This window comes from Rousettus aegyptiacus, unplaced genomic scaffold, assembly GCF_014176215.1.
Source record: "Rousettus aegyptiacus isolate mRouAeg1 unplaced genomic scaffold, mRouAeg1.p scaffold_m13_p_10, whole genome shotgun sequence".
Lineage (NCBI taxonomy): Eukaryota > Metazoa > Chordata > Mammalia > Chiroptera > Pteropodidae > Rousettus > Rousettus aegyptiacus.
In genome coordinates, this window is record NW_023416285.1 from 50,447,401 (window position 1) to 50,519,489 (window position 72,089).

A 72,089-nucleotide genomic window follows, 5' to 3' on the forward strand; every position below is an offset into this window, starting at 1 on the left:
ACATTTCACCAAGTGATTGCCTAACTTTTATACTAAAATGAGCTCATGTATGCTAAGAAGGTAAAGGGTACTAATATTTAATGCATTAGCTCTCTCAGATAATAATATTGAGTTTTATATAAGCTTTTATAGGAACTTTATTCAAGAAAGAAAAAAAAATTAGTGAATGAGAATTTTAGGAAACCATAAAAAGGCATTTGAGTATTTATTTTAGGAGGCCCTAAAATCACACAGCTGAGGCACCAGCCCACTCTGCTGAAGCGCTGCTGGCTGCAGATTGGAGAATATTAAAGAATTTATAATTTTGAGTCCAAAATGCCATATTTTATCTAATGTAGAATGCCATTAATAAGATGAACCATTATTTTATGGCATTTAAGAATTTTTTTAATTAAAAGAAGAAATTGTGACCAATGTTTTCTTATTGCTTAGAATTTTAATTTTACCCTGGTTGAAAGAAATATTTTAGAGTATTTAGACATAGATTCTTATTATAAATGTGTTATACAAAAACTTTCAGACCAAAAGTTGTTCTAAAAGAAAAGATTAATTGAGCCATATGCTGGCCAGTAAAAGGACCAGATCTTGGAGTATGCACTCTAAACCAACAGCAGCAAAGCTAGATGGAGAAGAAAAATATGTCTGCCGTCCTAGAGTTGGTGGGACTCCTTGCACAATGAGTTTGGAGAAGAAAAATGTAGGTTGCTGTGAAAGAATTTAGTTGGCTATAGATAAGAAGGGTGGGAGAAGGTGATGTGGGGAGAGTTCTGAGATAGGCAACTTGTCCATTAGAAAGAAGTATTTGTTGCTTCTGGACTGGTGTGGGCAACAGTCCAGAAAGCTCATGCATGAGCAGGTTGCAGTGGCACCTGGTCGTTGGCTATTCTCTCCACATAATTGCTGAAATAGCTGCCTGGAAGCTGAATCAAAGTTTCCATGTGTACTCAGAAAAGTGAGCAGTTTTTCTGGTTTTGGCTCACAGCTGCTAACTGATGAACTTCTCTTTTCTTTTTCTTCCACTTTCCAGCCTTCTGTAATTTTATTTAAGATTTTCTCTTATTGTTTGCCCCCTTTCATCAAGATCTTTTATGGAAAGCATTGCTGATAAATGTCTGTATGATTTTAAATGATGCTTAAATGGACTTTTTATGTTTAGGGTTAAAGTCTTGTGTTGCTAGGAAGGTTTATTCCTAGAAGGTCATGTCCCACAGAGAGGAAGTCCAAAGATGAACAAGCATAATGTTAGCTGGAGTTTGATTTGTGGATTTATATAACTGAGAGAAGCAAAAGGTATAACATTTAAAGATTATAACAATACAAAAAGCAAAGTAAAATAATAAAACCAACTTGTAATATTTTAAAAAATAATCTGCCTATCCCTGCTGTCAACCAATTAAAAAGGTTACTAAATAGATTAAGACCTGATTCCTTGTTAGAGACTTGTTGGAGCCAGTGGCTTCTTTTCTGATGCTGTCTAAATAGGTTACTAGTCATGAGAGGTATTTATGTATACACACACAAAAGATGCATTAACTGTCATGCATATGCCTCATTGTCCTGCTAATATACAATCTAGAGCAATTCTATTTTCTAATATAATTTGCACAAGGGAATTTAAAGATTTTTTATTGGTTGGTTATTTCTTTGATAATTTCCCCTAAGTTTTTTGATGTTTCTAATTAAGTATGCATTCATTGCAATGCCTGCCCTCCAAAAAGGTATTCTTCTACATTGGCCACCTTTGCTGAGATTGGTACTGCCAGGCATTGAACAACTTTGCCTATGTTTACACCCAGCTGCATGTTTTGACATGTGAAATGAATTTAGAGATGATATCCAATACTAAGTTATTTTTTCAGGCAGAAGTTAAATGGAAAATGAAACAATAACTATTACAGTGAGTGCTTGGCCTCTTATATTACCTGTGAGATAGGAAGGGACTAAAATAAAAAATATATAAATAAATAAAAAGGAAAAATGAGGGTGTAGTTTATACAGGTCCGGAATCTTCGGTTAGCTGTCCATAACCGATGTTGTCTGTCTCACTTCCTGAGAATATATATATATATATATATATATATATATATATATATATAATTTCAAGTACTCTATTGCTGCACAAAAATTAGTTAAGAATTAGATAAGAGTACTTGATGTGGTCCTTTCCATCTTGGTGGTAAAGAGTTTTTCTGAAGGTGAATTTTTTAGTATAGGTAATCTCATGGTTGTAAATTGTGGCGTTTTAATTTCTTCTCTCCTTTAATTGATAGTATAGGTCAACCTGGTAAGGCTGCTGGGAACCCTGTAAGCAAAGTTCCAGGCTGCTTTTCTCAAGGAGACTTTTGTAAGTTGATCTTTGTTCATTGAAGCTACCTGGTCATGACAGTGACTATATCTGTCTTTCTCAAACGTGACACTCCAGGCAAAGCCTTGGTAGTATAATCAATGTTTTCAATTTCCAGTTCCAGGAAGAACAGGTTCTTATTGAACTTATGTAAATAATTACATGGCCAAGAAAATAGGAATAGTCATTGAAAGTTACTTAATTCTTACATAGGTAAGCTCAATTTTAAGGGGTGGAGAAACTGATTTCCACCTCTTGAGGAGAGGAACTTATAAATATTGTGGCTATTTGTTTCAGTCTTTGGGTACAATTATTTCTATTCTTCCCAATGAAAAATACCCTGACCTCCCCCATGGCTGTTCCAAAATCTGATTCCATATAATATCAGTCTCAAGATCTAATATTTTGTAATTTGTATCTTGTTCAGACGTCGATGAAATCCTAGAGTGTAGTGTGGCATCTTGGGTACATCTCTTCATCCAGAGGCCTCTAAAGGTATGAAAAGTATCTGCTCTTCGCATAGCTAACATGTAGTGGAGAAACAGGGACAGAATAATGGTAACAGAGACTCTCATTCAAAAAGGTAAGAAATAGGACAACACAAGCAGTCACCTTCCATAACAATTTTGAAATCCGGTCAAGTATATATTGTCAAACATCTTTCCTATGGAGAAAAGGAATGATCCCTGATTACAATGCAAGTCTGTTCCAGAGGGTGGAGCACTGTCCGGTGCTCATCACACGTGGAGTGGCACTCCCTACGCCCTTGCTTCCACCATCTAAGATGGCCGTCATTTTGCATATGAAATAACACCTATTGGCAACTAAGCATTCTAAAAATGCTTCCTACCTATTCATAAAAATGTGGGTGCCAGACCATTTATTTTGAACTGTAACTCCATTCTGCCTAGTTCTTACAGTGTATCAGGGAAGACAACTAGAAGAAATAACAATTAGAATGAGACTTAAAGAATGATGAGAATTGAGCCATGTAAAATAGAAGGGGAGCAGCAGTGTATAAACTGTGTATAAACTGTAGGACCTTGGGCACAGTACTTGAGCCCAGATTTGGAACCTATGTCTTTCTCTGCACAACAGGTACTGTACTAGTCTGTATACCATAGACTATTATGAGGAACAAGTTAGACTTTTTTTTTTTTTTTGGTAAAGTGTTTAATACAGAATCTAGGACATTACTAAGTACTTAAGTACTTCATAACTATTTTATAGTGATGGTAACACCCTGGAGCCAGATTTGGATCCTGCATTTGCCATTTAACTAGCTGCATGATCTTGAGCAAGATATTCATCTCATGTTCTTAGCTTCCTTTTTGGGATGACAGAAAGCACCTGTGCAGAGGGCGATTGGGGAGATTCCATGAGCACATAATATGTGCTACATGAATGTTAACTTGTATTAGAAATAAAAGAACCTCATAACAGTCCAATTAGGCATTTATAAATTATTCTGTGGTTTTAAAAAAACTTGACATTTGAAAGTATAAGTAGCTGCTCAAGTTCACTTAGCTAACAAATTCCATAATCTGAACTCAAGGATAATTTCTGGTTCTAACCTCACTCCGTGAGGTCTCTCTGAAATCCAGTAAATACTGTCTTCTTGGGAACTCAAGAAATGACTCTCGGATACTTGGCATAGTGTTATTACCATTACTAATAAAGTCCCTTGATCCTTCTCAAATCAGCGAGGATGAGTTTTTTGAGAAGTATCTGAGTTATGTGGAAATAGGTAAGAATTCTTGTCATTCTGAATTAGTTGTGTCAGAATATTTTAATTATAGCATTAAGCAAATTATGTTTAACAGGAAAAAAAGTCTCAGATTTGAATATGAGCAATACAAAGTACAGGGAAAAATGCAGTGGCCCTTGAAGCATTCTGCATCCTTTCGTCTTTTAAAAGCAAATTGAGAGCTTTTCAACTTATAAAATAAATTGTCATGTTACCCTTATGTAACAAGACTCTCCAGTGTCAAAACACTGATGATAAAAAACCACCACAGAGCCGAGCTGCACATCCAGGTCTGTCTGAGTCCAAATCCCCTGACCCGTACACCACAACACTCCCGCCAATGCTACTGTCACCAGATTGTCATTTGCAATCACTCTTGTATGAGTTTCTGGAAGAGAGAGAGGGAGATAGAGGAGGTACTAGTAAAAAGCACTAAAATTCACAGAGACTTGTGGTTAGAGATGCCTTCAGGAGGAGCCTGGTATACTTCTGAAAGGGAACTGTGGTTCACATTTTCATGGACCAAAGAATATCAGAATGAAAAAAAAAAAAATCACTAAGGCCAAACAGACTCTTAATATTCAGCCTTTTTATTCTTTTTTGGTTTGGTTTCCATGGCAACCTACATTTATTGGGCAATTTTGTGTGTATTTGCTGAAGGCAGGTGATTGCCTTTGCTCAGCCCGGGGAGAAAACAGTCTGGAGAGCTCACTTAGAAGAAGGAATCTTGTTTTATTGTGTGGGAACTCTTAGGCTAAGGTTTTTAAAGCAAACTGAGTTAATTTCTTAAACTTTGTGGTAAGCATCAGCTGAAAGATAAATTAATACTGATTATAAGAAGATGGAGGAGGAGTAAAGGGAAGAAGACAAGATGAGGGGGGATTAGGAGGGAAGGAGGATGGAATAAATAAATAAAATTGTGGATAGTCTCAGTTGGCTGTAGCCAACTTCTAGTCATTTTCTCTGCTTGCCTTCATACTCCTAGGACATTTGACTATTTCCACTCCTTCGTCCACCCCTCTCATCTGTCCACACTCTGACTTCTGCTCCTGTCACTGCAATGAAGCAGAAGAGACAGGCTGGCCGACGTGCAGAGAACCCGCATCCCAGCATCACCACCACTGCCGGACGTCAGTTCCCCAGATCGAGAAGGTCCACCTCCCCACCTCAGTGTCTCTAGTTCTCTGCTTCTCGGCCTGATGGCTTTTTCCAATTAGAGGGGGATTGCTCTATCTGTGAGCAGGAGAGCCCAAAAGTACAGAGGATTTAATGCCACCTTCAGAAGTAACCCTCGGTTAGTGAGGGACCAGAGTCTGTGTATAAAATTTTCATCTCAACACAGGCCTTGCTGAAACATTCCTGAGGGGCACTCTCCGTGGTTCCTCAGATGGACCCCAGTAGGACGAGGCTCAGTTGTCCATGGCAGTAATTCTCTCCCTTTCTGGAGCTTCTTCCCTGCTCCGTGTCATTTTTCTTACTTCCTCACTTGTGGATCGTGGAACTACGTCCCAACTGTCCAGTTGCTGCCAAGTACTCATCTCTAAGTCCGCTTTTAGGTGTGTAGAACCTCAGACACTAGGGTTCCCCTTCTTGGCATCAATGTGCCTAGGAAGTAATAATAATTATTAACAACTAGAGCAGGAGTGATATTTTGAGAGCTGACGTTCCCCAGTGTCTCATGCGCGGTTCCATCAGGGAACGAGAACCTCTGTGGCTGTCCACTGCAGGGAATTCGAGGCTTGTACAACCATTGAAAGTCCTGGGAACCGCAGGTCAGGAAAGCTACAGAGAGAGCGTGTGGATCTCAGGAAGGCACTTGGGAAGCACTGCAAACCTCACGTCTGCCGTCGGCCAGACATCAGCTTAAAACTGCCTCTGGAGAATAACAGATGCTCTTTTCTTTCACCTTCACAATTTTGCATAGATTCTCATCTAGAAGGGTAAGAGGAAAAGGATTTTGGGAACTATGGTTTCAGGTCTCTGCCCTTCGGTGCAGATGGGTGTGTAGAAAAGAAGGTGGTCACGCTAAGGTTATAGCAGGTAATTCAGCACACACGTGCATGTGCTCTCCGGATGCCCTGCAGGGGCCAGAAGCCCGACCTCGGGCAGTGCTGGACAAACACTGACACGCTCTCACTACTCGATTGCTTCTATTCTAGACTCCATGAGGACCACCACACATCATGTCGTTTGACATAATACAATTATTCAGAGGTTTCAGTTGAACCAGTTAAATCAGAGATTTTACGACCAGCCTGTGCTAAACTCACATACTGAGTCCCCTTGGCTGCCCCTCAGCCAAGTACTTATAAAACATCTTAGCATTTACAAAACGTCTTCCAAATCTTAAATCATATTCACTACCCTGTCCCACTATGGCCACCACCACCACTAGTGCATCCTGCCCCTCCCCAGGTTCTCTACTGGAAGTAAACCAGGTTAATATTAAACACTTGTGCATATGCTTTAAGTCAGCAGTGAAGAGCTGACTTTACTAGTTTTACCTGAAGGGGCCCATCTGCAAATTGGTGAAAAAACTGCAATTTCTAATTATCTAGATCATTTCTTCTGGTTCATTGAAACCTTATTTTGAGTTTCGTCCTTGTGGCACATGCTGAGTCCTTTCCTCTTTTCCTGTGGTTTTCCTTACAGTGCACTGTCTTTGTTCTCTTCTGATCTCTGGCCTTCCTTTTTGTTCATGGCCGGCTCCTCTTTCATCTCAATTGGTTGTTCCCTTTAAGTCATTTTACCAGACTTGTACTTCTACCTTTATCTCTGTGGAAGTTCTTAACACTTGAGGGCATAACAGGTCACTGTGAGAGTCCGATAAACCTAAAAGACCTTCAACCCAGCTACGTGAACATGATATATATGGGAGGGTGGGGGTAGTGTTAATTTAAATTTTTAAATTTCTCAGTTGGCCTCTCTGAGCACACCACCTTGCCTGGTATTCCTTGGTCATGATAGTCAGCTACCTCCCACCAAGAAGCTTAGTTTCCCTGCCTACCTCTGATTCTTTGTAGTATGGACACTCAACTGAGAATTTAATACCCTGCCAGGAGCCTGCCACAGCAGAGTGAGATAACACTGTGGTGGCCCTGATGGAAAACTGGGTCAGAAACCAGATGGAAGATGAGAGTACAGAAGCCAATATGATCCCAAGAAAAGCCAAGTCAGGAAGGGCAGAGTGGTCACTGCTACCTGGGGTCATGTTTAGGTCATAAGTTAGAACCATGAGGTCCCCTGTCTCAGAATTCAGCAACCAAGGCCTCAGAGCCTTAGGAAGGCAGGCCAGCAGGTGGGCCAAGAGGCATCCTCCTTGATAGCAGTGGATGCCTGCCAGAACAAAGTAAGGGCTCAAGTAAGGCCTAAGCCCCTTCCTCATCCACTTCATACCACCTTTGTGAGAGAAACAGAAGATGGAGACCCTTGGAGAGCCTAAGCTTGTATTCCAGGGAAGTCAGAAAATTTCTGGAAAGGACTCTGAACAGTATTCATTTGGGCTAAGGTTAAACCAGATTAGAAGTCTGTTTTACTGCTTACTAGCATATGAACATTCAGGAGAGAAAAACCAATTAGTAGTGGACTACATTATTTATCAGATTTTTCCCTGCACAACCAATTGCATTGTACCAATTTTTTTCCCCCCAAAACAAAAACATACATTTGCATTTCTTTTGAAGGAGGTCATAACATCTCCGAGGGTGAAGATCCCCTGCTCTCTACTTATTGTTCAGAAATATCATTCATTGGTAGGGTTTCACAGCTTTGCAAAATCTGTCATTTCAACCCTTGTGTATGATTTATGTATTGCAAGTACTAGCAAGACACCTTAACTTAGATGTCCTATAGGCAGTCTGAAACTTAGTGGATGTGCAGTGTGACCCATCTTCTCTCCGTAAAGTGAGCTCCATCTCACCTTGCTCTGGTTACTGTGATCACGGCATTTCCATGTCCCAGTCTCCCTGGCTCACATATCGAAAGGTACTTCTGTTTCCTCTCATTCTCGTTGACTCCCAGGTGTATGTAATGCCAAATCTTGCCATTCTTTTCCTCTTGAAGTAGACCTAGTTTTACCCCTTATCTCTCCATTCCCACTTTTACATTATTATTGTGTATCAAGATAATGCAAATCAAGATACAAGCTTCACCCCATGACCCCCACCTTTGTGCCCTCTAGTCCATCTCCTGTACTCTGGACTGTTCTTCTTGAAGTTGTTACTTTATTATGTCTTTCCCTTGCTTAAGGCCCTTTTTTTCTTGACCTGTTTTTTTCTGAGCTCCAAGTCTAGCTTCCCAGTTCCTGGCTGAGTCCTCTCCCAAGACATTTCCAGAGCCCTCAAAGCTCAATTTGTTTCTTTAACCAAAGTCATTCTCTACTTCCTCACCCAACCTTCCACCACCAGTCGCTTCCCATCCTCCGATCCATATCTCAGTTCATCACACCGAGAACATCCTGTCCTCAGGTCGGAGTTTTCAGTCTTTTCTAACTCTTCCCTCTCTCACATCCGAAAATTCAACACATCACACAATTTTGTTGATTCTTTTACCAAAATGTCCTGAATAATTCAGCCTTTATATTTATGTTTTCATTTTTAGCTTTTGTCATTTCTTTTGCCTTTCTTCTCTCAACTTTCTAATTTACTCTTCAAAATGTCTGTGAAATTATATTCCTAAATAATATATCTTCTCATTTCACATGCCCACTTAATACATTTTGTCTCTCCCTTCCAGTAAAGTCCAGGAATTCTTAGCATGACATATTGTAATGGGTGAACAATTTTCCAGTAAGCCAGTATTAAATATTTACTTCTGATTCTGTTAACCAGGGTGTGGTAATCTGATCAAGGAGATGCTGTTAACCAGGGTAATCTGATCAAGGATATGCTAATGGCCAACTGTTAACCAGGGCATGGTGATCTGCTCAGGGATGTGCTGATAGCTATATAAACTGCCTCTTCTGGGAGCTCAGGGCTGATCTCTTTTAACCCTGCGTGGTAGAGAGTCAGTGGCCGGCCAGCTAATAAAGGCTCATAATTCATCTCATTTGGCTCCGTGGGTCTTGGATTTGATCGCACCACAACATCAGCCACACTGTTAACTTGTCCTGCCCTTACCTGATAGCCTTATCTTCAAGTATATTTTCCTTGACACCCCATGCTCTACTCTTCCAACTAGGATTGTAGAATTAGCAAATAAAGATACAGAATGCCCACTTAAACAGCAATGTTTGAGACTTATTCACATGAAGACATTAGTTTTTGTTTATCTGAAATTAACACTTGACTAGATGTCTTTTTTTAATCTTTCATCTTTTTTCTGCACAGCCTTTTCCAGATGTTTACAAGTTTACAAGCAAATGTGCTCTTATTTGTAATGTTTGTTCTCTTCAAGTGGAATTCTTCCCCCCTATTCTCTCACATATTGATCTCCCATCTGTCCTATGGATTTCTTGCCAAAGGAAACGATCCAGCTCCTTTTCCCTTCTGGGACATGGACCTTATCTAAAGCTGTGTATTGGGGTGAGCTCAAGACTTTCTCCTCCTCTTTCAAAAGATGCTCTTTATTAGGAGAGAAAGCTTTGGTGACATAACAGGATTATGGAGATGAAAGGCAGAAACAGCTGCCTAGTATAATAATGCCCAGGTATCAGTTTTCATAAAATAGAGTAAAAAATTTATTAATAAAAAAAACACAGGTTACTTTTGGAGAGGTATGGGGAAGAATGAAATTTTTTAGTGGCAAGATTTGCTGAATTAGATACTTAGTAAAGGAAGAGTGGAAGCCATCTATTTTTCTCTACCTTGCCTAAGGAGGGGGTTGAGAAGAAGCCAGTAGACCCTGAGACAAAGCCTATTCTTTTTTGTAAAAAGACACAAGCACTCCATGGCTAAGGCTGCTAAAATATGAGACACCAGAAGGACATGAGGAAACTAAGACTTGATTGGGAAAGATGATTTTGATCCCAGGGAACATGGAGAGGAGAGGATACTTGATGGGAGTGTTAAGGGCAGGAAATTTTCCAGTAAACTGGCATAAGGATTTACTCTGATTCTGTTAACCAGGGTGTGGTGATCTGCTCAAAGATATGCTAATAGACAACTTCTTATTCTGTTAACCAGGGTGTGGTAATCTGCTTACTTGTTAACCAGGCTGTGGTTCTAGGCTTTATAAACTGCCTCTTTTGGGAGCTTAGGGCTGATATCTTCTAACCCTGCATGGTAGAGAGTCAGTTGCAGGCCGGCTAATAAAGGCTCACAATTCATCTCAATTGGCTCTGTGGGTCTTGGATTTGAGCGAACCACAACAGGAGGATGCAATAAGGGGGGAAGTAGAGAGTAAGAAGGTTAGGGCCTGGAAGTCCCTCTGAAGGACTGAAGTGACTGTGATTGGAACCAAATTCCTCCCTATTTGTTCTTAACTTGACCTGTTTGAGAACAATTCCAAAATCATTTCAGAGATGATATGCATACACTAATCTAGTAGAGATTTATAGAGAATTACTTTAAGGAAAAGTAGGTCAGGCAGATTCTTGACCAGGAAGAGAATGACTAGCCCCTAACTCATGGTGATAGGCTGACCGGCCACATCTTCAAGGTGGGCTGCTGAGGTTATTGGGTCATTCCCACACAGATAGTGTTGTAGCAGGAAAAGGGTTAGTTTAATCTTAGTTTGAACTCCGCTAAAGGAATGACTTTCTACCTATATTTGTCTATTTCATCCCACACTTTCTTCCAGGCCTAAATAAATGCCACCTCTGCTGAAAAGTTTTTCCTAATCCTTTCAATCCCTGGTTCATACTAGCAAGGTATGATTTGTACATGTAAAATGCTCAATTTCTCTACTAAAGAAAAAAATTCTTAGGACCACAAACTAAGTCTAGTTTACTCTTTTTCTGAGTTCTTAGCACTGTCCTATGCATATAGTAAATAGTAAATAATCATTGGATAAATGAATGAAATTACTTGACTTTTTATTATAGTTATTTGTGTATGTCTTTTCTCTTACTTGAAAAAAAAATCACTGTCTCTTGTTTCTCTCTCTTCTGTGCACTTTCAACACATGTGTGTGTATGCCTATTGTCAGCTTTTGGAAATATTTATTTAGTTGAATTAGAACTTAATGTTAGTTTACAATAACGATGACTTGGATTTCAAACATATAACCGATGAGATGATATTACCATAAAAAAAGATATGGCTTCTGTAGTGTAATATTCAATGTATTGAAAAGGTTTATGATGTTGATACCTCACTTACAATTTAAAAAAAATAATACTATTTCTTAGTTATTACGAAAGTAAACATCTGAAGAGTCCACGCCTGAATGGTGACAAATTCTAGATTGGTAGGATTTAAGTTAATGAAATTCTATTGAATTCAAGAAACTCAAGCAATGTGTGGTCAGTTTTGATTATCAGAAAAATATTTTAAAAATTATATCAATTTGGATAAAACTTTGCTATTTGTAAAAGCTTCCGAAACAGCCAAATAGTTTCCAAGCTGTTTAGCTCTTCATATCCTCTGTGGTTTGAAAGATTATTTTAGTCCCACCAAATTAAGTACTCTCCAATAACAGTGTGATATGCTTACTTTAAGTTAGTGTTTATGCATTGTTGCTCACTTTATGTGTGTTTTATTCAATTTCCTTTTCTCTTATTTTCAGGTATTTTAACTTAAGAATAAAAAATAGCTAAGCCTGTTAAATCTGGCTCAGTATGATTTTTAAACACAAAAAGCAAACAAAAAACTTACCAACTAGTTGCTAGCGAATCATCTTATTTTTTTTCCTGTTCAGTTTTTCACTTTTTAAAATGTCTCAAGAATTTTTCGACCACATAGACTTAGTAATCATTTATTTAGCCAATTCGCAGAGTCCAGAACAACACATTTACATTTCTTTTTCATTTGGAAAGTGGATAATTTCAGTGTACTTTTATTTCAAAGTCTGAGATACCAAAATTAATAAGCAGATTACAATAATTTAAATCTGCTGATCTTAGTAATATGATTTGGCTGGGTACTTAAGCTTCCTGAGGCTTAGATTTATTGAGTAAATGGGTATAATAATGCTTACTGTGCAAGCACATGTGAATAACAAATATGAGAGGTTATTTCCTGTTTCTGGTCTGTTCTATTTTTAATACAACTAATGGCGTTAGGTGCACAAGTAGTAAAGTCCAACTCCACCTCAAAAAATAGCTAACTTATCTTAATATAATTTAAAAATGATTAGGCCTTTGATTATTTTCAATAATATTGTAATAATTCTTCCTTAATTTTGTTTCATTAGGTACCTTCAGGGAAGGTGTAGGAAAGGGAGAGAGGAAGAATATATAGAGAGAAGTAAAGCCACTTTATAGGGCCCTTCATCAAGTCGGAGTTCTTCGCCTAACCATAGCTTGTTCAAACAAGAGGAGAAAGACATTCTTTTCACAAGGGTCATGAATTCTTAAAAATACAGAGAACTTAACTGTATGAGCGCAGTGACTTATCTTAGAAATGAATGTCTTGTTTTCCATAAGACCAGTTAGAGAACATCATGCTGTCATCACTGTCATCGCTCTTGTTATTGATCTAACAATAATTAACATTACTTGATCCCTTATCTAGAGAGTGCTTAAAATACTTCAGGGGCAGGCTAAGCATTATGGTAGTATTATCTCATCTGATCCACTCAGTCCACCTCTTCACCCATTTATTGTTTATTTTCACCTTGATGATGAGAACAGTAGAAGGGTTAAGAAACTGCCCAAGGCTTTAAAGTAAGTGACAGACCCGGGATTGAAGCTCGGATCTGTTTGAATAAAGATCCTGTGTTTATAGCCTTTGCATTACAGTCATTCAGAAGCAAGTTTCTCCCAATCTCTATGCCATTTATAGAATGACCAAGAACACCAGTGTGGTTGAGTCCAGACACTTTGACATGCAGTTGAAACTAAGAGGCACAGGGGTGGCAGTACAGTCCCAAAGACTAGATTTACTTTAAGAATAAAACCAACCACCAAACAAAACACACTGTGTAAGTGTTTTTGTTTGTTTGTTTGTTTGTTTAGAATTGCTAGTTCTGGTTCATTGAGTAAACAAATGTTCCTACGTTGTTAAAAAAAGAATGTCTTAGGGTATTAAAAAAAGAATATGCTAGAAATAGTTTTATTAAAATTAGTTTACACATTGCAATATTTCAAAATTGTTTTACAAACCAAGTCAGATAAAGGCTCTCTCTCATTTCTTACTAAACTCCAGCATATGACAAAGTGTTATCTAGCCTGGATCACAAAGTTTCAAAATATTATTTTTTATTCTGCACACATATTACAAGAATAACTACACTTGAAAACCAACGTTAAGGAGGTCTGTATTTGTTCGACTTCTTTTAAACAAAATAAAGAAGAAAACCATAAAACACCTTTTAAAGCACCTCTGTTGCACATTTACTTATTTATTTGTAACTTAAATTTGAGTAATAATAATAAAACGCAGAAGAAAAAGTTTTTAATAACACATTTGGTTAATATTTTTTTTTATAATACACTACTGATTGTAATTATAGTTAAGCATACCTAGATATTCATTTTGAAATTTCAATAACAGAAATATTCCTAATAATTTATCTCTTGAATATAATTGCTGATATAGTTTGGAATTATATAGTTTATGTAGTTTCCTAATATAGAATTTCAGACTATTTAAAGCACAAATAGCTGGCAGGTCCCGGGGAAGAATGAGTTTACAGAAGTGCCAACTAGATATTATTATAAGAAACACATTCTCAGGAACAGTAACATTCACGAACAGACAAGAATTTGCACGTTATGTTCCAGCATTAATGCACAGCTGCCAAAGATGATCACATGGGAACAGGTTCCTTTGCAGAAAAATGCTTTGAAGCATGGAGGATTCTCTGAAGAAGAACAAATGCCCAAATGTAACACCCATAATCATCAACCAAAGAAAAAAAAATTGTATAAACCAAGATCTTTACACCAAAGAAACATAGTTAAACTTCTTTTGTTCTTGAATTATTTGAGGTCAAAGGAAATCTGCCGATCCTACCATATACTCAGTTCTTCTGTGAGTGCCCATCTTGAGTTCTGTTTTTCAAGACACTGGGGTAGATTAAAGGTTTGATGATAAAGCCCTCTGGACAACATAAATTCATGGATGATCTTTGTTTTAAATTGCATTCATCAAAGATTATATCCACTAGAATATAAGCATTCTATCCATCCATGTCAATCAATGAGGTGACAGATTTTTTTGAAGTATTTTGTCCATTGACATAGCCCAAGCATCTAAAATACTTGGTACTTAGTAAGTACTTAGTAAATATCTTCTAATGAATTCATAACAAAGTAGAAGCAGATTACACAAAAATGGAGGTCTCATTAAGGCAATAGCTTGGTCTTATAGTCATGGGCACTGAAATATGTCCTGAACTTCCTTCATAGAATTTCACAGAAACCATGGCCTTATCCGAATAGCAAGTTACATGACCCAGAACATTTCACTTTACTCTATATGTAACTTGCCTAATCAAGAGCAACGATATGAAGTGAAAAGTGTGAATAGCTGGAATAATTCACTTTAGGAAAGAAATAAAAAGCTCTCCCTTATCTCATCCCATCACTAAATACTGTAACATTGTTGGGACCAGGAACATCTCACCTCACAGCTAACATGCCCATATACTTTATCCTGTCATGCCAAGCATTCTGAAATAGGTATGAAGCCTTGATTTCTTTTTTTATTTTCTTGTGACAATGTCTGCTGCTCCCCACACTGCTAGAATTTAAGAGAAATTCTGTAGAATTGAACAAGAATCCAAGAAATATCTGCCCATACCCACAATTTTAGGCAGAGACCTTTATTTCTGAGAGCCAGTCCAGTTCAGATATAATTTCCTTCAGGAGCCTTACCTGATCTTTTCCAAGCTGGCATAGTCATCCTCCTCATTGATCCCATAATACCTTCAGCCTCTCTCAGAGCTCCAAATTGAATTGAAATAATTAGTGAGTAGCTGGTTCTTCCACTAAACTGTCTGCTTCTTAAGTGACCATGTCTTAATTCTCCTTAGCATTTGTCATAGTGGGTACCACAGTGCCTAGAATACAGTAGGTACCCAATCAATGCTTGCTGAACTCCCTGCTTCCTCCCATGCTTTCTTTGCAATCATCATCTTGAGTAGCTGAATGTGCAAATAGAATATTCTTGTTAGAAATGTTCCTCTAATACAATCAAAGTTGTTATGTGAAAACTGTAATTTGATATTCCATTTCATAGAGGATGTCGCTCCTGCTTTAAGAAACGATTGCCCACAATTTCATGATGTCCTGGAATTAGGATCTTGGTTCTAGGTTACAGAAATCCAAATAGAATTAGCTTAAGCCAAATAAGGAATTTATTATAAAGATAATATCATGTCTCATAGAGTCTGTAGACAGAAACGGAATGAAGTTAAACTTTGAGACTATATGTTCCAGGGACTCAGACTATCAGGAAATGAGCCTCATGTCTGTGTCCTCTGACCAGCTTCCTTTGCTTTTCTGATCTACGTGGGTAAAAAAATGACTGCCAAAAGCTTCAAAATGCACTTTTTTATACTCCAAGAACCCAAAGAAAAATAACTTTAGTTCAAGTTCCCAATTCCCCTGGACTCTAGTTGGCCAAACTTCATTAAGCGCTCTCCTTAAACCAATCAAATGCAGCTGGAGATGGGGCTCAACAATATGGCCAGGCTGCTGGGCAGACAATACCATAAGCGTCCATCACACTTTCAAATTCTTTAATTTCTAAGGAAAATATCTGGTCAAAATGGACTGTTTCAAATGTATTAATGGTAGTTTCTATAAACTATAAAATTTTTCAAAGCAGTAATGTTAAATTTTATTTCTATTAATAATTTGTGGTGCCAATAGAAAACCCTCAAATATATATATATATGTATATATATATAATTTGCTTTCCTTTAAAAATAAATTTATTTATTATAATAAAATTGACAGTTTACATAAACAAGGTCATTTATAATATGCAAAACAATTATAAAATATATTTTGAAAAGATACGAAAATCCTTGAAGTTCTTTCTTGACATTAGACCTCCCAAATTTCAAGAGACATCATTAACATTTTAGGATCAAAACACAATTCCATAGCCTGAACTGTCTTGAGAGTCCATTGGTCAACCAAAATCATGATGTTCAGGAAAGAAGAAACATGTTTTTGTTTATGTTTTTATATAAGTATTTTAAAATGCTCAAACAAGCATTTGTTTCAAGCACTCCTCGTATCAATGAAGACTGAGAAAGAGAAAGGGCATGAAATGAGTCTAGAAGGAGACTTTAGGAAATAAAACATATGCGATATGAATCAATTGTATATAATTGTATATAGATTTAGAAAATTATCAAATTATCTCGTTGATATGGGAGCTGTATCCGTGTTATAGAAGTACGGCCTCAGTCTCCCTCAAAATATGTGTGACAGAAAATGATAACACAACTTTTTCACCTTTTGTCTGAATTTTTCCCTTCATTTTGTGTATGAAGTTCATGCCATAAAGTAAAATTTACAAAGATTCTGAAAAAGAAGCTGCTTGGCTGACAGGCAAAACGACCAAAGTGCAGCAATGCGGGGACATCCTTTTATCTGTTTGTAAAAGATCCACCTGGTCAATATTGAAAGTTCCACATTCTACGGAATAAAATGTAGATTTTATTTTTCCATTTTTAAAAAGTCCTTATTAAATATACTATGGAATTAAAAAGACATTTGGTAAGATAGTTTTAAGTAATAGATGTATGTTCATAATTTCATTGCAATGATATTCACCTAAAAGCAATCACAGGTACTGTTTATTAGAACAGAAATGAGGATATTGTCACAACCAGTCTCCACCTGACTCCTCTTCGCTGTCCCTGACCTTTACCTTGGGATCCACAGCCTCTTCCAGTGCTATTATTGATTCGTTAGTGTGCATAAACACTTACCTGGGGCTTCAAAACTATCAGGCATTTACTTTCCACATCTCTATTCATTACCCTAGCTAGGGGGCAAATCTGTTTGCTTTACTAATAATGTAAGAATTTATTCATGTCACTGATCATTTGTAAAGGAACAAAGAAACACAATAAAAGTCAATTCCTCATAAAGCATGGTGGTAACAGTAGCATATACTTAGGACTCTGCATTCTGAGTTTCTGCAGAAAAATGGCCCCAGCATCTCAGATTCACGGCAAAACACATACTGTTCAGTAGAAAGTCTTGGGTTATATTAGTGAGTTAGCTTATACCAACTCAGATGAACAATAGCATAAACTTTGAATTTGGGTAAATCTCGGTTCCAGTTTCAGCTCCCTGGGTTTGATTATTTAACTTCTTTGGGTCTGTCTCCATATATGGAAAATGAGGACCACAGTAGATATAGGTTCTTGAAAAGATGAAAGGAAATAATATATTTCAAACTCTTAGCACATAGTAAGTATTGGCTAAATGGTAGCTTTATTGTTAATTCAATTTCTTACATCTAAACTCCTTCCCTACTTTTCTTTTTTATTTGACTAGTAATACTGGTGACAAAACTTAAGTAGAAGTTTATTAAAATTTTCCTTCTTAAATAGGTGCTTCCTTCCCAATTACCAATCAATTGTAAAATTCATTGTTATTATTATTATAAAAATAATAGTAAATAACACAAACTGTTACAAACAAAAGGTAAATACATTATTTAAAATCCATTGTGTTAGCTGTTTTCCTGAGACACATTCTGTCCTTTTTCAAATGAGGAAGACATTTTGTAGCTTGCCAGCAGCCTGGGGGTATCTTTATAGACTGTAGAAAGAGAGAGAGAGAGAGAGAGAGAGAGAGAGAGAGAGAGAGAGAGAGAGAAAAGCAAGCCATTTAAAAGAAGTGTACTATGCAATCATAAAAAAAAAATCCAGAGCCAGCATTTTTGTTTTCAATTACTAAACCCCATTAATCTGCTGTGAGTTTCTGGGAAAGGAGGTTCTTTCTGCTGCTGAGAGAGCTATGGAAAGTCACTGCCTCTCTCTTGCTGGACGTGAACAAGGAAGCAAGAAGCCCTGATTGCTAATGGCCTCTGCTATGACTTAAAAGGAACTAGCTGAGAATGGAGCCACCTCTTCAGACAGTGAGTAGAAAGAGAGGAGTGGGAGTCTCTGGCTCATCCAAGGGTGCAGAGCACCTTCCTTCTGGACTACCAGTCCATGTGAACCAAACACTTCCTTCATCTTAAACCAGTTTGTTTGTGTTTGATGCTATTACGGCTAAAATGACCAGGGTGACGGTGCTGGCTCTGCTCCCTTTGCTTCCTTGGAGATCTTCTTTGCCCTGCTGTACCCTCCAGGGGGCTGATGCTATAGACTGCATCATAAGGGCTCCCATGCTCTTTGAGTTCTGGTCGGGTTTGGCTAGTGGGAGGCACCTGCTGAATATCTGAAGGCAGAGGAGAAAAAATCAAGGGTATTTTTCTCCATAGCTTCCCCGCTCCTTGTTTAGATTCCAGCAGTGGTTATATTCGTCCACAGCTATAGCTTCTGCCTGGTGGGCTCTCCTGCAGTCCACTTCTCAGTGCTAAAGGAAACACTCTCCTAGCCCTCTCAGGCATGCGGGGAGGACACCTCCCACCATTGTCAGCCTTTGGGAGCCTCCACATGCCTGTGAGTTCCCGCGATGCTGCCCTACCACCAGTTCTGTCATAAAATCTCTTTGTTAGATTATCCCAGAGGACTTGTGGTTCCTGCTGGGTTGCTAACTAATGCAACATTTAAAGAGCTTAGAGTAGTGTTTTGTGTATGGAAAATGCTCAGTAAATGAAGTTATTATTAAAACATGGCTATCATTACTTCCATGCAATGTGAGATGCCTAAACTAAACTAAGCCTACTCTTCATACTCGAAAAATGAGGAAGAAAAAATATAAAATAACCATCCCAACCACAAAATTAGAAAACTAATTGATGTTGATGTCTTAGAAAAAGTATATAAAAGCACTTTCTCCCACATGACTACTTCTGTGATAACATGTAAAAAGGATACGAGAAAATTGTTTATTGGCTTCAAAGTTTATGAAAAGAAGTCAATTTATTTTTAGATGTTTTTAAGTATAATTGAACTCCGATCAGTGATTTATGAGACACAGTTAAACTCCCTTTCACCAAGTAAATGTCACCTGAACAGTTTCTCATCTAACAAATTTATCACACTCACCATTAAGCAATACTGGTCTCTTGAATATCTTCATTTACAGGAGTTATATCTTTACCAAGATTTGCCATTTCTTCTTTCTTTTTCCTTCGAAGGGGACTTGGAAAATAGTATTAGAAATTAGCATGGGCCTGTTAGTTTGTGCAAACACAAAATTCATCATCAATAGAGCCTATGATCTTATTTCTAGACTGTTAGCAACACATAGGTTCCTTTTATTCTTAAATATTGATAAGCATTATTTAGTGTGTAAACAAGATAGAGTTCAATATGAGAACAGACAAAAAAACCAAGAGAGTCTCTGGATATGTTAATTAAACTGACAGATACAGTAAGAAATGTGTTAGATATCTGAACTGCAATCTAATTTTTCAAAGTATAACTGAAAAATAATGTAATTAAATAGGCCATTTCCCAGCTCTGACAAATGGATACTTTGCCCCAAAAATGGCATTATAAAACTCTTTTTTGCTACAAAAGAGGTAAAATCAAAGACTTTTAAAATATTGTATAGCTAAAAGGAATCCTATAAATTATTTAGTTTAATCCTCACATTTTACAGAAAATAAAATAAAAGATTAAAGATACTAAGAAAATTTTGGAAGGTCTTAGAGATATTTAATGGCAGAGCCAGGACAATAATCAGAGTCCCAGGAGCTCTGCTGGTGTTTTGTTCCCTTGAAGGTTGTGAAGAAAGGAATCATGAGACGCCCTCTTCTGGTCTGTACTGCAGCCCAGAAGTAACTGGAACAGTTTTGGAGCCTGCACTACCTTTTCATGGCAAGCAGACAGCACTGAAAAAAAATGCCTTTTTAGCACGCTACCTGGGAGTCCTGCTCTGATAAAGAATTTGGTGGGTTTCCCCCAAAAAACGAACTTAAGAATTGTACCAAGCCACTCTGTCATATAGAAAAACAAAGTGTTTCTTGAGACCCAGAGTCATGGTATATAATGAAAAGTAAAAAAAAAAAAAAAAAAAAAAAAAAAAGTGTGAACATCTTTCACAGATAAAATTTATTATTTTAAATGGCCAAAAAAAGAAAAGTTTTGTGCCTTTATTTTTGTCTGTCAAAGTTATAGTGTCATGGTATAGCCTGAGAAAATAAAAGTCTTATTTAGCCTACAAACAAACTCACCTAAAATATGACTGACTTTAGAATTAAATAAGTGTTCTTTTTAAATAAATTAGGAGATTTATACAAATTTGATTTTAAATTATAATAATTGTGTTCACTAAAATGACAAATAATATGTATTGAGTGTTTTATTATAAATAAATACTTCAACCTAAATGATGGCAAACCAGATAAAGCGATTGATTTAAATCAAAGAAAAAAGGAAAGAGTAAAGGTAGAAAGGAGGGAAAGATGCAAAACAAAAGAGTCAACAAGGTACAATTTCTCAGATTTATGTACAATTAAACTTAAAAATACTTACTGACAACATGTGCACACACTAATCACCAAAATGATCAACGTCACCATAACGGCTGTCAAACAAATCACCAGAATCTGTCCTGTATCTCCTCGCAGGTAAAAAAAGTCAACTCTCTCACACCTTGCTCCAGCGTAGCCCTCGTCACAGCTAGAAACATAAAACAAGAAGAGGGTAATGAGGTAAAAAACACAACTTTTAGGAATCTCTACTATTTCCATTTTGAAAAAACTATCACTGTTTCCATTACCCGGAATTCATAAAGAACACAATTGCTTTTAAAGCTGTACGCCACTGTATTCATGAGTAATTTCCCTTTCTTTGCTGAAAACCTGTCATCGCTTGAAAATTACTAAACAACATGTCTAAAATATATAAACAGAGATTTTAACAAATTTTAAAACTTACTTTGAAATTTAGGATTTTGAGTTTGAAAGAAAGGGGATGATAAAATTCCGAGCACTTCAATACCTCCATGACAAGAAATTCAAAGTCCTCAGGATTTCCCATTCATCATAGGGCAATATGCCCAAAGCTCTCCTATTAAAAATTATGTAAAAATTATACTGTTTCATATAATCAAATATATAATGAGTATGAAAGTTCATAGACATGTGCCAACACATAGAAAAATCCATAAATGTTATTCAACAGGATTCATCTCTCTCTCTCTCTCGCTTTCTGTAACTTCCACCCATCAGTTCTACTTCGACTGCTTGCAGGAGTCACGGGTTAACTAATGCTCTTCTATTTCTCTTCTAGTCACCACCTCCAAACACACTCACCCAAAACACAATAGGTCCTATCCTCTCTGTGTAACAAAGGGTTTAGTTTATTTGTTTGTTTGTGCTTGACATTTAATTATTATTTAAGAAAGGGTCAATTGCCAGACTGTTTTATAGTTCATGTTTGACAAGCGCCAAGGCAGGTAGTTGCCACAAAGCTTACATTTCTCAAGTTAGGAGATCACCTAATGCCCATATTGTAGCCAATACAATGCCTCAAAACACACAAAAAATCAAATGAACAAACAGACAAAATGAGCTCAGTCACAACCATTGTTAAAAGCTGAAGTTCAGTGCAGGCCCAGGAGAAATGATACCTAATGCCATCTACTGCAAAAGGACCCCAAGATGTGGGAGGGAGAATTGCTTCTTGCAAGTGAAGTAGGAATCACCAATGCAAAGTTAAAATAACAGGAAGAGAGCTTAGAAGTATCTTGAAATATCAAAAATCTCTTGCACATAGGACTGTACCTGGGGGTAAAATCACTTTTAATTGCATATGTGGGATGAAGATTTTTTTTAAAGAATCTTTTTTTAAGGTCATAATTAAAATCCTTTCCAATTAGCTTAAATGTTTCTCTAACGAATTTACTATGGCATTTTTAAACAATAACTTTGCTCATAAAATACACAGCAATTACTTTTGCTGTTTTAGAATGTTTTTCTAATTATAAGCTCTGAGTTCAGTGGCTTAACTATCCTTTAGTTGAATTTCTCAATAAGCATTTCTTCCTGCAAGTTATAACCCAATGAGCCATGCTAGAACGTGAAATCTTAACATCACCAGTTATAGTGGCTCTCATGTTATTTCAACTGATGGTCATTTCAAGGCAAAGGGTTCAAGATCCCGGTAAATGTTTATTAAATGCTAAATAACTAAATAAATGAGTGTTCCTTTAATAAACATAATGAAATGAAATTTAAAATAACTTTTAGAGATGCCTATGACCCTTGAGGACTCTGCAACTACAGAATTGGGATCTCTGTTCTGAAATAAACACCAGACAGAGTTCCAAAAGAGTCATAAGTGTTAACTCAGTTGATTCTTAGAACGACCTTTTGAGGTGGGTGCATTTTACAGATGGAAAAATTGAACTGTGGAGAAATAAAATGAGTGGGGCTGGGGTTCAAATGAAAAACGTCTGGCTCCCAAGTTCATGTCCCAACCACATGTAACACTGCTTACAGGAACTGTGTTGCATACATAAATAAAAATTACGTATCTAGAAACAAATCATCCCCATTTCAAGAAAATGCTGAGAAGACTAATGGAGGTTTGAACTTGTTTGGAACTCCTTGGTTTTTTTTTGTTTTTGTTTTTAGTTTTTGTTTGCTTGTTTGTTTGTTTTGAATGTAACAGGAACCCACAAACCCCTATGATCTTAAACAGAAGAAAATATTTCTGATTACAAGATAGCGCAAATCACCTCTGGCAGAATGGTTTCGCCAGAATCTGAGCTACAAGTCACCTAAAATGTCAGGCCTAGGTTCAGTATCTCCACTCATCTCATGGTACAGTTTACGGAACATTTACTTTGTGCTCCATACCATGATAAGTATTTTTGTGTATTGTTTTGCTTACTTTTTAACACTAAAGATGAAGATATTATTATCCTGTTTTATAAATGATAAAATAAGCTCTGGAAGGGTTACTGACCCACTGTTAAGACTGCTTTACAATTGGTGGAAATAAAATCTATCTGACCTTAAACGCTGTATCCTGACCCCTCTGCTTTTCCACCTCCCACTGAGTCTGTATCACTCCACCATTAAGAACGTGTTCCTGGTTCAGATTAAGGCCTTGGTTTTGACACAACATAGCATTTAAGGGACCATGATAGAGGGACTTAGTCGCTTATTCACCAGTCATTTCTTGAGCATCTAGAAAATTCTAGGCACTATGTTTGGGACTGGAATAACCCATGAGCCCTGCCTGTAGGCATGACAGTCACAGAAGGGACATTAAAAGAAACCAAAATCTATGCTGCATAAGAAATGCGTTTTCATAGAAGTGGGACTAGATCTCAGGAAAAGGATATCTACCTCACACTTGTATGTATATGAGAGGAGGAAAGTTAATGCAGGGTTCCAGGAAGAGCTAATGTTTGAGTTGCATCATAAAATACCACTAAGAATAAGTTTCGCAAAATGTGAGAAGAACTTGCATAATAAACCATGAAAAGGAATGTAGGATTTTAGAAACATTTAGGTCTATAATAAGAGATATGGTTAGAAAATCAAGCCATGAGCAATGGAGGCCAAGGAAGTCAGTTTTCACCTCAGAGTGATGGGGACAGGTTGAGAGTTGATTGATCTTAGGCAGGTAGATTACTCACTGTGGTTTTCATTTTATTAGGCAGCAATATTAAAGAACAATAAATCTACAGAGATTGGGACCAGTTAGAAAAATGTACTAGGTTAAAGGACATTAATATTTTAAGAACTCAATATATTCTCCCAAGCTAGTGAGCAATTAAATGAAATTTTTTAAAAAATCAGCTTTATCTTTCCCAACAGGCACAAAGGCATGTTTTCTTTCTTTCCTTATACTGACAATTGTCATTCTACTCTATGTACTATCCAGATATATTTATTTTTTAAATTAAATTCAAATATAATTAATATTTGAAGGCATCCATAACTCTGAAACATTCAACTAAATTGAGTTTGGAGTTACCATTCTGAGATACTTATTTAAAAATGTATACTAGGAGAATTATGCAGAATATAATCATTCTACGAACTTAAGGTCAAATTACACTTTAAAAATTGCTTTGCTGCTCCATGAGGTAGGGTCTCAGTACACTTTAGAGAGACATCACTGTATGAGAAAAAGAATATCTAAAATATGCTAAAAGGTTGTAAGTGCCTGAGTAAAATCGAACTTGAACTCTTAAATGTACTATGAGTTGGAAAGAGAAATTTTCTACCAATTCCCTGGTCTGCTAAACAAGCTTTACAAATCTCTATTTATAAACACAACTGGTTTCCCTACACTTCATTGACACTTGCAAAGGAAGCTATTAATTTGGCAGAAATTCCTTCATATTTAAAATAATTACTAACCACATAACAAACGCCAGAAAAATTCCTTTCCATTCAAACCACATAAGAGATGAATTGAGCTTTTAAAAGCATCCTTGACACTGGACAGAAACAGCTTTGCTTTATGTAAGGCAGCAGAGGACACAGTCGCGCCTGCAAGCAAATCCGAACTCTTGGATGTGTGTCAGCTTCTCCATGAGTAGATGCCAAAGGGCCCCCTAAACAAGTGGCTGGGCCAGGACCAGTGGGAACTATGTCCTGACAGATGGCTTCATTAGCTCAGACTTTCCAGTCCTGTTGAGGACCAGGCCAGCACCGTTCTGCACCCATTTGCTTGCTGGCTCAGGGCACCTCACTTACAGGCAGGAGGGTGTCTGCAAGGCGACCACGAAGCGACATCTCCCATTGAGGCAGTAATGCTCGTATTTTGGGGGGCACTGAGAGAAGTAGTCATTCCACTTTGATTGTGTAGTGGTAGCTGAAAAATGAGAACAAGTTCAATAAATCAACTCACTTTAAATACACATTTGTAAGTAGAATCATATTCCTATTTTTGTTCACAGTTTTCCTGTAGAATATACTTCAATCTCCCATTTTCCTTCTCTCTACACTGGCTAAAAGTCAGACTTTTGTGGCCCAAAAATAGCTCTAGAGAGTGGGTATTGAGATCGTGGTGGGAACATTTCATATTTTAATTTGGACTTGTGTCCAACCTACCTCTCAGAAACACTGGTGATGCTTAAAGGGTAAAGAATGCCTGTGATAAGAGAAGCTATTCTTTCCATGAAGATTATCAGCTCATGGGGCTGAAGGCATTGAGAAGATAGGAGACTTTATTTCTTTTCTTTCTTTTTTTCTTTTTCCTCTTCCTTCCTTCTTCCTTCCTCCTTCCTTCCTTCCTTCCTTCCTTCCTTCCTTCCTTCCTTCCTTCCTTTCTTTCTTCCTTCCTTCCTTCCTTCTCTCTCTCTCTCTCTCTCTCTCTCTCTCTCTCTCTCTCTCTCTCTCTCTCAAACACTTACATAGCACTTACTGAGTGCCAGATGCAGGTCTATATACTTATATATATTAACCAATTTTATGCTCATAACAGTCTAATCTCCTGTTGATGGACGGGCAAAGCACAACACTTAGAGGTGAAGACACCTTCCAGGATCACCCAGGTAGCACATGGTAGAATGAAACTCAGACCCAGGTGGTCTTGCCCCAGACTCCATGCACTCTCCACTCTGGGTCTTTGTGAAGCTAGTTGCTCAGCACGTAGCTGTCATCTGCTCTCAGCCTGAGGTGTTCAGAGTCATGCTTGCCTGAATGGGAGATTCTCCTTCTCATCTGACCCCTGGAGGGTTTCTCTTGTCCTGAAGAAGGAAGAATATACTGGAAGCTTCGTATCCAGGATTTCAATCCTGCCTTAACTTTCTTGTCTTATCTTTTAGAGACCTGATTGCCTAGTTTTTTTGAGGGGGACAGTAATATACAACAAACTCCTCATTACTCACACGTAGAAAGTCTCAATAAATGCTGATTGTGAGGAGGAACAGGACAGGAATACTGACTAGCTGTTTCCTGTGTCGATTCCCAACAGACACATGCCCACACCCAGAGAAAGCACCTAACTACTCAGTACCAGCCCAGAGCTGGACTTTCCATATTCATTCTATGACCGACAGCTGGCAGGACTCAGACACCTGTGGGGCCAGAAGGGCCACGGTGTTCACACTTGGTTTGGTATGGCACCTGGCACCCCAGTGACATCACTCAATCCTCCTATTAATAGCGATGACTACTAAACTTCTTCATCAGTATTATGAAATCAGTACGTATAATTACTCAGGGCTACCAGAGAGAGGAATTGCACAGAGCTCTGGGTGATCTATACACGGCACATGCCTGTGATACCTGGTCATACTTGTAGGGGGTGGCTGAATGTTGCTGAGGAACTGGCTGACCTGGTTCTGGTTGTTATCTTTATAACTAGCCATGCTCACTGCTTGTACATGCCAGATATTTGCCCCCATGCATGCCAATCCATCGGACTCTGAGTGAGATTTTCCCCAGATGTAAATGCAAAGTGTCTCAGAGGCAAGGATCTATATATTATGGAAAACAAATTGATCGGCCAACTTCCATTCTTCAAGTACTTTCTATTTCCAGAGCCCTGTAGAAGACAACGCAAAACATCAAAGAAATAAGAATAATCTATCTCTCTAAATTGGTACAATAGAACAAATTCAAGACAATCATAGCAACCAACCAGTAAAACAACCATAGTAACTGTATAAACAGTTGCGGTACACTGGAAACAGTGGAAAGATCCCTGGATTAGGAGGAAGGAAACGAGTGTTTCATTTTCAGCTCTGTCTTTCGTGGCCATATGGGTCTGGGAAAGCAATTAAGCTGCCTGAGCCTCAGTTTTCTCATCTGCAAACTGAAGATGACAACATCTATAGGAAAAGGTTGTTGAGAGATTCAAAGAAAATACACGTGGAAATTCCTAGCAGAGTGTGGAGGACAATAAGGTCCTCAGTAAATGAGTTGATACTAGAATCTTGAAAATCTTGGCAATTGTAAGAGAAATCTTGCATCAGTACAAAGGTGCTATTTAATTAAGAAAAAATTTCTAGAGAAAGTAATTTGTTGTTGTTGTTATTGTTTTGCTTTCTTTTGTTTTGTTTTTGCTTTTTAGGAGGATGAGAGCAAGTAGTTAAGATATGGAGGATGTCAAGAGCAAAAGCTCAAGGTCAGGAACATACAAGCCTAGGGCAGAACTTTGGAGGCAGATTTGCTGGCAACGGAAGGGACATGAAAGGGAGCAGCCAAGGATGGCTGTGAATGAAAGTTAGAGTCCTCAAATTGTCAGTAGGCTGAAATGTTCACACTGAAATCAAGGCAGGAGAGAGCTGAAGATTAAATTTAATGGATTAAATTCAATGTCCTATGTGAAAACTAAACTTGGTAGCATCTTAGCATCTTAGCGATGTATTAGATAGGAGAGTACAGAGTGATGAGAGTAGGAAGATGTTGTGGGTGTGGGGGCGGCAAGTAAGGGGAAAACCAAGGCCCACCTGAGCCATGCAGTCGTGTGTAATATAGGCCTGGGGCAGGGAAACGGGGGGCAAAGAGAATTGAAGAAACATTAAGCCTTGGGGACAGATCCGCTGTGCTCCAGATAGTTTTTTCCAACTGTACGAAACACATCCGACTTTAAATATAAGCTGAATGACTCTATATCCTAATTACTAATTGCTCTAGTTGCTGTGTCCCTTTAAATGTAGCCAGTCTTCTCATAAACACCACACAGAGCATGATCCCAAAAAGTGCCTTAACCAGCAGCTGCGGGATGCACTGATTTGATCGGACTCTGCTCAAGCGGCAGCAAACACCCATGCCAGGGAAAAGATTTCCAGGCCCTGTTTCGATGGCTCATTGAGCTCTCACCTTTGCCAAATAACATGCTCTTACATATTCCCAGCATTATTTGGATTTAAAAATCCTCTCATGTCACCAAGCAGAAAATGTCCAGTGATTTCTCTAGGACACTTTAGGATCTGGAAGAAAAATTAATCACACATACTGCTTCCTGAAAGCCTCTCTTCTTCTCTCATGGAAATTAAAAGGTTTTTCAGTATTGTCCCTTTGCAAATGCACCCAAAATTCCAGTTCTTTTCAGATAATGTTCATTTAATTATCTCAAAATAATTTAAACAATTACAAAAGCTAACATTTTCTGCTAATATAAGTACTGTTGACATTGTGCAGGGGATTGCAAAAATCTGCCATTCTATTGCCGGGATGTTCTTTCCTTCTTTCCTTCTTTCCTTCCCTCTCGTGGAGGCAACTCTTGGTTGACCTCCCAGATTGCAAGGACCTTGTCATCTTACAATCCCTTATTTTTTTGACTTTTTAAGCCTACAGCACCTGGTCTTCCTAGGTGTCCTCTCATCCAAGTACTAACCAGGCCCAACCCTGCTTAGCTTCTGAGATCAGATGGGATAGGGCTTGTTCAGGGTAGCATGGTCATAGACGGGATGTTTCTTAAGAAAAAAGAAAAGTTAATTTCATGAAAAAATAAAATTTAGTTCTATGTATTATTTTTTCTTGAGATTTTAATGGAATGGTCTTGAAAATATAATATGCTTAAAGATCCTTCTGATACTGGGGGTGCTGGCACTTAATTGAGTTTTTTCCCTTCCACCTTATTCTTTTCCAACTCACATTCCCAGAACCAAAACACTATTCTAGGTGAGTAATGTCCCACAGAATTGCAATGGAAAACTACATCCACTAGTGGGCCAGGCAGGTCTCAACCCAATCTCATAAGTGGATGGGCACCACAGATAATACAGCTCAATCTCTTCGTGAGACACCATATTCTAAAGATTCTAAAGTCAATTAAATAAGAAATCACAAGAGTTACAGGTCTGTGTATGTTAAATCTGATTCTAAGAGCTATTTAGGAAAAAGGATGAGAAGGACATCTTCCTTTGTAATATGGGCAGACAGACAAGTAATCGTTATCTTTTGGGTCATATGGATAGTTAGATGAGATGTGATGGATCTTCTGAGCCAAACTTAAGTGGAGAAATCCAGCAGGCACACAAATGATTTTGTTTAAATATGAAATTTTCCTCCATTTGATATACGAATAAATTAAGTAACTCATCTTACTGTAAATGATCTTATTCTCAAAACAAAACAGGCTTTATGATGCCTTTGTGATTAAAACGCTTCAGATTTGTAATGTTAGGTTCATTTTTCATAAAACTTTCACTTGCATATTCCAATAGAGTTCATTACAAATCTATGTAATAATTTTTAAAAATAATATTAATATTAGCAGCTCTGAAATCAATTCTAACGGTCATGTATTTTTATCAGAATACTTTTTTTTTGCAATTGTTATTACAATGTTTATAGCCTCATAGTATCTCAAACCCCTAGTTAGATATGTAGTCATATCTCAGTGTAACAGATTTAAAAGTACATGCTCAATGTTGAGATAGAAATCCCTCAAATGTTGAAAAGAAGAAAGAAAAAGGTATAAAAATACCTATAAATTTATCTTTCAACACAGAATATCTGTCCTAAAAAAGGCAACAGCTGAAGCAAAGAAGAGTTTAAGTGTTTATCAAAGAGTTTGTAGAAAAGTCTCTTCCTGGTCTGTGAGGTAGGGCCTTCAACCTTCTGTCCTTTGCTTCCAGGCTTCTTCCCAGTAGGCAGTCCCTCATTTTCCAGTCTTCTTAATGGCAAGAGGTAAAAAAAAGTTTTTATTTTTTTAAGCTAAATTTCCTTCTTCTCTTGCCAACGGTCTCTCTGAGACAGGGGCATGTTAATTTAAGATGCCCTTGAAGAGTGCAAAATTTTACATTTATTGTATTTGAAGAATCCCTTTTCTCTTACATCCAAGGCCATTTCCTACAGAAAGGTGAAAAGGTGTGTTACTCTGGGAAAAGCAGACTAGATCTAACAGGTGAACTTGTTAACTCTCCTGTGCTACTAGAATATGTTTACACAGGGGGTCAATTAGATCTGATCAACATGTCTTTTAACCTGCCAACCATTTCTGAGCTGATAGAATCACTTAGAGGTGCTCTTTTTCTTTCCATACCTTTCAATGAAAAAGAAAAAAAAAATCATGTTGAAGTGTGAGTGTATTTACATATATTTAAAATTACTCATAGCTGGTGGGCAAACAAAGAACAATGAACAGAAGGAGAACTTGTATTTCCTTTTGTTTTTAAAGAGCACGCACCATGGAATTCTTATGCCTATGGACACTTCTCCCATTTTCCTTTGCTGGTCTTCTCAGTTCCCCCAACCTCTAAATTTTGCAATGTTTTGAGGCTCAATGCTTTCTCATCTCTTCTCCTCTCACCTCTCCCTTTCTTGGTGTTTCTTGGCTTTAAACGCATTTCTGGTAACAATTCCCAAATTTATGTTTTCATCCCAGATTCCTTCCTCAATGCTAACTCCATTTGGTTGTCTCACTGGCATTTCAACTAACACTTCCAAAATTGAACACCTGATTTACCCCCTTATTTACTGCAATGATCATTTTTCATCTCAGTAAATGGAATTTACATCCTTTCTGTTATTCAGGCCAAAAATCTTGGAGTCATTTTGACTTCTTTCTCTTTTATTTTACATCTGTTGGTTGTATTCAAATTAAATGCAGAATCATCCCTCCATCTCCATTATCCTGGTCTAAGCCCAACATCATCTCTAGGCTGGAAGTAGTCTCCATGACAACCACCTTTAACTAGACTGCTCTTCTAACTGTCTAGTCTGTATACAGAATCCAGAGTGATGTTATTAAAACTCACTCATAGTTAAAGTTGGTGGCCTCATCATCCTTGGCAAAGCTCTACATTACATTGCCCATTACCTCTCTGATCTCATCTTTGACCATTTTGTTCATTGCTGCATGTTTTGTACCTGGAACAGAACCTACTGCATAGTGCATGTTCACAAATATTGGTGGAATGAGTAAATGTTTTACTCTAGAAAGCAATCTACAAATTAAAAGCAAAATGTTTAGAGATTGGGACTATTTGAAAATAAAATCACAAAATCATTTAGAAACAGGAATAGCTCCTAAATATCATTTGATATACTTCTTCATTTTACAGTTTAGAAAGTAAGCCTTTGAAAACTTAAGTGACTTGCCCAAGGTCACACAGCAGTCAATAGAGACATGAATCTTTAGTTCTTATTTGGACTTTTCTTTCAAGCAATAACTTTCCAGCATTTCTCTCATTTGTACACTCAGCATTCCGATCTCATGTGATTCTAGCAGTCGGCATAATGATTAACAGACAATACACACTCCAGAAACGTTCACCCTATGTTGGGTGAAGGGGACCAAAGCTTTGCCACCCCAAAATATACGCTTTGGGATATTGATTTTAAGCTGGTTATTAAGGAACAGAGGATTCAGAAAGAGGTTTTACCACCCCTTGCCACCCATCTAAAAGGAATTTAGATGCACAACCTGCTCCGGGCAGGGAGATATCATCACAGATAACTATAGTTTAATAGAAACTAGTGTGTGATAGAGAGGTACCTAAAACAAGGGCAATTTGTCAAAGTCTTCTCTGTGTCCCATTGTTAAATATGACTCAGCAAATATTTATTTACCAAGCATTTGCTTTCCATATGCATGTGAATATTCTTCCTGCCCTTCAAAGTCCCGAACCACAACTCTCTTTCTCCTTAGCTCCGGAATGAAGTGAAAGTCTCAATTGCTCACCGTGTTGCTGGGTCTGATAGTCTTTTGGCACTCCCACAAGTACATACTTATTAAATTTGGTCATTTTCTCCCATTAATCTGTCTCATATTAATTTGATTGGTAGTCCAGCCAGAAAAACTTAGAGAGGTGGGAAAAAATTATTTTCTGATCCCCTCACAGGGTATACTGGTTACTGTGTGACTTTAAAAAAACTAAAAAAAAAAAAAAAAAAAATTAACAGATTGAAAAAACAATTTATAGTTGTTACAAAAATAATATAAAGTTTACTCAAAAAATTAAAAATATAACAAATATATGATCCAGCAATATCTCACTTCTGGATAGTTATCCAAAAGAATTAAAATCAGTATCTCAGAGTGATATCTTCACTTCCACATATACTGCAGCATTATTCACAATAGCCAAGGTGTGAAAACAACCTAAATACCCATCAACAGATGAATGGATAAAGGAAACGTAGCATATACATACAATGGAATTCCGTCTTAGAAAAGAAGTAAATACTGCAGTGTGTCACATGGGTAAACCTGAAGGACGTTATGCTAAGAGGCATACACCAGTCACAGAATGACAAATATTATATGATTCTGCGTATATAAAGTATCTAAATAGCCAAATCCACAGAAATAGAGAGCAGAGTGGTTGCCAGGGCCTAGGGGAAAGGGGAAATGAGTTGTTGTTAGATGAGTATGAACTTTCAGTTATAAAAAATGAATAATTTCTAGAAATCTGCTCTATAACATCATGCCTGTAGTTTATAATACAGTATAAAAATTTGTTAAAAGGGTAATCTCATGTTAAATGTTCTTACTATAATAAAAAAAATTAGGAAACACATTTAGGTTATGATGAGGCAGATCGTTTAACACTGTCAATTGTCAGCTTATGAAATAATCTCCCAAAGGAAATATGAAAATGCCATCATGTAAGACATTTGAAGTGACTAAAGAAAAGCACAAGAAAATGCCTTGTTCTTCTTTCTCTATGGGTGACAAGACCCATATAAGCATGACTTAAGACACAAATAATTCCACAGCCTATGGGCAGTCTCCAGACCACCCACTAGTGTCAGGAAATAGAGGAAGATTTGGCTGGAACTGATGACTCACATCACGATGACTTGCTCAACATGTTTCTGGCTCAGTTACGGGGTGTTAAGAAAGGAGCACTTACCACCAAGTCACCACACTCCCAACTTGAAAAAGTTTCCAGGGAAAACAGGAGGCTCTTCTCCACTCCACCCTACTTTTGGAATTGGTTTCTGTTTTTGTTTTGTTTTGTTTTGTTTTGTTTTAAATCAGAAACAACCTGTGTAGAAGACCAGACCATACAATCTATAAAGGACAGACAAAATCTTAGACTAGGGGTCAGCAAACTACGGCCCAAGGGCCAAATCTGGCCCATAACCAAACCAGTTTCTCTAAATAAAGTTTTATTGAAAGACATCCAAGACCACTCATTTGCATAATGTCTATGGTTGCTTTCACAGTACAATGCCAGAGTTGAGTAGCTTCAACAAAGACTGTATAGCCCACAAAGCCTAAAATACTTATTATCTGGTCTTTTACGAAGACAGATCCCTGCCTTAGACTAATAACTCTGAAAATACTAATTCAAAAATCTCTAAGGTAAAAGATGTAAAAATGATTGATTTTTCCCACCTTTTAAGTTAAAGAAAAAAATAATTTGAATATGATATGCCAACTTTCTACAAATCTGGTCCAAGATAGTGCATGCTAGAGTCTAGAGCACACATCTGTGGCACCTAAAGTAGTGTCATAATTAAAAATGGAAGCACTAGAGTCAGAGAGACTTGAGTGTCAATATTGGATTTGTTATTTACCAGCTGTGTAATCATCATCTTGAAATAATGTAAAAAGTATTATCCAGCTCACTGGGCTCTTTTAAAGAGTGAATGAATTACTATACATAAAGTACTTAGCACAGTGCCTGGTACATTAGTATGTGCTCAACAAACTACCTAGTTATAAGATTAGAATATTATCAAAAAATTAAACTTAGGGAAACAAGTTTCCAAGATTAAATATGAAGCTGATGAAATAAAAATGCATCACTTGTTAATTTAAGCAATACCTGCACAGTTTTCTCCAGCATCTCTGCAGAGAAGGTCATTTTCAGAACTTCTGGTTGAATTCCCATCTGCCACAACACAATGGAGGATCACTGGACCTTGAAGTTCAAAAGGGAACCACAACAAACATGAAAACTTAAAAATTTCCTCAATGCAAAATAACAAGCCAGTGTTTATATTTCCAAGTCACTCTCCCACAGCAAGGGAGGGTACACAGGTAGGCATGTCTCGTATTTTAGGTTCAGTGCCACAGACAAAATTTGTAGGCCAGCGTCATTTACGTCTAACTATGCACCTTACGTGAGGAAACTTAACCATAATTTGTGATGGAGCCTTACCATACAAACAGAAAGCAGAAGGAGTTCTCAGCCACCGGATGAATATACTGAAAAACATCCAGGGAGGATGGATCAGGAATTCATATGGCAAGTACTCTTTCCATTCCACAGAGACCCAATGTTTTTCAGGTATTAACTATTGTGTCCTTCCTTCTATAAAGATGAGAACTAGATGTTCAATTCATAGGAATTATTTTAAAATTTTGGGTTCCTCCAACTACTTATCTTTGTCTCTGAGAAGGACAGCTTTTATGGAAAACTATGGGGGAGAGTGGAATATTATGTTGTGGTTGGAATAATTTGGAACACATGTGTAGTTTTTACCTAAACCTGGTTCAAAGAAACCAACTGGAAAAAAGCACTTATGAGATTATCAAGGAAACTTGACACTGACTGGACATTAGACAATATTAAAGAATTATTATAGATAAAATGTGATAATGATACTGTAGCTTAGGTTATAAAACAGTCTATATCTCTTAGAAATTGACATTTAAATATTTATTAATAAAATCAATGTATTTGAGTTTGCTTTAAAGTAATCCAACATGGGAAGGGAAATATAAGATAGTGAGGAAATGTTATAGATAAAACAAGATTGGCCACATATTGATAACTGTTGAAACTAGATGGTGGGTATATCAAGGTTTAATATACTGTTCTCTCTACTCTTTTTTTAAAATAATTTTTTAATTTTTAAATTACAGTGGGCATGTGATATTATATTAGTTTCAGGTGCATAACAGTGAATGGACATATACATATATATTCTTATGAAATGATCACCCACATAAATCTAGTACCCATCTGACACAATACATAGTTATTACAATATTATTGACTATATTCCTTATGCTGTACTTTACATCCCCATGACTATTCAGTAACTACTAATTCTTACTTCTTATCTACTTTTATATATATATTTGAAAAATGTTTATAATAAGAAGTTTAAGAAGGGAGCAGCAAGGAGAAATAAGATGGCTTGGGAGTTAGCTGGTCCTGAGTTCATGACCTGTTTTGCCACTTTGCAACTATGTGCCCTGGCAAGTTTCATAACCTCTCAGTTTTGTCTTTGGCAAGGTGGATATAATCATTATCTCTTCTTCAGTGTATTGTTGTGAGGGTTCAACCAAGTAAGCATGCAAAGCACTTAACACATTACTGGCATGCAATCAATGCTTAATTAAATTGCTTACTATTATGCAACTGGCAGGAGTAGAATAACTTACCAACTGGTCGTACTAACATTATACATATAGTCAATGGTTTAACTACACATGTTCTCAAATTCAATTCAGTTCAACAAATATCCATGAGCATCCAGAAACAGATAGGCGGCCAGGACATGTTCTACTCCCAAATTTCTCCGAAGCTACTAAGGTAGGTAATCAGCCAACCAATTTTTGTATCAGAGAACAAAAGTGTCTGGCAAGTTCAGAGACCACAATAATTTTTGAAAGAATCTTCCAGAGAGAGATTCTTTTCTATCTATTGAATTAGAAACACTTTTTTAAAAAAGTGGCAAGTAGCATGGAAACAGTGAAGAGTAATGGGCACTTAAATCCAATAGTGATGGGTAAATTCACACTACTTTTCGGAGGACAATTTAGCATTGTATGTGCTAAAAGCAAAAAGCTTAAAAAAATGCACAAATGCTTAAATCCGGTAATTTCATGTTTAGTAATTTTTCCTAAGGAAATACTTAGAGACACATAAAAAGCTAACTATAAAAATTCTCTATATGACATGATTTATTTAAAAAATAGAAATATAGTTAAATGTCTAACAATAGAGAATTAATTAAATATATGGAACTATTTTCATGCAATAAAATGCTATTCAGACATAAAAAACAATTTTCAAACATTTAATCAATTTCTAAGTATGAGAAGCTGGCTACAGAACAGTAATGTGTTATATGTGTGTGTCTGCATGCATGGGTCTGATAAATATTTAAAAATATATAGATAGATAGTTTAAAAGGTGAGCAAGTAGATAGAGAGTTGCCTATACTTGTTAGGGAAAAACTTTTCATAATTTTCCTTATTTGCAGTTTCTAACATTGCCACTAACATATTTTGATTTTTGCAACAAGAAAAAAAGGAGTTTCTCAAATTTTTAAGAAGTGCAATTTGGCCACCAAATTTCTAGATTTTTAATATATTTTATCCAAAAACATAGCACTCTCCTTTCTCACTTAGAACAAATCAGAAACAATCACTTAAGTCTTCTCAAGCACAAGAATTTTACATTACTCATCTTTGCAATCCTGGTATCTAACATAGAACATAATGAATTCATTTCAACAAATGATGAAAGAATAAATAAATTCATCTATAAACAAACCAACAAAATCTTCAAATTTAAAACTCCCAATATCAAGTTCCAATGAAAAATTTTAATCAATTTTTTATTATTATAAAACAGGTTTCATGTATTTAAAAAATCCCTTACATGGGCCTTCTTCACGGGCAGAATCAGGAAGACTTAATTCTGGAGTTAATCTGTTCTAATGGCGGGAATTAAAAAAATAAACAGAAAAGCTTCTAAATCTCATAGAGATTCAACATCTACAAACTGGGGATGACAATATCTCTTTTTCAAGCTTATAAAAATTAAATAAATTAACATAAGAAAAGAAATATGACTTGGCACATAGTATATACAGTGTTTAGTCTACTTATGGTCTTTCCCACTATCACTTATAATTTAACTCATTCTCTGCTTCCACCTAACAGAGGGAGTTCTTATTCTATTGAAGTCCTTCCTTGGGCCTCTGAACATTCTGGCAGTCTGGGGGCTTGTGCCCAGCCTCTCTTCTGCTAATGCTCACTACACATTCTGGTATCAGCTGGTGAAAGGATGCCACTGGGGAGAGACCCTGGAGAGGACCCCTGAGGAGAAGGCATTCAGGGGTAAACCGGACCCCAAGCACAGGGCACTGGGGCAGTGTGCATTGTTTCTCTACTCCCACCCAACCAACTTCATGTCATAGGCTGGTGGTCATGAACAATACCTAGCCTGAAGAACCATTTCCTTGGTTTACATAGTTTTTAAAATTGAATCAAGGCAGTTCATTTTAAACCTGGATCTTTCTGCTTCCTTAAAAAAGCAGAAGGTCTGGCAACCAACATAGGTTTGAAACACTTTCATGTCAACAACTGTTTGGAGATAAGTAGCAGGTGACATCCTGAAATGCCACAGACTCCAGGCTTGCTGTGCTCATTTATTTCAACCGCCTAGACCCTGACAGGCATTTCAGCTTATTAATTTGTGTGAAGCAACTCAGAAATCAGAGAAATGCTCACAAAACCATCTGCTTGATATTCAAGACTGCTTCCGAGAAAAAAGACACTTTTGTTCCATCCATACCTAATTGAACAAATATTTATTAGGCAGTATGTGTTTGGTACTGGTATTCGAGACACTGAAGGTTCCAAGACAACAGATAATTTTGTTGTTTCTCAGTTAAAGCTTTTCAATGATTCCATTGTAGCCAAAACAGGGTCAACAGAATTCAAACGAATTAATACAGCTCTTAGAATCTCAAGGAGCTCACGTTCTGGTAATAAAGACAAACACACACATCTTTAAGGTATAGTTTAATGAGCATGACAGAGGTGATGCAGGAGTAACACAGGATGGAGAATTAGCTCAGCCTAACACAAAGACTTAGTAGAGAAGGTGAGAACTATGGTGAGTTTTTAATGAGGAATAAATGATTTTTTAAAGCATCAACTAATTTCTGGAAAATAAAAATTGTGTAAGCAAGATAAAATAATCATAATTTATTATTTGTTTCAATAGTGGATAATATTTACATGGTAATAATAATGTAAATACTATATTTTAACAAAAAACTGTCACAAAATCAGAGCCAGTAATTAGCCCACATACACCATGTGAGAAAAATGGTTGTGATTAATCAATATTTTTTCTGTGTCAGTTCTGAAATGTTTTGAGTATCACCTGTATAGTAACTATACTGGAATTGTAGGAGAAGAAAAACTTACTAGGTAAGTTTAAACTTGACAAGTCAAGAAACATCATTCCAAGTAAATTTTTGTTTTTGGTTGTCCCATTAAATATTGAGGTCTTATTTTGCTTACAATAGAATAAAATTTCTAAATCTCTTGTACTTCAGGGAAGCAGTATATTTATGGGTTTATTTGTTCTTTTTTGTTGTTCTGTTATGTTTCATTTTTACTTTTTACCTTTAAAAAAGATTTTATACTTGGCCCTTTTAAATATTATTATGTTAGATTTACCTATCATTTAAATATTTCACAATCTTTTTGATTTCTTATTCTTTCATTCAACCATACTTCCCCACTTCACATGACCCAAAAAATTTCTCAGGTGCACTAAAACACTAAAAACCAAATAAAACAAAACAATATTAGATTAGTTGTATTTGCTAAGTGACTGAAAATTGAGAATCTATTTCCAGGGTTAGTTTTTAAATATCAACTCCACTCATTAAATTAAAGACAAATGGAAAAGAAACCCATTTCTAATTGAGTGAGTCACAGCTCCATTTACTTTCACGCACTTTGAGATTCTCAAATTAAAAATTATGAAATGTATTAAGAGGATGATTCCTGTCAGTCAGCATGGGGGATGAGGTCACTGGGGACAATACAAGCATTGAAAGACACACAGTGTGACAAGGAGCATGACCCACTGTCTCAAAGTTACTGCTAATGCTGAGGTAAGTCATACACCAGCTGGGTCAACTATTTAAAAAGATCAAATGTGACCAACCTAAATAGTTACATAGTTTGTATTTTCCTCATTTCTGAGTTGAATTTTCCATTTTTAGAGCCAAGGGCTTTTTATGTTTTAAAAATAAATATAACATTATCACACATTGTCCATTCACTTATATTCTGATAATTTAGGACATATTTTTAGATTTCCTAATGTGTCTACTAGACTCAGTGATTTCCTGTCTCGTAGTAATTTTATTTCAGGATTCGAACCTTACTCCATCTTCCATTAGGAAATTCAACTGTAAATCTAAGAAGAATTTATCAATCTATGAATATAAGCAGAAATTGGAATAGTATTTCAAAGTAAAATCCCTGACATTTCATTTATTTTAGAGGAAAACAGTTTAGAATAAGAGGAAAAGAATAGGTCCAGAGGCAAATGGAGCTGGATATGAATTCTGGATGTACGTTTCAATCATGAGCTTTGTGATTATGATTCATTTAGTCAACATTGAATTGCAAGGGTCCCCATGCATAAACCAAGGCCCATAATATGTAACTTATGTGGTAAAGATTTAGCTATGTGTTTAAAGAAATGGAAAAATATAAGTTATGAATTATTAACCTTGGTAATGCCTGGCACAGGGTAGTCACTCAACAAAATAGCAGCTATGAGAGGCCTGAAATAAAAGGAAAGAATTCTAATTATTCTTGTAAAACAGTAGATTCTCATTCTCATAAGTGGATGTTGACAAATTTCTACATTTGTGATGTGATTTGATTTGTACATAAAATGTTTATGAAATAAACTATAAAATACACATGCATATACAGTACATACTACTATTCTAGTATGTACTGAGTGAAGCAAACTGTATGTTAGTCTTTCCATATGCTGTTTCTTTCCAGTGTTTTTTTAATAAAGATGTGAAGTGAATGTGCTTCAACCAATTAATGGAAATACGCCATCATCTGCATGTATGGCTCCTTGTATTCACAGTACGGCTCTGCCAGTGACTCAGCATATTGCTTATGTCAGACGGGATTACTGATTCACTTAGTTGGTTAAGTGATTCAATAACACAAATACAACAGATAAAATCAGATCTTAGATGGTACTATCTAAACCAAATGGATTATAAATCATGTCTCCAATTTTGGAACAATGAAGTGGAAAAAGATTTTAAAGTTTAAATCAATATTCAGAGTAAAAACTATAAGCATCTAAAGAATTTCCCCTTTGTATCTTTATTGGCGAGAATAAAAAGAGAAACTTGAGTAGGCATACTCAAGAGAACATTTTCCAAGTCCAAAAAGAGAGCACATCTAACACGGAGTTGAAAAATATTAGGGGTGGAAATGATGTTTAACATTGGGCTTGTGGTTGGCTGAGACAAAACCTATGAATTAGGTGAAGTTGACACCGTGTTCTTCATCTTTTTTTTGTTAACTTTTTCCTTACCTTTTTATATTGTTGTCTTTTGCCCTCCTTTAAACCAGTATCCTCATACTATTTCAACATTTCCCCAAATAGGCCATGATTCTTTAACATATTTTCCTTTCTAAATGTATTTGATTTCAAAGCAGACTTGCAAAGAGAGAAAAAATGGAAACGAAGACTAGAAGGAGGCAAAGCAACGCAAAGTGTATGACCATCATACTGGGCAGGAGTTCCAAAGTGAGCCACAGAGACACAGAAATTTGCTCAAATGACATGTTCACTTATACAGGGGCTGTGTTCAGAAAGGGACTGCAGCTTGAATGAGTCCATGGGAAAAGAATGAAGGAGGAATTTGTCCCAATCACTTTCATCGCCCATTTCCTATTGAGCAAAATGCTCTCCCAGTGGGTGCTAACTCCCTTAGTCTCTGTCCCCTTGGTGAATGAGAGGCCAGAATTCAGGCCCTGGGACACAATGTTGTATCCAAGTCCAAAAAGAAAGGCAACTCAGTAAGGGTGAAGAGCTGAGCAAGAGACAAAGGAGGTGGTTGAAGGGATCTTAAGAGGTGCACGATGTTTGTGTCCCAATACAGTAAGGATTTGAGGCATCAGGACATCTCACAGAGAGCCAGTTTCCAGGACAAGGAGGGAGTTTTCCAAGATCACTCAAATCACACCACCTGGAGAACTGCTTGAAAAAACTGAAAGACAGATTTCTAGATTTTCAGGGCCAAGAGGAGAAACAGAGATAAGGGGAGGGAAACAAAAAGAGGGTCTTCACAAATAGCTTATGTCCACTCAAAATTCGGAGAGTAAAATATGAACTTCTTCCTCCTCCAATGTAAAAGTATATTCCAAATAGTAGAAACAGTAGCTTGCTGTTTAAGAAAGTCTAAGAATGATGAATACCACTTTTCCTTAAGTCATAAAATTACCCCTCAATCTTGTTTTTAAAGCCCAGAGATGGAAGTAATTTAACAACTTGTCCTACACAAACTAACTCATATATCTGAAAACTGTCAATATCACAATAATATTTTGCCAGTAAATCAACCTCTTTCCCTGCCCCACTGTGATCATTATTAAATCTGTGGAAAAAATTACTAAATTGAATGAGACCCCATAATATCCTATAGCTAGATTTCTTGGAAATCATCAGGTGTCAAAACTTGACTTTTTCATTCTCAATTCTTTATGATAAGACCAGATTAGACAGTCAAACATTGTAATACTTTAAATGAAAAGCTTGTGTGCTCACTGAGTTGCCATTATATTTCAAAGAGAGGAGGCCAAAAGAACCAAGGAAAAAGAACAATTTGTTATCAGGGAGGATTATCTGAGTATAAAGTGAGGAAGAATAGTGGAGTGGGTCTCAGCATCTACCAATAACACAGTCTTTGACACATGAGGAAACAGTCATCAAACTTTAATAATGGTAAAGAAAAGAACATAGGGTTTTGAAGTAGATGCTTATCCAAACTGGAAGAAACTCCAGAATTTAAGCCCTTAGAGAGTTAGGGTTTTTACCTTCCTATATACTTTCCTCTCTGGTTTCAGTATCTTCATGGGTAAAATGGACATCAAATCTCTTCTCTGATTTCCTCATGTTCATGGAGTAATATAAATAATGTGAAAGTCCTTTAAAATGTGTAGTAAATTAAATAGATAGGAGTACTGACTTCTCACTTTGCCTATTCCTGCTTCAGATCCTTTTTTCCTAGGTACCAACCCTGTAACTCTACCTTAGCCCTTTGATCAATCTTTGCCAACTGAGGGGCATAACTACATGTTCTCAAAAGGAATAAGGACTGATAGTACAGCTCCATTTCTGTTCTTTGTTATTTCCCATGATCACTCTTCAGCTTAGAAATTGGGACCATTTCCCTGGTTAGTGGGACCTAATAGCTTACTCAAAGAGAGCTGTATGTACGTTTCACAACAGGCATTATGTCATAGGATGATGCGAGGGGTAGAATGTGAGATAATTGGTGGATACATCAGAACTTATGTTCAGTTACTCATTTTCACTAGATGAGTATTGTTTTGGAAAAATGAAAAGAAAGCTACCTAGAATTTCCTTATCTAAACTCGAGCCTCCAACTCTGCTTCCTTCAAGACCTCGTTTTGTAAGCCGGCTTCCTGACCTGTCTCGCCACTCTTTTGGCCCTCAACTGGCTCCCCAATGCCGCTCACCTCTGTCAGCTTTCTGCCCTACTGGTTTCCCTCCTCTGACTAGCAACAACCCTTTCTACCCTACCTTAAGGATTTTCTTACCCAGCTCTTCTTCTATTCCTTTCAGACCATCTACTTGCCACCCTGTTCACCATGGTTCCCTTCCCTGTTTCTACTCTATCTATGCCCCTACTCCTCCTCCTAGCCCCTCTTCCTAGTCCATTGGACCCCTGGTCCTTGCCAACACTCCAGCCATCCTAGCCAGACCTGAAGATTCATGAATATCATACTGAAGAGATGGTTTGCCTACTAGTGGGATAGTTCTGGTGCAGTTCAGAATTTCTGGGACTGTGGATGGCTTGCAGCCTGACTTGGTGAACAAAGAAAATTGGTGATAACAGAATAACTGACATTCAGCTTGGAGGGTACCAGATACACTTTTAACAAGTTCTCTTTTCTAGTGAGTCTGTCCTTTTCTTTCCCTGTCTCATCAGTCAGCCTGCATAAGCCTCTACATTTGTAATTGGCTTCTCTCCATGGAACTTGGTCTGCGACCAAAGAGCAAACAGCAAGACTTGTGACAAAGAAGGTGGAGAAGAGTGAAGAGTGGAAAGCATCTAATATGATCTCTAGGAGGTTTAATATGAAAAGTCATGTGGACCTGGAGGATTTTATTGTGTTTACACAATCACAAGAAAGCCTATGTCTTGGCACAATAACCTGGAGGTTTCTGAATTTTATTCACCATGCTGTCCAGGGACCAAGGACGAAATACCCAGAGACACAGACTGAAAGCTAAGAAATTGGATCGTTTTCTGAGCACTGTGTATAGGCTGGGCTCCTATGAGTGCAAAATATGCAAGTGGAATTGCTGCATCTTTGACCAGTAAGTTCACCACATCATGATAGGGAGACAAGTGTGGCTGCCCTGGTCAGCTCTGCCCTGTTCAGATCTTCCTAGACCTTTTGGTTAATTGACCGTATAGCCCTCCAGATCACTCATCGCTATGGGATTGCAAAGGGTCTGCAAATATACCAAACCTGTTCATCGTTATAAATTGTGGACAGTGCCATCAGATGGTGCTTGTGGCACAGTAAGAAAGTATATCTCAAAACCAATAGATCCAGGTGTTTTGCAAAGATACAAGGTCAAGCCACAATGTGATAACCTCAGGCTAAACCACTTCAGGGTCTACAAAGACACCACTCTGTACAAGGCTAAAATGTGGAGCTTGGGAGACGATTGCCACAGGTAGTTTTCTAGCGGTGTTGTCAACCTATCTTTAATGCCCAAAGTATGTGCTGCCCAGATAAAGTTACTTTAAAGCCTAAAAATATATAAAAATAAGAAAACATAATAAATAAAAACTAAACTTATAAGCTACCTGATGTGTTTGAATGTACCAAGAGGAGAGTTTGAGATAAATTAATTATAGACACTTAAATGCAGATACTTAAGCATGGAAAAAGAGACAATGGCTAATTTCAATAAAAAAGAGAATGTAATATTATGCTAATTGAATCAATTATGAATAATATGCTCACAGTCATAATAAAGTTAATTTACCTAAGTAAGGTGATGGTGATATATTGAAGGACAGAGAATGAAGAAATAATATATGTGCTTATGATAGGGCATTGGAGTATAAATACATAGTTTATTTCCTATAGCAAGAAGTAAAATCAAGAACTAGTACTATAAGGATATTAAGAAATATGGAGATAAATCCCAGAAGAGATAGCTAAAAGATAAGAAAGAAATTGTCTCTGGAGAGTATAAATTGAGAGTATAGAGGGCTGAGGCAGGGTCTGCTGTGAAACACTATTTGAATTTCTAAAAACTGTACTATATTAGTAAAAATAAAAATGAATATTAGTTAAAAATGTTAGGGTAAGCCAACGCAACTTGACATTAATCCATTACTATCTTTATTGATAAAACTATTTGCAGAGCCAGATATACAAATAAACAAACAAATAAATAGATATCAGGCAGTATATTTTAAGTTTCAGGTATACAGAAAATAGATTCTACTAGAATTCCAAAAAGAGGAAGTGTATTAAGTGAAGAAATCGTAGGGAAAAGTTTCACAGAAGTTGGAAACTAAACTGGACCAGCTGCAATGACATAGAAGTGAACTTGAGAAGTAAAGCTGCCCAGCTGGAGTGAAAAATTACACAAAGAAGAATTAAGAAACAATGGCCTTCTTGATGTGTATGGTGTGACTATGAAGTAATTCAATTGATTTTCTTGTGTGACCTATGAAAATAAAACTCTTTAAGAAATAGTCATACCACATTTTTCCAGTTGAAGCTTTGCAATGTCTGTTCACCACATTCTCAAAGATAGACCCAGGAAAGAATCTGACTAGTCTAGAAAAGTATTCAATAAGTATTTAGTAGTGGTGAATATTGTTGGATAGAAACCAGGAGAAAGAATGGGATGTGTTTCTTTTGTTATCCTTCCGCAAAGGCAAATAACAAGGATAGTTTATTATTCTAGTCTGTAGTTTTATCTCAATACAAGTCACACTTCCAGTCACTCTTTTTACTCTCTTTTTAAATATCAGGATAATTGTCATTTATGTAAAAATGATTAGAGCATTTTCTCACAGATAATTTTTTCTTAGGATGGCAATGTTAGAAATTTGTCTTTTGAAATACTTGAAATTTTTGTTAACATAATTTATCAATTGCAGTTACGCTAGGGATTTTCTCTTAACAATTGGATCCCAATTGATAATTATTATCCTAATAGATGATAAAATATAAGGAATGCAGAGTTGTTAAGCCAAAAACTGAGGCTTTAGGATTTAGGATTGGTGTCATACTCAGGGATAAGAAATATGAGAAGGCATGGTCACTGAATCCAATTTGGCGGGGGGGGGGGGAGTTCAAGTTATTTTTTTATTAACAAAAAATTCTTTACCATTGGTTTTCCGAGTGCCTTGCATATTTTTTCCTTCCCAGAGAAATCTACTGATAAATTTCTTAGTTGAAACTCTACCTACCAACCTCCAAGGCACTTCCAAAGTGCAGTAACATCATCCTGAGTTCTTAGAGATCTAAGAACCTTTGGTTCTTAGAGATGTAAGAACATCTCCTATTTCACCTAGGAATCACCTCTACGGTTTCCTGTAAGTGCCATCCAACAAACATATCCAAGCATGGGAAGCTGATGACAGCCCAAGGCAGCTGATTCCATTTTTTAAAGCTTTACTTGGAAGAAAATTTCTCTTAAATTAAGGTGAGCGCTGTCTTCCTGGAGTTTGTGTTCATTAATCCAAGCTATGCCCTCTGAACTAAACAAAGAAAAATCTTTGTTGAGACAACTTTTCAATTATTTGAAGTTGGCTCTCATAAACCAAAACTTTTTCTTTTCTATGCACCACTCCAACTCCTTCCTATCTTTTGAGTCGTGTGTGTGTGTGTGTGTGTGCGCTTTCTTCAGTTACCACCAATCTCTCATCTCCCATCTTTCAAGAGCACCAATGATTTCCTCACAGCTCACTCACCAGTGGCTTCTTAATGAGCCTCAGTCTCTTTTATCTCCACAGTATTTCATAGACTTGACCTTCTCAAATCTCGACCTACAATTCACCTCCACTCTTGGCTTCCTGAATTATCTTTCCCTTTTCATACAACTCTGCCATCTCTTTTTCTGAGTCCCACACCATACATAAATACTCTCCTCTTAATCTTCTTTTTCAGATATTTTTGATGTTTTTTAAAAATATTTTTTATTGTGGTAAATACATATAACAAAATTTACTATCTTAACCATTTTTAAATGCACAGTTCAGTGGTATTAAGTGCATTCATATCATTGTACAACCATCACCACCATCCACCTCCAGAATTCTTTTATCTTGCAAAACTAAATATCTATACCTATTAAATAATAACACCCCATTTCCTCCTCCCCTGACCCCTGGAAACCATCTTTCTATTTTCTATCTCTGTGACTTTGCTTTTGTCTCCTTTTTAATAATGCTATTTAATCTCACAAAATATCCACGGACTCAGTATTTGAACAAATATTTATTGAGGATTTATTGTGTTCTAGGTACTGTGCTAGATTCTGAAATAGTAATTGGTTAAAATATTCATTTATATCTTCTGGCTTATTTTCTGACTAGGTGATTGTCCAAATTGGCTAGTCAATAAAATCTTTAGAGCTTTTTAAAAATAACAAACTTTATTTTGTAATATAGGTTTCCCCCACTATCCAAGAGTAGAATGTTCCTATGAAAAGTTTTGTAACCTCAAATGGCATAAAGTGAAGAAGCGGTTACCTTGGAATACATTTTGCTAATGGATGCACAAAATAAATCAAGATAAAACACAGATGCTAGCAGACAGCATTCAAAGCCATGGCAGATTGATGCTGAGATGCTGCATGTAGTTCCTGCAGAAAGAATTTGGTGGCACTCTTCTAGAGTGCACACTACCTCTACAGTGGCTGCTGCAAAACAAATGCTGTACACTAGTTTAAATTATTACCTTTTTTTCACAAAAGCAAGAATCCTGTTCATATACGTACTAGTCTAGGTCTTTCGTAAAAGTAAAGTATTGTAAAGCAAACTCAAAAAGCCAGGGATCTGTAATTTTAGATACAGAAAAGTAGCAAAGTACAGAGCATTCCCATATACCCCTCACCCACTTCTGTTTCCTCTAATGTTATCTTCCTACATTACAGCGATATGTTTATCGAAACTAAGAACTAACATTGATGCATTACTATTGACTAAACTCAAGACTTTACTCTGATCTCACCAATTTTCCATTAATGTCCTTTTTCTGTGTTGATCCTTAGTGTTCTCTGATCTGTGACAGGTCCTCATTCTCCTTATATTTATAAATTCATTGACAATTTTAATAAGTACTGGTCAGCTTTTTTGTAGAGTGGCCTTCAGTTTTGGGTTTGTCCGATGTTTTTATAATGATTGGACCAGGGTTTTTGGGTTTTTAGATTGAACGCTACAGAAAAGTATTCCTCTCACCACATCATATGAAGGGTATATGATATTTATATGACATTATTGGTGATGTTAACCCTGACCACTTGGTTAATAGTGTTTGCCAGATTTTACGGTGTAGTTACTTTTTTTTTTCTTTTTACATCTTATGTTTTATTCTTTGGAAGTAAGTCACTAAGTCTAGCCAACATTCAAAGGGGGCAAGGAATTAAGCTCCACCTATTAGAGGAGCAGTATCGGCAGATATTATTTGCAATTATTCTGTAAGGAACATTTTTTTCTTTTCCTGGAGCGTCTTTAAAAAGTTAGATTTGTAGGAACATATTAACCAGACTTTAGTAGGTCTGGGGAGAGGCCTGATAACCTGTACTTTTTACATTCCTTAGGAGAACAATCAGATTTAGGTTCCACTTCTATAATTTGAAGTCAGCTTCTACATTTCCAAATGTTCATAGGGCATTTGAATGTCTCTAAGACAGTTCAGATAGATACCCAGAGAAAGAAAAGGCAGCTCTTAGCACATAGGTGCCATAATTCCTTTTTTCTCTCAGGTTAGTAGTCTTGGAGACGACTTTACTTCTTTCTCCTTCCTTACCTACACACGACTTGTCATTATATTCTGTAAATTCTACATTTGTTAAATGTATTCCTTTCTCTTCATTGCCTAGTCCAGATTTTCTGAGCTAGTTAACAACAGTGTTCTCTTTGCTTAACTATAATTATATTAGTATTTCTTTTTCTGATCCACTCTGCACACTAGAACCAATATTTAAACCACTGCATGATCTGTATTTTTCCCCTGCTGAAAAATATAATAGCTATCTATTACCCATTAGATTTATACTCCCAATAAAGAGGTCCTATGACATAAGTTAGAGGCCCTCTGACATGACATTATCAAGTAAGTAAGGCTAAATGAATTAATAAATACATGGTTTTGCCAAGAGGGAAATGTTATATTAGTAACTCAGCCTGTTATACAACCAACTTAAGCACTTTGAAATAAGAAGGCTGAACACAAACATTGTTAACTTTTTTGCCTCTGTTTTGGAATTAATGCTTCTAGTCTATAGGTCAGGTAAATATCATACTCCATATCCTTAAAAAATGTAAAGAATGAATACAAGCACTCCATGGCTATTTTACTTAGCCTTGCTGATTATCAAAGTAGGTTATTACCTAATCGATGTGAATTAAGATTAAATTCCCCATCTCTACTCAATCATCTAAAAATTTCTTTACTTATTTCTTTGAATTCTAGCAATTAGAAATTGATTTGAGCTATCAAGATTCTCTTTTTATGATACAAATATGCCTGGGAAAATAGCAGTCATTAGCAACAGAAAGTATACCCATTTAAATCGGACTGCTTTCCTTTTAAATTGTACTTTGGAGCACTCCTGACCAACTGGACTACGAATTCTTTGTAGGTCCAAGAGTCTGTCAGAGCAATTTTGAAAGGGTATCATGATCATAGCTTAAGGCTAAACTGCATGCAGCCCATACTCTGGCTTGTCTGGACCCTCCTGGGAAGATGTCGATCCTAATGGTGATGCTTACAAGCGTAGTTCATGGATCAGAGGGGTGACATGGGGTATAGTTGACTACAAGAGAAGAGTAAGAAAAAACAAGATGACAATTTCCCCCTGGGCTCTTTGTGGACTTCAGGAGAACAGGAATACTGGGGTGAGCAGTCTCCACAGAGGTAAGGGAGTGCCAGAGGCTTAGGCCCCTGGGACACACATAAGTGCTCTCTGTCCTCTGCACCTTCAGTTTTGGCCCAGACTTTAGCAGGCCAAGCATCAGCAGGCCACCTCAAATGGGCACCATAAAGTATGCCTGTAGTATTGGGGTCTTCCAGAATTATGTGGGGATTTCCACACAACAACCGAGAAAGGAGCGATAGCAAAAATTGATTTGTAACAGTTGTTAATATGAAAATGTGGCCTGTGAAACCTAAGGTTTTTCAAGAGGAAAAAATAACAACTCTCAACGCTCTTCCAAGCCAAAAGTACAACTGAAAAGGCCAACCTTTTAGTATTTGGGGCGTCAGTTACTTCATTTATGCAATGGGAATTTTACTTGCGTCTACTACCTGCTTTAAAACTTGAAAGCTAGATGTTACAGCATGAATACATTCATGTGTTCAAGCAGAACTTAAAACCAACTTAAAATATTAATGTTTTAGATTTTAATAAGAACATATTTTTGACCTTAAAACTTACTCATTTTATAACAGAAATATTTCCCCCCTATTTCACTGATTATAATTTTAGCTTTAGTGTTATACAGAAAGCGGATGAGAGAAACTAGAAAACAGAATTACAGAGAATGTCCCAATTTCTTTAAGATAAAAAACACTTTAAACAAAATTATTGTCCCTTTTCCATATTTCTTAATCATGCATCCTTGATTGTCTCTGTGATCACAAAGTTTGCATGAAACAAAGATCCCATTACAAAGTAAATAGAAGCTAAATACTACTTTAAAAAGATTTTTCTCTTAAATTTCCCAATAGAAATGTTGTTTTAAAGATCAGTATAATATCGAGTTGGTAAAAACCTTAGTCTCATCTAAAGCAACCTTCATTTTATAAATGAGAAAGACAATTCTCAGAAAGTTATAACTTATAGGCATCTCAGAGCCATGGAATGGCAGAGTTGGAAGCAGGGATCATGTCTGCTCAGTGCCAGTTTTCAAGGCACTTTTCACTTTTCTCACACACACACACACACACACTCACACACACACACACTAGTGTATTACACAGCACATTGCTCACATTCCTTTCAAAAATTAGTAAAATAATGTGATTTAAATTAGGAATGAGACTTAAAAGTGAAGTTTGCGTGAGAGAAAGAGAACCACTTTATGGAAACACTAACGTCAATAAATTCCGTCTTTTGGCATTTTGCAATGAATGGAACTTTTAGGGGATCTAAAAAGTCTAAATTCAATTCCCTAAGCCAAACACTCAACAGGACAGTTTTACATTTAGGTTACCTTGAGTATACACTAACACTAGATGAGAGTTTTTTGTTTTTTTCATTTCTGTCTTTTGATAGATTTTAAGAAAAAAAGTACTGTGCAATAGTAAAGAGGGAAGATTGTCTACCAGTCTGGAATAATTGTTTCTAGCATAACACTGCTGCTGGCACGTCGCCCGAGTCCAGGCCTGAAGGAGCTCATGCCTGGATCACACCTCTGAGACAATCAGGTCCTCTGCCCACAGCTGCCTTCTCATTCTCCCTCGCTGCACCTCACTGCCGAATTTATCTCCTTAAATCTTTGTTTGCATTATATCACTTCTGTAATCAAGACTTATAACGGTGTGTGTTTACCCGTTTATTGATTCATGCCCAAATATTTTAATGTGGCTTTTTTAGCTCTTCATAAACTGCGTGCCTCATATAAATTCTACTTCCTGGCAGGCTGACTGCCTATCTCTCCAGTAGAGCAGTCTTATTTACATCACCAACCCTTCACTAATTGCTTTTTCCCTTGTCTATCACGGACCCCTCTTTCCAAGTATTTCAAATCCTACCCAAGCTTCAAGGCACCCACTCTGGTCCTCCTTGCAGCTGTTCTTCACTACTCCGCTCCCCACTATGGAAGCCCCGGTAGGAGGTAGCTCTCACTTCCCTGGTTTCATGATTTTTTCACCTACTGTGTCATATTTCTTAGTCTTGTATTCCCAAATTCAACATAACATCTTTTAGGGCAGGAATCATGTCTTAGAAATTATGTCTTAGGAACTTTCTTGAGCCTTCATCCCACCCCATTCCCATATACTCTATCATCTTGCTGACTGTAGCACATTCTCAGTAAATATTTTGTCGGCCCATCCAGACAAGGTGGAGGAAGAGGACGCCACCTTCATTGGTACTGGCAAAGCACCAGTACTATTTCTGGGCCTAATTCTCAGACCCATTGCTTTTCTTTAGGTTCCAAATCACTCCACCACTAAATCATTCCTGACTTCTTCCTCTGCAGGATTTGTTAAATCAGTCTCTGCTCTCTAACCATGTTCCTAAGTCTGATCCACTTCTAACCAAGATTGCAACATCTTTTTGGCTACCTTCTCTTACTCCAAGGACACGATCAACAAAAGTTTCCATTTAGATTTCATTTCTTTTACCTCCAGAGGAGTAATCCCAGTCCTTCCCAGGCTTTAAGCTGTAGACATTTCATCTGCGAAGACTCTCCTCCTCCCACATTAATGCCCCAAGCCCAAGTGTCCTTACCACTCAGCCTAGCTAAGACTACAAAATACTGCTAGTTTAATTTCCCCTCAACCTCTTCAAAATGGCCACAATGCAGAGGAAATGCCTTGAAGTAGTAGGATTTTTCTGCTACCTTACCATACTGGAGAGCCAGGAGCACCTTGCTTCTAGTGGCACAAACCTTCCCCCGCACATGAAGTTCCAGCTCTCTCTCTGTTAGCCCTGGGTCGCAAGGTAGTGAAGGGAGCATCCAGTGGGTTCCAAGCATCCTGGTACCCCTTCCACCGGCTACCCTCCCCTTACACTAGGTGATCACACCTAGTGGTCCTTAACCTAACAAATCAGATTAAACCTTCAAAGTGAAGAAAAGTACCCCCTCCACAATTTGTCCTTAAAATAGGAAATAATATAGAGTTTGTGATGCGCTGGTATAAGCAAAGCCACTGCATTGCCAGTCGTATAAAAGTATAGCAGATAAAATCATGCATATTACATAATTTTGATAATGGTAACAACGATGTTACTGGCTTATGTATTTACTATACCATACTTTTAATCTTTATTTTAGAGTGTATGCTTTCTTATAAAAAAAGTGTGCTGTAAAACAGTGTGCCATGTTACTCAGACTGCAGCTTCATACATCTTGTGGTTGCCAAGATGTGCTTGATTTAAACTCGTGTTGCTTTATATAGCACCATGCTATATAGGCTTATACCCTAGAAACAATAGGCTATACCATATAACCTAGGTGTGTAGTGGGCTATACCATCTAGGCTTGTGTAGGTGCACGCTATGATGTTCGCACAATGCAGAAATCGCCTAAGGCGTCATTTCTCAGACTGCATCCCCTCCTTAAGTGGCACATGACTGTATTCCAAGTAAATCATGTGTGTATTTCATGGATAATGCCCTAATTGAAACATGTCATTTCCTCTTGTTTCGCTTCCCTATCAGCAATAGGCGATTCAGATCTCAGAATGTGTCTTCTTTTCTCCTCTAGCTCCTCCCAACTGCTCCAACAAGAAATAGGTGTAATAATTCGTTCCCAAGCCATTGACCAGCTGTCTCCAGGGGTCCTACCCCTCCTACCTCTGGCAGATACACACGCACCGGGCAAACAGCCCTCCACCTTGCTCAGCGCTCCCTGCTTGCATCTTAAGACAAGAAGTTCCCTTTCCAATTCCTCTCAGGATACCCGCTGCCCGCTCCAGTCTCCCATGCTCCTTCTTTAGTGGACTTCCCTCCCAGTCACTCGCGGCACGGCGCCCACTCGGCTTCAAGGCCACCCCTGTCCAGAGCACCAGGTCCAACGTTCGGCGCTCAATTTTGCAGCACGAGCAGGTCCCCCTCCCCCGGCCCCTGCTCCCCGCCCCCTCCATCCCTTGCTTCCGCCCTCTGGCCGCCGCAGGCGCCCAGGGACAGCCCCGACAGGTGGTGGTGCCCAGTTGCGCGACCCTTAACCTTGCTCTCTCCAGTCGTCCAAGTTTTCCGACCCGCCCCTGTCAGCCCCAGTGGGCCCTCGCATCCAAATACCAGCGAGGATCAGGGTTCGCCTCCTTTTGTCTCCACCCCAGACTTTCCTGCTGGGTCTCCAGTGCCCAGTGCGGCTACTTACCCAAGGCGAGGGCCAGGAGCAGTGGTAGGGAGCTGGCGCCGCTGCGGGGGACGGTCCGGTCCATCAACCCCGCGCTGCGGGGCCACGCAGCCCCTGGACGAGTCTCCCGCCTCCTCCTGCGCCCCTTTCCCAGGCCTCGGGCGTTCGAAGGGGTGCCTGGAAACTAATCTCGGGGCAGCAGGAAACGAAACTACTCCTCAGGCTGGAACCCTGGCTACAGGGCAAGCAAACACCCAGGGCGGCGGCCGACCGGCTCCGGGAGTGTTGCTGGGAGGAGAGAGCCTCCTATTTATTCTCGCTCACACCCCACCAACGAGGCGCAGGACTTCGTGGTGGTAGTGTCCAGGTTGTTCCCACCCAAATTACCCCACAGCCACACCCACACTCAAATTCGTATTGGGGCTGCCTTCGGGCCTGCTCAGCCACTCCACCTGCTGGGTCACACCTGACTTTGCCTGTCCCTCTCTCTGCCTTGGGCAGTAAACAGGTAGGGAGGCAGCAAGGAAAGAATGCACTGGAGGGGTGTCAAATGTACCCGAAGGGGCCTGCAGGCCTGTGCTAAACTCCAGAGACACAAAGGTGCTCTGGAATTCTATCTTGCTTTATTCCCGCCAATTGCTGGTCCCTTGAAGGGACCAGAGTCGATGTTCACTGTGATTAACCTCACACTTTGGACAATTTACAAACCTTTTTTACATATATCGTGTATTGGATATCCAGGAATTTTGGCTCATCAAGAACGACTTTAGCAATTTCATTTATATTTTTATTTATCGATTTACTCATTTATTAATTGTATCTTTAGTTATTTATTTAATTCATTTACTCTATTGGATCTGTAAAAATCAGAAGGGTTTTTGCCTGTGACTTGCCAAGTGCTCTCGCTACTTCATCACACCTCTTCTTTTATGGGGAGGTAGAATCTGATGGTTCTGCACCAAACACTTTCTGGAACACAAAGGCATCCTCACAGCCTTCAAGGACATAAAGTAGCATCCATTGTTACCTTATGTGATTAATATGTTTGCCTCCACAATAACTAAAGAGTACAGCTGTTTTACAGTAGGATCTATATTCTTCTTACAAAATCAATGTGGAACCATGCCCTCTTAGAACAGAAGTTGTATTTCTATAGCATCCGAAGCCCAATAACACTCATTTACATATGAAATGCCATTCGGATGTTTGCCCCTTCTTCCCATTGTTTTAATTAAACAAATTATTACACATTTTTCTTCCAAAAGTGATATTTTAAAACCAATCTACATCATTTTCATGCTCCAAGCTACCTAACTATCCAGAAGAATAAACATTAGCTGTTAATTTTCCCATATTAGTCCACATATGACAGATAGAGAGGGCTGGCATGGGATTTAGGGAAAACCAAGGTTGTGGGATAGACCATTACTGCACCCAGATACAAAGAGGAGAACAAGAAGGTAAGGATTTGGCACTGTTTCCCTCCCTCCTTCATCCTTTCTGATCAGGACCCTATGTTAAGGCATCTTTCACTCTGAGATGACATCCTAGCCAGAAGCAGTCCTGATATCTGCAACAGAATATTGCTATTTTATTTCCTTCCCACCGATACTAATAGAAAATAAAATACACTTAAACGAAAAATACTAAATTTTTATTGAGTATTGTAAAGTGCCAAGACTTGGTGCAAGTATTCATCATTCATGCCATTCGAATGGTAGATTAACTTTTCAGGGCACTAGAGAATGAAATAGTGTAATTTAATATACTAAATAGGCCAGATAAATTAATAACCTTCCCTAAGGGCTTTATTTACTACCAGAAATAAAATAAGTACTCTGGAGAACATGTTTTTCAAATTTCCTGACACTGGAGGTGCAATCTCTCCAAGGTCAAGCAACCTCCTTCCTTCCCTCCCTCCTGGTATCTCTCTTCCTCCTCCTACCCTCACCTTCTTCTCCTCCTTCCCCTTCTCTTTTTCTTTGTTCATTCATTCATGGGGGGAGGTAAATCTAGGATCCAACCATAAATTTCAGAAGAGTAGATGGTGAGAATTGACCTTCCAGGGGGCTCATTCTTATAAGAAGGTGTGTCTCAATGCTTTAGATTATAAATTGAGATTGCCTGAATGGTGTCTTGCCTGTGCCAGCTTTAGGCAGGTAAAACCAGCCCTCCCAAATCTGGTATGAAGCTTGAGCAAATTCCTTTGGAGGGCCTGTAAGCATCAATCTTTATCCTTCCCACACAGAGTAGTCTTCAGCAGGAACACTCCCCCCACCCCCACCCCTCTGTACAGGACAAGATAAGCTTATGATTATTTGTGGGGCACAACACGTAAACAGACATACATATGGTCATAGAAAAGAAAATTTTGAAATATATACATTCTAGGTCAGCCTACATTATCCAGATTATGACTTTAAGGTGTTCTGCAGTATAGGAGGATTTCATCGGGGTCATTAACATTTAATTCAATAACAGCATGTGAATGAAAAGAAATATGAATGATAAAGGACTTTTAAAATAATGTTTTACAGTAATGATAAATATTATGCATTATAAATTATTGAAAAATGTATATAGAGAGATTTAAAATATTATTTGAAATGTTGAATTAGTCTCTAAAGAAAAAAAATCACTGTTCAAAAGTTATATTGAAGTGAGTTTGTTTTACGATCTAATTTTTTTTGAGGGAAAGGGATTATTATTGTTCTTTTTTCTTTACATATTTTATTGTACCTTCCTTTTCAGTCTTTAGAGAGCTTTTTTTTTAAATGTATGCCTCAATCTATTCGACTTGCTATCTTTTTTGAGTGGCGGCTTAATATAAATTTACTAAATTTACTAAAACTCTGTAATTTATGAGTTTCAGATCACCATTATAATTTTTTTCTTTGACCATAAATACTCCAAAAAAAAAAAACTTTTGATTAAAAAAAAAAATCTGAGCTTTTGTGCTGGCTATAGTTGTAGACTAAATAGGCAAGCACCTATAAATGGCATAATTCTAACACTATAATATGACAAGGCCCTCAACATCTCTACCTGATACACCTGCCACAGTGACTTTGTCCCTGCCTGTATGATCCCTGATTGCCATCAGTGTAGACAGTCCTCTGGGTGGGACAACAGAGGTGGAATATTATATATAATTGGTTTTAGAGTCTGTTCACTCTGTTCAAATTGAAGCTATGTCATAGAATGCCTGGATCACAAATTACTTCTCTGAGCCTCAGTTTCTTCTTCTATAAAATGTGATTGATGGTAATGATTTGAATAATTTTTATGATTTATAATGCTGAATATCTCTAAGGTGAAAATCTTGCACATGGGAAATTATTCAGTGTATTTCAGTGTTATATTACTATAAGGGAAACTGTTAGAGGATGTTGCCATGGAGACTACTTCCAGCCTAGAGATGATTTTGGGCTTAGATCAGGGTAGTAGAAATGGAGGGATAATTCTGCATATAATCTGAATATAATCAATTGGATTATCTGAGAAAATCGATATAGAGAAGAGAAAGAAATCAATATGACTCCAAGATTTTTTGGCCTAAATAACAGAAAGGATGTAGATACCATTTACTGAGATGAAAAGTGATCATCTCAGTAAATGAGGGGAGAAATCAGTTGTTCCAGTTTGGAAGTGTTAGTTGAAATGCCAATGAGACATCCAAATACAGTTAGCATTGAGGAAGGGATCTTGGATAAAAACATAAATTTGGGAATTGTTACCAGAAATGTGTTTAAAGCCAAGAAACACTGAAGGAGGAAGTGGAGAGAGGAGAAGAGAAGAGAAAGCATTGAGCCCCAAAACATTGCAAAATTTAGAGGTTGGGGGAGCTGAGAAGAATCAGCAAAGGAAAATGAGCAAAGAAGCATTCACAGGCATAAGAATTCCATGGTGTGCACTCTTTAAAAATGAAGGAAATACAAGTTTTCCTTCTGTTCATTGTTCTTTGTTTGCCCGCCAGCTATGAGTAATTTTAAATATATGCAAATATATTCACACTTCAACATGGATTCTTTTTTTTTTTTTTTCCTCCTCGAAAGGTATAGAATGAAAAGGGGCAGCTCTAAATGAAGGCCCACTTCTGTCAGCTCCAGGTTAAAAGACACGCTAATCAGGTCTGATTGACCCCCTCCCTGTGTAAGCATATTCTAGTAGCACAGGAGGGTTAGCAAGTACACCTGTGAAATCTATTCTTTTCCCAGAGTAACCCACCTTTTCACCTTTTTATAAGAAATGGCCTTGGATGTAAGACAAAAGAGATCCTTCAATACAATAAATGTCAAATTTTGCACTTCTTCAAGGGCATCTTGAATTTATATTCCCCTGTCTCAGAGAGATTATTTGTAAAATAAGAAGGAAAATTATCCTATAAACATAACTTTCTTCTTCACCTCTTGGCTTAAGAGGATTGTAAAATGAGGAAAGCCTTGCTGGGGAGATGCCGGGAAGTCAAGGACAGAAGATTAAAGCCTTAGGCTCCATTTCACAAGTAAGAATAAAGTTTTCTTCAATCACGGCAACCACTTAACTCTTCTGTGTATTAGTTGTTTCCTTTTTCAGGTCAGATATTCAAATGGGTTGATGAATTTTTAAATATTTGTTTCCCTTTCTCTCTCTTCTTGTTGACCTTTACGGGATTTCTCTCAATGTTGAACAATCCCTTTTAAATGTTACACAGAGATTTGTCTTTGTCTTTAACCAAGGGTTACAGACACTACTGTAATAGTACATGACCTGTAGAGTTGATTTCAGAAGAGTCGCTAATATTAACATCATTTGTAAAATCATTACATAGATTTGCAATGAGAACTAGATCTATCTCAATCGAAGATTTCATGAAAAATAAACCTAATATTTCAAATCTTAAGAGTTTTAATCACAAAGGCATCAAAAAACCTGTTTTGCTTTGAGAAGAATCATTTACAGAAAGTCTAGGGTACAATGCTATTTAATTAATTCATCTGTCAAATGGAGGTGTTACTGGAACTATGATTGCAGCAACGGTTTTCACCTCAGCAGATGAGGGAAATTCCATTTTAAACAAAATAATTTGTGTGTCTGCTGTATTCCTCCACCTGATTTTGGCTCAAGAGAATCTATCAACTCATTTGACTATCTATATGACCCAAAGAAGATGACGACTGCTTGTTTATCTGTCCATATGATCAAAGGAAGATGTCCTTATTTCTGATCTCTTTTGTTAAAAGGCTCTTAGAATCAGATTTTGACATACACAGACCTTCGGTAACACTTGTGGTTTCTTACTTAATTGACTTTAGAATCATTAGAATATGTGGTCTCACAAAGAGATCAAGCTGTATTACCATGGTGCCCATACACTTATGAGATTGTGTTGTGACTTGGCCCACTAGTGGACGTAGTTTTTCATTGCAATTCTGTGGGACGTTATTCACCTAGAGTAGTGTTTTGGTTCTGGGAATGTGGATTGATTGGAAAAAGGTGGAAGGTGGAAGGAAAAAACATCAATTAAGTTCTAGCATTCCCAGTGTCAGGAGAATCTTTAGGCTTATTACATTTTCAGGACTACTCCTTTCAATTCTCAAGAGAAACACAATACATGGGACTAATTATTCTTTTGTTATAGAATTAACTTTTCTTTCTTCTTGAGATACAGCCTTGAAATGTAATGGCAGATTTTTGTTATCCATGCCTTATGTCAATAAGTCTTGGGGTAGAAAGAAAATATTAGATTTCGTAATTATTTTCAGATAAATTATTTTCAGATAATTAAATGAACATTGAAGGGAACTGGAATTTTGGGTGCATTTGCAAAGGGACAATACTGATAAACCTTTTAATTTCCATGAGAGAAGAAGAGAAGCTTTCAGGAAACAGTATGTGTGATTAATTTTTCTTCCAGATCTTCAAGTGTCCTAGAGAAATCACTGGACATTTTCTACTTGGTGACATGAGAGGATTTTTAAATCCAAATAATGCTGGGAATATGTAAGAGCATGTTATTTGGCAAAGGTGAGAGCTCAATGAGCCATCGAAACAGGGCCTGGAAATCTTTTCCCTGGCATGGGTGTTTGCTGCCGCTTGAGCAGAGTCCGATCAAATCAGTGCATCCCGCAGCTGCTGGTTAAGGCACTTTTTGGGATCATGCTCTGTGTGGTGTTTATGAGAAGACTGGCTACATTTAAGGGGACACAGCAACTAGAGCAATTAATAATTAGGATATAGAGTCATACAGCTTATATTTAAAGTCGGATGTGTTTTGTACAGTTGGAAAAACCTATCTGGAGCACAGCGGATCTGTCCCCAAGGCTTGATGTTTCTTCAATTCTCTTTGTCCCCCGTTTCCCTGCCCCAGGCCTATATTACACACGACTGCATGGCTCAGGTGGGCCTTGGTTTTCCCCTTACTTGCCGCCCCCACACCCACAACATCTTCCTACTCTCATCACTCTGTACTCTCTTATCTAATACATCGCTAAGATGCTAAGATGCTACCAAGTTTAGTTTTCACATAGGACATTGAATTTAATCCATAAGAACCTTCTTCAGCTCTCTCCTGCCTTGGATTTCAGTGTGAACATTTCAGCCTACTGACAATTTGAGGACTCTAACTTTCATTCACAGCCATCCTTGGCTGCTCCCTTTCATGTCCCTTCCGTTGCCAGCAAATCTGCCTCCAAAGTTCTGCCCTAGGCTTGTATGTTCCTGACCTTGAGCTTTCGCTCTTGACATCCTCCATATCTTAACTACTTGCTCTTATCCTCCTAAAAAGCAAAAACAAAACAAAACAAAAGAAAGCAAAACAATAACAACAACAACAAATTACTTTCTCTAGAAATTTTTTCTTAATTAAATAGCACCTTTGTACTGATGCAAGATTTCTCTTACAATTGCCAAGATTTTCAAGATTCTAGTATCAACTCATTTACTGAGGACCTTATTGTCCTCCACACTCTGCTAGGAATTTCCACGTGTATTTTCTTTGAATCTCTCAACAACCTTTTCCTATAGATGTTGTCATCTTCAGTTTGCAGATGAGAAAACTGAGGCTCAGGCAGCTTAATTGCTTTCCCAGACCCATATGGCCACGAAAGACAGAGCTGAAAATGAAACACTCGTTTCCTTCCTCCTAATCCAGGGATCTTTCCACTGTTTCCAGTGTACCGCAACTGTTTATACAGTTACTATGGTTGTTTTACTGGTTGGTTGCTATGATTGTCTTGAATTTGTTCTATTGTACCAATTTAGAGAGATAGATTATTCTTATTTCTTTGACGTTTTGCGTTGTCTTCTACAGGGCTCTGGAAATAGAAGGTACTTGAAGAATGGAAGTTGGCCCATCAATTTGTTTACCATAATATATAGATCCTTGCCTCTGAGACACTTTGCATTTACATCTGGGGAAAATCTCACTCAGAGTCCGATGGATTGGCATGCATGGGGGCAAATATCTGGCATGTACAAGCAGTGAGCATGGCTAGTTATAAAGATAACAACCAGAACCAGGTCAGCCAGTTCCTCAGCAACATTCAGCCACCCCCTACAAGTGTGACCAGGTATCACAGGCATGTGCCGTGTATAGATCACCCAGAGCTCTGTGCAATTCCTCTCTCTGGTAGCCCTGAGTAATTATATGTACTGATTTCATAATACTGATGAAGAAGTTTAGTAGTCATCGCTATTAATAGGAGGATTGAGTGATGTCACTGGGGTGCCAGGTGCCATACCAAACCAAGTGTGAACACCGTGGCCCTTCTGGCTCCACAGGTGTCTGAGTCCTGCCAGCTGTTGGTCATAGGATGGATATGGAAAGTCCAGCTCTGGGCTGGTACTGAGTAGTTAGCTGCTTTCTCTGGGTGTGGGCATGTGTCTGTTGGGAATCGACACAGGAAACAGCTAGTCAGTATTCCTGTCCTGTTCCTCCTCACAATCAGCATTTATTGAGACTTTCTACGTGTGAGTAATGAGGAGTTTGTTGTATATTACTGTCCCCCTCAAAAAAACTAGGCAATCAGGTCTCTAAAAGATAAGACAAGAAAGTTAAGGCAGGATTGAAATCCTGGATACGAAGCTTCCAGTATATTCTTCCTTCTTCAGGACAAGAGAAACCCTCCAGGGGTCAGATGAGAAGGAGAATCTCCCATTCAGGCAAGCATGACTCTGAACACCTCAGGCTGAGAGCAGATGACAGCTACGTGCTGAGCAACTAGCTTCACAAAGACCCAGAATGGAGAGTGCATGGAGTCTGGGCCCCTGGATCTGAGTTTCATTCTGCCATGTGCTACCTGGGTGATCCTGGAAGGTGTCTTCACCTCTAAGTGTTGTGCTTTGCCCGTCCATCAACAGGAGATTAGACTGTTATGAGCATAAAATTGGTTAATATATATAAGTATATAGACCTGCATCTGGCACTCAGTAAGTGCTATGTAAGTGTTTGAGAGAGAGAGAGAGAGAGAGAGAGGAAGAGAGAGAGAGAAAGAGAAGAGGAGAGAGACAGGAAGAAGGAAGGAGGGAAGGAAGGAAGGAAGGAGGAAGGAAGGAAGGAAAGAAAGAAGGAAGGAAGGATGAAGGAAGGAAGGAAGAGGAATTAGAAGGAGTCAGGAGAAGGAAGGACTTCTTCCTTAGAAGGAGGCCCTTCCCTCCTCCTCCTCCTCCTCCTTCTTCCTTCCTGTCCTCCCTTCTTCCATTCCTCTTCTCCTTCTTCGAAAGAAGGAAGGAGGAAAAGGAAGAAGAGAAAAAGAAAAAAAGAAAGAAAAGCAAAAGAAATTAAAAAGTCTTTCCTAATCTTCTCACTGCATTCAGCCCCATGAGCTGAGAATCTTCATGGAAAGAATAGATTCTCTTATCACAGGCATTCTTACCCTTTAAGCATACCAGTGTTTCTGAAGAGGTCCCGTTGGAACAAGTCCAAATAAAATATTCGAAATGTTCCCACCACGATCTCAATACCCACTCTCTAGAGCTATTTTGGGCCACAAAAGTCTGACTTTTAGCCAGTGTAGAGAGAAGGAAAATGGGAGATTGAAGTATATTCTACAGGAAAACTGTGAACAAAAATAGGAATATGATTCTACTTACAAATGTGTATTTAAAGTGAGTTGATTTATTGAACTTGTTCTCATTTTTCAGCTACCACTACACAATCAAAGTGGAATGACTACTTCTCTCAGTGCCCCCCAAAATACGAGCATTACTGCCTCAATGGGAGATGTCGCTTCGTGGTCGCCTTGCAGACACCCTCCTGCCTGTAAGTGAGGTGCCCTGAGCCAGCAAGCAAATGGGTGCAGAACGGTGCTGGCCTGGTCCTCAACAGGACTGGAAAGTTTGAGCTAATGAAGCCATCTGTCAGGACATAGTTCCCACTGGTCCTGGCCCAGCCACTTGTTTAGGGGGCCCTTTGGCATCTACTCATGGAGAAACTGACACACATCCAAGAGTTCGGATTTGCTTGCAGGCGCGACTGTGTCCTCTGCTGCCTTACATAAAGCAAAGCTGTTTCTGTCCAGTGTCAAGGATGCTTTTAAAAGCTCAATTCATCTCTTATGTGGTTTGAACGGAAAGCAATTTTTCTGGCATTTGTTATGTTGTTTGTAATTATTTTAAATATGGAGAAATTTTTGCAAGTGTCAAGGAAGTGTAGGGAAACCAGTTGTATTTATAAATAGAGATTCGCAAAGTTTGTTTAGTAGACCAGGGAATTGGGAGATAAATTTTATTTCCAGGTTTTAATATATTAAGAGTTCAAGTTTAATTACTTCTTATTGTAGTCCCAATGTTTCTCTAAAATTCTACATTCCTTTCCATAGTTTATCACACAAGCTCGTCTCATGGTCTATAAAGCTTATTCTTACTGATTTTCACAAGGCGGCTGAAACGCTGATTCTTCCTATATCCCTGTATTAAATTCCCTCTTTTCATACACACATTCAGGTGTGAGTGAAATGTCCTCTCTCTCAGATCTAATCTCACTTCTATGAAATCTCTTTACCCCTGGAGAATAACTGTTAGTTTCTGTGAATGTCACACCTACAGGCAGGGCTCATAGTTTATTCATTTTTGTGTTCCAGTGCCAAGCACAATGCCTAGAATTTTCTAGATGCTCAAGAAATGACTGGTGAATAAGTGACTACTTCCGTCTATTATGGACCCTCTAATGCTATGCTGTGCCAAAACCAAGGCCTTAATCTGAACCAGGGACACCTTCTTAGTGGTGGAATGATACAGACTCAGTGGGAGGTGGAAAAGCAGAGGGGTCAGGATACAGAGTTTGAAGTCAAATAGACCTAAGTTGAGATTTTGCTTCCACCAATTATAAGAAGTGTTAACAATGAGTCAATTACCCTTCCAAAGCCTCAGCTTTATCATTTATAAAAGAGAATAATAATATCTTCCTCTCAAGTGTTAAAAATTAAGTAAAACAATACTTTAAGCAAGAATACTTATCATGGTATGGAGCACAAAGTAAATGTTCTGTAAACTGTACCATGAGATGAGTGGAGATACTGAACCTAGGCCTGACATTTTAGGTAACTTGTAGCTCAGATTCTGGTCAAACTGTGCTGCCAGTGGTGATTTGTGCTATCTTGTAACCAGATCATAGGGGTTTGGGGGATCCTGTTTTTACATTAAAAAAACAACAAAACAACAAAACAACAAAAAAGCAAACAAATGGAGTTCCAAACAAGTTCAAGCCTCCATTAGTCTTCTCAGCATTTTCTTGAAATGGGGATGATTTGTTTCTAGATATGTAATTTTTATTTATTTATGCAACACAGTTCATGAAAGCAGTGTTACATGTGGTTGGGATATGAACTTGGGAGCCAGACGTTTTTCATTTGAACCCCAGCCCCACTCATTTTATTTCTCCACAGTTCAATTTTTCCATCTGTAAAATGCACCCACCTCAAAAGGTCGTTCTAAGAATCAACGGAGTTAACACTTATGACTCTTTTGGAACTCTGTCTGGTGTTTATTTCAGAACAGAGATCCCAATTCTGTAGTTGGAGAGTCCTCAAGGGTCATGGGCATTTCTAAAAGTTATTTTAAATTTCATTTTATTATGTTTATTAAAGGAACACTCATTTATTTAGTTATTTAGCATTTAATAAACATTTACCGGGACCTTGAACCCTTTGCCTCATTCTCTCCCCTTGAAATGACCATCAGCTGAAATAACATCAGAGCCACTATAACTGGTTATGTTAAGGTTTCACGTTCTAGCATGGCTCATTGGGTTATAACTTGCAGGAAGAACTGCTTAGTGAGAAATTCAACTAAAGCATGGTTAAACCCCTGAACACAAGCTTATAATTAGAAAAACATTCTAAAACAGCAAAAGTAATTGCTGTGTATTTTATGAGCAAAGTTATTGTTTAAAAATGCCATAGTAAATTCGTTAGAGAAACATTTAAGCTAATTGGAAGAACTATATTTGTAAGATTCTTTTAAAAAATCTTCATCTCACATATGCAATTAAAAGCGATTTTACTCCCAGTTACAGTCCTGTGTGCAAGAGATTTTTGATATTTCAAGATACTTCTAAGCTCTCTTCCTGTTATTTTAACTTTATATTAATGATACCTACTTCACTTGCAAGAGGCAACTCTCCCTCCTACATCTTGGGGTCCTTTTGCAGTAGATGGCATTAGGTATCATTTCTCCTGGGCCTGCACTGAGCTTCAGCTTTTAACAATGGTTGTGACTGAGCTCATTTTGTCTGTTCGTTCATTTGATTTTTTGTGTGTTTTGAGGCATTGTATTGGCTACAATATGGGCATTAGGTGATCTCCTAACTTGAGAAATGTAAGCTTTGTGGCAACTACCTGCCTTGGCGCTTGTCAAACATGAACTATAAAACAGTCTGGCAATTGACCCTTTCTTAAGTAATAATTAAATGTCAAGGACAAACGAACAAATAAACTAAATCCTTTGTTACACAGATATCTTTTCAAGAAGCCGAATTTCCTTTTATGAGCTTTAAATAATTATGTGTGTAATTATGTGTATGTATCTCTTTGTGTTTTAAATGAGTCTGAGTAGATAAAAGAAAAAATATTTCTTAATTCAAAGGTATGGATATTACTACATATAATTTTGGTTTTAAATGTCATCAAATACCTTTAAGCATCTGAAAAACTTCGGAGAATACTATGGATAGTCCCCAAATCACTGAGCCTTGAGCTCCTCGAGTGTTGCTCAAGATAAGTCTTGGCTTGGTCAAATGGACCCTTAATGCCATCCTGAGACTTGGGGCATCTGCTGAGTTAAGAGAAGCCTAAGACTGTATTGATAAAGAGTGGGGGCAATGAGGGAAGAGTTCTCTCCATTGGGAGGACTTTTAGTTTCTGGTCACTGCACCTCTCCATGAGGGCCACGGAGAAAGGGAAGCCATTTAGAAGAGAGTACAGGGAATGGTGTCCTGCTGTGAAGCTGTGGTCTTAGAGGATCAGATAGAGAAATCAGAAACCAGAAATGAGAGAGGATAGGACCTATTGTGTTTTGGGCGAGTGTGTTTGGAGGTGGTGACTAGAAGAGAAATAGAAGAGCATTAGTTAACCCGTGACTCCTGCAAGCAGTCAAAGTAGAACTGATGGGTGGAAGTTACAGAGAGAGAGAGAGAGAGAGAGAGAGAGAGAGAGAGAGAGAGAGAGAGAGAGAGAGAGAGAGAGAGAGAGAGAGAGAGAAATGAATCCTGTTGAATAACATTTATGGATTTTATGGATTTTTCTATGTGTTGGCACCTGCCTATGAACTTTCATACTCATTATATATTTTATTATATGAAACAGTATAATTTTTACATAATTTTTAATAGGAGAGCTTTGGGCATATTGCCCTATGATGAAATGAGAAATCCTGAGGACTTTGAATTTCTTGTCATGGAAGTATTGAAGTGCTTGGAATTTTATCATCCCCTTTCTTTCAAACTCAAAATCCTAAATTTCAAAGTAAGTTTTAAAATTTGTTAAAATCTCTGTTTATATATTTTAGACATGTTGTTTAGTAATCTTCAAGCGATGACAGGTTTTCAGCAAAGAAAGGGAAATTACTCATGAATACAGTGGCGTACAGCTTTAAAAGCAATTGTGTTCTTTATGAATTCCGGGTAATGGAAACAGTGATAGTTTCTTCAAAATGGAAATAGTAGAGATTCCTAAAAGTTGTGTTTTTTACCTCGTTACCCTCTTCTTGTTTTACGTTTCTAGCTGTGACGAGGGCTATGCTGGAGCAAGGTGTGAGAGAGTTGACTTTTTTTACCTGTGAGGAGATACAGGACAGATTCTGGTGATTTGTTTGACAGCCGCTATGGTGACGTTGATCATTTTGGTGATTAGTGTGTGCACATGTTGTCAGTAAGTATTTTTAAATTTAATTGTACATAAATCTGAGAAATTATACCTTGTTGACTCTTTTGTTTTGCATCCTTCCCTCCTTTCTACCTTTACTCTTTCCTTTTTTCTTTGATTTAAATCAATCACTTTTCCTGGTTTGCCATCATTTAGGTTGAAGTATTTATTTAAAATAAAACACACAATACATATTATTTGTCATTTTAGTGAACACAATTATTATAATTTAAAATCAAATTGTATAAATCTCCTAATTTATTTAAAAAGAACCCTTATTTAATTCTAAAGTCAGTCATATTTTAGGTGAGTTTGTTTGTGGGCTAAATAAGACTTTTATTATCTTATAATGACACTATACTTTGACAGACAAAAACAAAGACAGAAAACGTTTTTTTTTTTTTCTTGGCCATGTTAAAATAATAAGTTTTATCTATGAAAGATGTTCACACTTTTTTTTTTTTTTTTTTTTACTTTTCATTATCTACCATGACTCTGGGTCTCAAGAAACACTTTGTTTTTCTACGAGACAGAGTGGCTCATAGAAAAAGTTCATTTCTTTTGGAAACCCACCAAATTAATTTTGAATTATACTTTAAGAAAACTGTATCATAGTCCAGATATTTAACACATTTTTTAATGTATCTAGCCCTTTACTAACATATCCAGATGTACTCTTGGTTTTCCTATGTCTATTCTCATATTGTACTATATCTTGTTTACACACTAAATAATGCTTAGCACTGAATTTATTAAACTGAGTTGGCTGGGTCACATAAATTGCTATTCAGATAAGGCTGTGGTTTATGCAAAATTCTGTGAAAGAATTTCAGGACATATTTCAGTGCCCATGGCTATAAGACCAAACTATTGCCTTAATGAGACTCCATTTTAGTATAATCTGCTTATATTTTGTTACGAATTCATTATAAAAATATTTACTAAGTACCTACTAAGTTCCAAGCACCTTAGGTGCTTAGACTATATCAATGAACAAAATGCTTTAAAAAATCTGTCACCTCATGGAGCTTATATTCTGGTGGATATATTTCATGAATGGAATTTAAAACAAAGCTTATCCGAGAAATTATAATATGCAGAGGACTTTGTCATGAGACCTTTAACCTGTCCCACTGTCTGGGAAAACAGAACTCAAGATGGGCACTCACAGGAGAACTCAGAATATGGTAGGAGCAGCAGATTTCCCTTGACCTCAAATAATTCAAGAGCAGAAAAAGTATAACTATGTTCCTTTGGTGTAAAGATTTTAGTTTATACAATCCTTTTTTTTTTTTTTTTTGCTGAGGTTGATGACTATGGGTGCTGCATTTGGGTATCTGGTCTTTATCAAAGAATCCTCCATGCTTGAAAGCATTTTTCTGCAAAGGATGTTCCTTCCCATGTGATCATCTTCGTCCTCTGAGTGTTAATGCTGGAATATAATGTGTAAATTCTTGTCTGTTTGTGAATGTTACTGTTCCTGAGAATGTGTTTCTTATAATAATATCTAGTTGGCACGTCTGTAAACTCATTCTTCCCCAGGACCTGTCTGCTATTGGTGTTTGAAATAGTCTAAAATTCTATATTAGGAAACTAGATAAACTGTATAACTCCAAACTATATCAGCAATTATATTGAAGAGATAAATAATTAAGAAACTTCTGCTATTGAAAATTTCAAAATGTGAATATCTAGGTATGATTAACTACAATTACAATCAATATTGTATTATTAAAAAAAGTTATCAATCATGTGTTTTAAAAGACTTTTTCTTCTTTGTTTTATTATGCTTACTCAAATTTAAGTTACAAAAAGAAATAATTGTGCAACAGAGGTACTTCAAAAGGTGTTTTCTGTTTTTCTTCTTCATTTTGTTTAAAAGAAGTCAAACAAACAAAATTCTGCACAGATGCAGACCTCTGTAATGTTGGTTTTTGTGGCAAGTGTAGTTATTCTTGTAATATGTATACAGAATAAAAAAATATTTTAAAATTCTGTGATCCAAGCTAGATAACACAAGCTAGATAACAACATGCTGGGTTGTGTAAGATGTGAGGGAATGCTGACCTCTCTTGCTCTGTAAAACCATTTTGAAATATTGCAATATGTGAACTAATTTTAATAAAACTGTTTCTAGCATATTTTTTAACACCCTGGGAACATTTGTTTACTCAAATGTTGCTAGTGAACCAGAACTAGCAATTCTAAAAACACACACACACACTTACAATGTGTTTTGTTTGGTGGTTGGTTTTATTTCTAAAGTGAATCTAGTTTTGGACTGTACTGCCACCCCTGTGCCTCTTAACTTCAGCTACACGTCCAAGTGTCTGGACTCAACCACACCAGTGTTCTTGGTCATTCCATAAATGGCATTAGGATTGAGAAAAACTTGCTTCTGAACGACTGTAATGCAAAGGCTATAAGCACAGGATCTTTATTCGAACAGATCCAAGCTTCAATCCCGGGTCTGTCACTTACTGTAAAGCCTTGGGCAAGTTTCTTATCCCTTCTACTGTTCTCATCAACAAGGTGAAAATAAACAATAAATGGAGGTGAGGAGGGCTGAGTGGATCAGAGGAGATAATGCCACCATAATGCTTAGCCTGCCTCTGGAGTATTTTAAGCACTCTCTAGATAAGGGTTCAATTGATGTTAATTATTGTTAGAACAATAATAAGAGTGACAGTGATGACAAGCATGATGTTCTCTATCCAGTCTTATGGAAAACAAGACATTGATTTCTAAGGTAAGTCACTGTACTCATACAGTGAAGTTGTCTGTATTTTTAAGGATTCATGTCCCCTGTGGAAAGAAGTCTTTCTTTTCCTGTCTGAACAAGCCATTGTTAGGCGAAGAAATCCAACTTGATGAGGGAATCGCTGCTTTACCTCTCTCTATGTCTTCTTTTCTCCCTAAGGAAGAATTATTACAATGTTATTGAAAATAATCAAAAGCCTAATCATTTTTAAATAACGCTGATATAAGTTAGCTATTTTTGGAAATAAAGTTGGGCTTTGCTATTTCTACACTCATCATTATTGGAGGTGTTAAAGCTAGCTTGGGCCAGGGACTAGAAGTGACTTCTCATTATGTTATTCACATGTGCTTGCACATGTGATGATTACCCGAATCCTCAGAAAACTTAAGTACCGTGCCACACCATATTTCTGGTAAATTATTGTTATCTTCTTTTTAATTTTGATATTTCATACTTTGAAATAAAAATACACTGAAATTATCTACTTTCCAAAAAAAAATGTTGTGTTGTTTAGGACTCTGCCAAATAGCTAAATAAAAAATTACTAAGACTATGTAGTTGATAAAGCTTTGAAACATTTTAGAAAGTGAAAAACTAAACAGGAATAAGATAAGAATTCTGTAGTAACCTGTTGATTAATTTTTTTGTTTTAAAAATTCAACCCTTTAGCCAGATTTGACAGGATTAGATATTTTTTTTCCCCTTAGGCTAAAATACTTGAAAATAAGAGAAAAGGACAGTGAATGAAACTCAAATAGAGTGAGCAACATGGCATAAAGGTAGGCATATCATGCCCTTATTGGAGAGTATTTAATTTGGTGGGACTGAAATTATTTTTCCAACCACAGAGCCTATAAAGAGGTAGCAGTTTAGCTATTTTTGAAGCTATTACAAATAGTGAATTTTACAAATCAATGCAATTTTTAAAAAGTTTTCTTATAATCAAAATTAATTCCACATCGCTCAAGTCTTTTGAATCTAATGGAACTTCATTAACTTAAATCTCACCAATCTAGAATTTGTCACCATTCAGACATGGACCCTGCAGATGTTTATTTTCACGATAACTAGAATATAGCATTTTTTAAAACCCATAGAGGAGATATCAATGTTAAATTTCCAATACATTAAAAATTACACTTCAGTTGAGGTATATTTTTTCTTTTTTCATAGTAATATCACCTCATGCGGCTTCAGTTACATGTTTGAAACTGAAGTCCTCATTTTTGTAAACTACCTTCAAATTCTAATTAAACAGATTGAATAGTACTGAACATTGGCAACAGGAACACACACGAAAGTGTTCAAAGTACTGAGAAGGTATTGAGAACAAGAGACAGCGAACTTTTTCAGGTAAGAGCAAACATATATGCAAATAGTTATAATAAAATGCTTAATAAATTCATTTAGTCATCCAATGAATATTCAGCATTTACAATATGCATAACAGAATGCCAAAAACTCAGGATAGAGAAATAAACTAGACTTAGTCTGTGTCCCTAAGAATTTTGTTCTTGAGTAGAGAAGATGAGTGTTTTACATGTACAAATCATATCTTGCTTGCACTGACTAGGGATTAAAGGGATTAGGAAAGACTGCTCAGAAGAGGTGGCATTTATCTAGGTCTGGAAGAAAGTGTAGCATGTGTCAGACAAGTATAGGCAGGAAGACATTTCTCTAGGGGGTTAAGCTAAGATTAACCCTTTTTCTGCTATAGCATTGTCTGTATAGAGATGACCAAATAACCTCAGTAGCTCACCTAGAAGACGACACTGGTCAGCCTGTGACCAGGAGATAGGATCTGGTCAGTCTCTTCCTGGTCCAGATGCTGCCTGACCTTCTTTCCTTGAAGTAAATCTCTACTAGACACCTATATAGCATACCCATTTCATCTCTGAAGTGATTTGGGGGATTATTCCCAAATGGTTCAAGTTAAGAACAGATAAGGAAGAATTGGGCCCAAATCGCAGTCATCTTTGTCCTTCAGAGGTACTTCTAGGCCCTAACCCTCTTCCTCTCTACTTCCCCCATCATAGCATCCTCCTTCAGGTATCCTCTCCCCTCCGTGTTCCCTGGGACTAAAATCCTCTTTCCCAATCAAGTCCCAGTCCCCTCATGCCCTCCTGTGTCTCACATGTTTAGCAGTCTTAACCATGGAATGTCTGTGTCTTTTCACAAAAGGAAATGGACTTTGTTTTGGGGTCTGTAAGCTTCTTTCCTAGGCAAGGTGGAGAAAAATAGATGGCTTTCACTCTTCTCTTACAAAGTATCTAAGTAAGCAAACCTTGCCACTAAAAGACTTCATTCTCCCCCATGACCTTCCAGAAAAAAACCCTGTGTCCTTTTTATTAATAAACTTTTTACTCTGTTTTTTTTTTTTTTTAAAACTAATACCTTTTGATTATTATGCTAGGTAAGCATTTCTGCATCTCTCTCATTCCCCTGAGTCATATCACCAAAGCTTTCTCTGTTAATGATGAGCATCTTATGAAAGAGGAGAAGAAGATCTTGATAAGGTCTACCAGGCTTTAGATAAGGTCTATAACCCAGGAGGAAAGAGAAGCCGGATTGTTTCTATTGGTAAGATAGAGGATAGATGGGAAATCAA

At 37.4% G+C, this 72,089-nt stretch overlaps 1 protein-coding gene and 1 pseudogene across 5 annotated transcripts; both read right to left on the reverse strand.

The window, feature by feature from the left end:
• Positions 1-11,501: 11,501 nt before the first annotated feature.
• BTC (betacellulin) lies at positions 11,502-53,840 on the reverse strand. 5 transcript variants are annotated; one of them, XR_004953104.1, is made up of 7 exons: positions 53,402-53,840; positions 33,922-34,017; positions 24,941-25,058; positions 20,754-20,900; positions 19,320-19,415; positions 15,010-15,194; positions 11,502-13,994 (listed from the first exon to the last, which is right to left on the reverse strand). XR_004953104.1 is itself a non-coding variant. In XM_036227857.1 (6 exons), the coding sequence occupies exons 1-5, from the start codon at positions 53,463-53,465 to the stop codon at positions 19,322-19,324; spliced, it is 519 nt and encodes a 172-aa protein (XP_036083750.1). In that variant the 5' UTR covers positions 53,466-53,840; the 3' UTR covers positions 11,502-13,994; positions 19,320-19,321. The 5 variants fall into 5 exon arrangements, 4 of the variants coding, with proteins under 4 accessions (XP_036083750.1, XP_036083749.1, XP_036083747.1 ...); XM_036227857.1 differs by lacking the exon at positions 15,010-15,194; XM_036227856.1 differs by having other exon boundaries at positions 11,502-15,194.
• On the reverse strand, positions 28,484-28,602 carry LOC118609012 (annotated as a pseudogene).
• Positions 53,841-72,089: the final 18,249 nt, after the last annotated feature.

Excerpts from the sequence above, each read along its gene's own strand:
- BTC (XM_036227857.1), bottom strand. The coding sequence starts at position 53,465 with ATGGACCGGACCGTCCCCCGCAGCGGCGCCAGCTCCCTACCACTGCTC. Across the intron at positions 34,018-53,401 it reads GCTCCTGGCCCTCGCCTTGG|GTCCAGTGATCCTCCATTGT; the intron begins GTAAGTAGCCGC and ends TTGAACTTCAAG. Across the intron at positions 19,416-20,753 it reads AGTGTGTGCACATGTTGTCA|TCCCCTTCGAAGGAAAAAGA; the intron begins GTAAGTATTTTT and ends CTATTTTCCAAG.